The 72,089-nt window shown below is 43.2% G+C and overlaps 1 pseudogene; it reads right to left on the reverse strand.

Moving 5' to 3' along the window:
- Positions 1-12,022: 12,022 nt before the first annotated feature.
- LOC123158808 (uncharacterized) lies at positions 12,023-31,836 on the reverse strand (annotated as a pseudogene).
- Positions 31,837-72,089: the final 40,253 nt, after the last annotated feature.

Raw genomic sequence — 72,089 nt, forward strand, 5'->3', positions numbered from 1 at the left:
GTTGCACAGAAGAATTATGTCCTTGATGCACCGCTAGGTGACAGACCTATTGCAGGAGCAGATGCAGATGTTATGAACGTTTGTCTAGCTCAACATGATGACTACTTGATAGTTTAGTACACCATACTTAATGGCTTAGAATCAGGACTTCAAATACGTTTTGAACGTCATGGACATATGAGATGTTCCAGGAGTTGAAGTTAATATTTCAAGCAAATACCCGAGTTGAGAGATATCAAGTCTCCAACAAGTTCTATAGCTAAAATATGGAGGAGAATTGCTCGACTGGTGAGCAAGTGCTTATATTGTCTAAGTACTGCAATCACTTGAATCAAGTGGGAGTTAATCTTCCAGATAAGATAGTGATTGGCAGAGTTCTCTAGTCACCATCACCAAGTTACTGGAACTTCGTGATGAACTATAATGCAAGGGATGACGAAAATGATTCCCGAGCTCTTCGTCATGCTAAAATCGACGAAGGTAGAAATCAAGAAAAGAGCATCAAGTGTTGATGATTGATAAGACCACAAGTTTCATGAAAAGGGCAAAGGAAAAGAAAGGGAATTTCAAGTAGAATGGCAAGCAAGTTGTCACTCCCGTGGAGAAGCCCAAAGCTGGACCAAAGCATGAAACTAAGTACTTCTACTGCAAAGGAAATGGTCACTGGAAGCGGAAATGCCCTGAATATTTGGTGGATAAGAAGGATGGCAAAGTGAACAAGGGTATATTTGATATACAGGTTATTGATGTGTACCTTACTAGTGTTTATAGTAGCCCCTGAGTATTTGATACTTGTTCGGTTGCTAAGATTAGTAATTCGAAACAGGAGTTACAGAATAAACAGAGACTAGTTCAGGGTGAAGTAACGATGTGTGTTGGAAGTGGTTCCAAAATTGATATGATCATCATCGTACACTCCCTATATTTTCGAGATTAGTGTTGAACCTAAATAAATGTTATTTGGTGTTTGCGTTAAGCATAAATATGATTAGATCATGTTTATTGCGATAAGATTATTCATCTAAGACAGAGAATAAATTGTTATTCTATTTACATGAATAAAACCTTCTATGGTCATACACCCAATGTTGATGGTTTATTGAATCTTGATCATAGTGATACACATATTCATAATATTGATGCCAAAAGATGCAAAATTGATAATGATAGTGCAACATATTTGTGGCACTACTGTTTGGGTCATATCGGTGTAAAGTGCATGAAGAAACTCCATAAAGATGGATTTCTTGAATCATTTGATTATGAATCATTTGATGCTTGCGAACCGTGCCTTATGGGCAAGATGACTAAAACTCCGTTCTCCAGAACAATGAAATGAGCTACTGACTTATTGGAAATAATACATACTGATGTATGCGATCCAATGAGTATTGATGCTCGTGGCAGGTATCCTTATTTTCTGACCTTCACAAGATGATTTGAGCAGATGTGAGTATATCTACTTAATGAAACACAAGTCTAAAACATTTGAAAAGTTCAAAGAATTTCAGAGTGAAGTGGAGAATCATCGTAACAAGAAAATAAAGTTTCTACGATCTGATCGTGGAGTAGAATATTTGAGTTACGAGTTTGGCCTTCATATAAAATAATGTGGAATAGTTTCACAGCTCACGCCACCTGGAACACCACAGTGTTATGGTGTGTCCGAACGTCGTAACCGCACTTTATTGGATATTGTGCGATCTATGATTTCTCATATCGGTTTACCACTATCATTTTGGGGTTATGCATTAGAGACAGTTGCATTCACTTTAAATAGGGCACCATCGAAATCTGTTGATACGACGCCTTATGAACTGTGGTTTGGCAAGAAACCAAAGTTGTCGTTTCTTAAAAGTTTGGGGCTATGATGCTTATGTGAAAAGTTTCAACCTGATAAGCTCAAACCCAAATCGGAGAAGTATGTCTTCATAGGATACCCAAAGGAAACTATTGGGTACACTTTCTATCATAGATCCGAAGGCAAGATATTCGTTGCTAAGAATGGATCCTTTCTAGAGAAGAAGTTTCTCTCGGAAGAAGTGAGTGGGAGGAAAGTAGAACTTGATGAGGTAACTGTACCTGCTCCCTTATTGGAAAGTAGTTCATCACAGAAATCAGTTCCAGTGATTCCTACACCAATTAGTGAGGAAGCTAATGATGATGATCATGAAACTTCAGATTAAGTTATTACAGAACCTCGTAGGTCTTCCAGAGTAAGATCCGCACTAGAGTGGTACGGTAATCCTGTTATGGAAATCATGTTACTAGACCATGATGAACCTACGAACTATGAGGAAGCGATGATGAGCCCAGATTCCGCGAAATGGCTTGAGGCCATAAAATATGAGATAGGATCCATATATGAGAATAAAGTGTGGACTTTGGTTGACTTTCTCGATGATCAGCAAGCCAGGTTAAATAAATGGATCTTCAAAAGGAAGACAGACACTGATAGTAGTGTTACTATCTACTAAGCTCGACTTGTTGCAAAAGGTTTTCGACAAAAGTTCAAGGTGTTGAATACGATGAGATTTTCTCACTCGTATCGATGCTTAAGTCTGTCCGAATCATGTTAGCAATTGCCACATTTTATGAAATCTGGCAAATGGATGTCAAAACTGCATTCCTTAATGGATTTTTTAAAGAAGAGATGTATATGATGCAACCAGAAGGTTTTGTCAATCCTAAAGGTGCTAACAAAATGTGCAAGCTCCAGCAATCTATCAATGGACTGGTGCAAGCATCTCGGAGTTGGAATATACGCTTTGATGAGTTGATCAAAGCATATGGTTTTATACAGACTTTTGGAAAGGCCTGTATTTACAAGAAAGTGAGTGGGAGCACTATAGCCTTTCTGATAAGTATATGTGAATGACATATTATTGATTGGAAATGATGTAGAATTTTCTGGAAAGCATAAAGGAGTGTTTGAAAGGAGTTTTTCAAAGAAAGACCTCAGTGAAGCTGCTTACATATTGAGCATCAAGATCTATTGAGATAGATCAAGACGCTTGATAAGATTTTCAATGAGTACATACCTTGACAAGATTTTGAAGTAGTTCAAAATGGAACAGTCAAAGAAAGAGTTCTTGCCTGTGTTGCAAAGGTATGAAATTGAGTAAGACTCAAATCCCGACCACGGTAGAAAATAGAAAGAGAATGAAAGTCATTCCCTATGCATCAGTCATAGGTTCTATAAAAGTATGCCATGCTATGGACCAGACCTATTGTATACTCTGCCCTAGTTTGGCAAGGGAGTACAATAGTGATCTAAGAGTAGATCACTGGACATCGGTCAAGAATATCCTTAGTGAGGACTAAGGAAATATTTCTCGATTATGGAGATGATAAAAGAGCCCGTCGTAAAGAGTTACATCGGTGCAAGCTTTTACACCGATCCAGATGACTCTAAGTCTTAATCTGGATACATATTGAAAGTGGGAGCAATTAGCTAGAGTAGCTCCGTGCAGAGCATTGTAGAGATAGAATATTTGCAAAATACATACGGCTCTGAATGTGACAAACCCGTTGACTAAACTTCTCTCATGAGCAAAACATGATCATACCTTAGTACTCTTTGGGTGTTAATCACATAGAGATGTGAACTAGATTATTGACTCTAGTAAACCCTTTGGATGTTGGTCACATGGCGATGTGAACTATGGGTGTTAATCACATACAGATGTGAATATTGGTGTTGAATCACATGATGATGTGAACTAGATTATTGACTCTAGTGCAAGTGGGAGACTGAAGGAAATATGCCCTAGAGGCAATAATAAAGCTATTATTATTTCCTTATTTCATGATAAATATTTATTATTCATGCTAGAATTGTATCAACCAGAAAGATGATAATGTGCGAATACATAGACAAACTGAGTGTCACTAGTATGCCTCTACTTGACTAGCTCATTAATCAAAGATGGTTATGTTTCCTAGCCATGGACAAAGAGTTGTCATTTGATTAGGATCACATCATTAGGAGAATGATGTGATTGACTTGACCCATTCCGTTAGCTTACCACTTGATCGTTTAGTATGTTGCTATTGCTTTCTTCATGACTTATACATGTTTCTATGACTATGAGATTATGCAACTCCCTTTACCGGAGGAACACTTTGTGTGCTACCAAACGTCACAACGTAACTGGGTGATTATAAAGGTGCTCTACAAGTGTCTCCAAAGGTACTTGTTGGGTTGGCGTATTTCGAGATTAGGATTTGTCACTCCGATTGTCGGAGATGTATCTCTGGGCCCTCTCGGTAATACACATCACTATAAGCCTTGCAAGCAATGTGACTAATGAGTTAGTTGCGAGATGATGTATTACATAATGAGTAAAGAGACTTGCCGGTAATGAGATTGAACTAGGTATTGAGATACCGACGATCGAATCTCGGGCAAGTAACATACCGATGACAAAGGGAACAACATATGTTGTTATGCGGTTTGATCGATAAATATCTTTGTAGTATATGTGGGAGCCAATATGAGCATCCAGGTTCCGCTATTGGTTATTGACCGGATCTGTGTTTCGGTCATGTCTACATTGTTCCTGAACCCGTAGGGTCCGCACGCTTAAGGTTTTGATGACAGTTATATTATGAGTTTATGAGTTTTGATTTCTTTGGAGTTCGGAGTCCCGGATGAGATCGGGGACATGACGAGGAGTCTCGAAATGGTCGAGACGTAAAGATCATTATATTGGACGGCTATATTCGGACTTCGGAAAGGTTTCGAGTGATTCGGGTATTTTTCGGAGTACCGGAGAGTTACGGGAATTCGCCGGGGAGAAGTATTGGGCCTTATTGGGCCATACGTGAAAGAGAGAGGGGCTGCCTAGGGCAGCCCCCCCCCCCCCAAGGCCTAGTCCGAATTGGACTAGGGGGAGGGGCTGCGCCTCCTCCTTCCTTCCCTTCTTTCTTCCCTTTCCTTGACTCCTACTCCTACTACATGGAAGGGGAGGAACCAGGAGTAGGACTCCTCCAGGGCCCGCCATAGGGGCCAACCCTCTCCCCCTCCTCCACTCCTTTATATACGGGGGCAGGGGGCACCCCATAGATACAACAATTGATCTCTTGATCTCTTAGCCGTGTGCGGTGCCCCCCTCCATCATAGTCCTCCTCGATAATATTGTAGCGGTGCTTAGGCGAAGCCCTGCGATGGTAGAACATCAAGATCTTCACCACACCGTCGTGCTGACGGAACTCTCCCTCGACACTCGGCTGGATTGGAGTTCGAGGGACGTCATCGAGCTGAACGTGTGCAAGAACTCGGAGGTGTCGTGCTTTCGGTGCTTGATCGGTCGGGCCGTGAAGACATACGACTACATCAACCGCGTTGTGCTTCCGCTTCCGCTTTCGGTCTACGAGGGTACGTGGACATACTCTCCCCTCTCGTTCCTATGCATCACCATGATCTTGCGTGTGCGTAGGAATTTTTTTGAAATTACTACGTTCCCCAACAAGCTCTTCGCAATGAGGGGCGACTCTCGCCACTATGAGGAACAATGGTTTGTACTGAGGGAAGGGAGCTGCGTGTAGCGCCCGCGACCATGTAGAAAGAAATAAGAACGAGCATGTATGTGTCTTGTGTGTGTGTGGGTGTGGGGGGGGGGGTAGAAAGAAAAAGGCGTGGAAAAGAGGGCATCACATGCGTGAATAGATAAGACTAGCAAAAATGCCCGTGCATTGCAATGGGAGTAAAAAAATTACTTTGTAGCTTAATATGCATGGCCTAAACCACGTGGACAACGTCGACGAAGTCCTGCTGGGGAAGCCATGCCGGAATCCAAAGAGAGAATGCGCTAGAAACTCGAGTGGATAAGTTAGCCTCAAGGCCACGTACAGAGATGGTATAGTGATTCACCCGTGGAGAAAATGACATATTTACTCTCATGGAGACAACACGCTAGAAATCCGAGTGGATAAGGTTAGCCTCAACCTCGGCAGAGTCCAGAGAATGTGTGGGGATTTGCCAGAAGAGAACATGACCGATTTGCGTTGCTGGAGAGTGGCGTGGTGGACGGGCGGTGTGAGTCGAGAATGGCAGACAAAGGTGGCGTTTACTCGTGAGGGAGATGCATTTGAAAGAAATTACTTTTTAGAGTAGTTAATGGGAAGAGACGTGTGGGCCGACTCTCGCCAAAGAGTGTGTTATCTTGAGAGAGAGAAAATGCATATGTGTTGTGTAAGTGAAGTGCTTGTGTTTAGGACATGCCAAAATAATGCAAAAGAACCATTATCAAAAGGATTTTTTTTGTTGCAACGAATAAGTAAAAAGAACAAAATGACGATTACTCATCCAATTATTGCTCACCGTGCTTTCTGGGGCTTCTCTTCGTCGATAACATGGTGCAACTAAACAGGGGATGGTCAGTAATGCGCACCGAGATAGGCGTCCTCGGCATCATCATTCTTTGATGCCTCAACATCTTGGCTCCCTGGCGCCTCCATCTATAAACTCACGTCTAAGTCTCGCTTCAAGCCGCCACTTGAATGTCATTGGAATGCCTCCACATTCTTGGACTGCGTCGTCTCCTTATGTTTTATGTGCACCGTTTGCCAGCCACGTGGCATGCATTACACAACAAATAGCATACTCATCCTAGTTGATGCTCGAATTTACAGTTTACGCCTCTCGTCTATATAGAAGAAAGAATACTGGAATTCCTTTGATCTACATCTTCAAATTCATCACCTTGTGCACACAATTAAAGATATGACAAACTCTTTATGACATAGAAAACAGATGCAATATTCAACAATTTTGACCACATAGCAAACATGACGTACCATGTTCATCTCTTGGTGCTAAGGACAAACACCGTTTGAGCACCACATGGATTTTTTTGAAATATTCTACCTACAGGCATCTCGCGACCACGTTGTCGTCCTCTTAATTCCATGAATTCAGCCGTAACCGCGTCGTGCATGAGAGCCTCCATCAACCCCATTTCTTAAACAGACGTGGCTGCGGCATCAACGCCAGATTCATCTCTCTCAGTTTTAGTTTATCATTATAGAAAAATGACCCCGTGCGTTGCAATGGGATAAAAGTTATCTCACTCCTTCGGCACTCCTAATGCAATCAGGCTGAAATCTTTTTGTTCCATTCCTTACTTTCTCCGCCACAAAGAATCAATTCTTTTTCCTTTCCTTATTTTCTTGTCACAAGGAACCCAATTCCTTTCCTTCCTTATTTATTTGCACGTCGGCTGAAATCCTCTTGTTTCCTTGCTACATAGGAAACTCGAAGGCGCATATAAATTGGTTTATGCTGATTGGAAAAGGCGAGGTGGGACAATTTTATTTATGGAATAATTGTGGTTAGATGGTTTCATCACTGGGGGCTGAAGCTGAGGTCGGGAGTTCGTTTCCTGGATCTCTGCACGAGCGAAATATTTTTCGCTGCTCATAAAAAAACGCACCAGGCCCAACTCAAGTCCCCGGAGGCCCACCACATAAGCCCAATAATTTTTAGAAACGTTGAACAAAACAACAAACATCTTTACGTAATTATTAGTACCACCTCGAATTTTATTAAAAAAACCCCATCATGAATAGTAAAAAAAAATATTGGTGAACGGATGAAAAAATTGGAGAAACACACCTTGCTTTATTAGTAGTTATAGATTATAGATATAGATTATAGATATAGATTATAGATTATAGATTATAGATATAGATATAGATAGAACGTTAGAGATGTTTGAGCCCAACAAAGCGTCTTGTGCTGCAAGAGTGAGCGACCGGCATAATGGTTTGGCAGGCTGGCTGTTTTTAAATGTTTCCCTCCCAAAAAAAAACTAGCAGGGTGGCCCCGGTATGGGAAAGGAAGTTATCGAGCTATGGCTGTCTATAAAACCATAGATAAAGGAAATGATGGATAAAGGAAAAGATAGTTGCAACCTGTAAGTTGCCGTTCTCGATCGATCCATAAAGGAAATGATGGATAACGTGTAGAATCATATAGACTCGGCAAGTACGATTTAGTGGTATTTCACCGATCATGTCCTCCAAATTAACAGCTTGCTGAAAAAACCAATGCGTGTCCAGCCAGCAAATCTCACAGCACCCTCTTCCTGTCTCTCGGCCAGAATTACTTGTCGCTCAAATAGATGTATCTACAAAAAAGGCCTTAGATTTTTTGCTGCTCCCTGCATTTTGTCGCTCCCTGCAGTTAGCTTGGCTGGTCACATTTTCCTAAATTTTAGTTAAAGTTTTCGGTGTGATTTATTTCAGCGGTATGATGTCTCCCTTAACTGCATCAATCTCGGATGTGCTCATAGGGGTGTGCATGTAAGAATCTATAGGGATGAATGTGAGCAAACATTAGGTCAAGGAGTAAGTTAGTAAAAAAAATCGAGGGATTGGAAGTATCTCGGAAAAAGAAAATGACCTGTTTTCTGTTATATTTGTTATTTTTGGATCCAGCCCATACCATGTTTCAGACCGGGAAGCGCAATTGGCTGTAGTTCGTTGCCGTACGTCCCTAGGAGTAACCATGTCTTGCATCGTGTACGTACGGGTCAGAACTTACATTGGGTATGGATCTTTGGTTTCCTAGTCCAACTCAAAACAATTCACCTTTTCATTCTTTACTAGTGCACTTCCATCCATATAATTATGTCGGAGGGCTGCACGTCGCTGGAACGCAGGGAGCGCCATGGCAACATGGAAACACCGACAAAAGCAGCAAGTCTGCGGCACTATCGAAGATGGTGGCCATGTCCTGCTCCCGACAGATGTCCTGCTCGAGATTGTGGCACGCTCCGACCTTTGCACAGTTGTCCGTTGTGTGGCTGTCTGTAAGCACCTTCGTCGTGATATCCTAAGCCCGCCGTTCATCCATCGAATCGCCAAGCTGACGGCTCCCTGCATCCTCGCCGATATCTCCACCTACGACAAGGAACTCCTCTCCCTGGTTCACCCGGCTACAGCTGGCGCCGCGTCCTTCTGCCATAACCAACTCTCGCCTTTCATTGGCCGTAATGCTGACACAGACTTCCTCCTCCCAGGAAGCCTCGTTACATCATGACATGGCCTCCTCGTCCTCCAATGCCTCAGTGTCCAATCCGAGCACTGCTCTCAGATATGTGTGTACGACCCCATGACCGGCTGCCGCAGCTTCCTCTCTAGGCCGCAGGTTATCCAGGGCAACCATTACTCCGTCCGAGTATACATCCTGCTGACCGCCGCCGATGGCATCAACGACACCATGCTGCTCGCTACCGATCTCAGTGGACATAGCATCCAAGTACAGATTGCAACATCTTCCTCTGGTGGGACCAAAGGTGGGCATTTGTCCCGGTTCGAGCCACCAATCGGGACCAATAGCCTGTGCCTGGTACAGCCGCGGTGCGGTGGAATGTTTAGTCCCATCTTGCTAGCCAAGACGCGTCGGGTGTTGTTTATAAGCTCTGCCCCGCCCTCTCTCTCGAACTCCTCTTAACTGCAGGCCTACGGGCCTAATCTCACACTGCTATGTCTGTGGGCCTACTGGGCCTTCTGCGGGCTTGAATCCTGGCTCATGGTTGGGTTTCTAATCGTATTCACGCCGTGGTGGCCTAGTAGGTGGCATTTTTTTCCTATTTTTTGTTTTTTTCCTTTATTTATTTTCTTTTGTTTTTTAAATTCTTTTTGCTTTTAGGTCAGAAAAATTATAAACTTTCTGTTAGTGCCATTAGTTTTCAACTTTCTGTTAGTGCCATTAGTTTTCAAATTTGAATAGTTTAAATTTGAATTATTTGAAATTTGTGTGAATCACTAGTTTGTGATTAACTTTACTATAAAAATAAATTTTGGATTGATTCTTTTTCCTGCTATTTAATATTACTGTGTTTTATCATTATAGTCAAAACATTTTTTGTTATTTTAGTTTCTAACAAAACATCTTTATGATATTTCTTGTTGCTGTTAAAGTTTCTAACAACAAACGTTCTTTATGAAAATTCTTTTTGCTTTAATGTTTTGAACAGAAAATACTTTGATAATTTTAGTTGCATAAATTTTATATAATTTTAGTTTCAATAATACTAGAGGTTCATAAAGCTTTCTAGTTGATTCTTTTGCTATTAGAGTTTCAGTAAAGTTTTCTAGTTCATTTTTTTCTATTAGAGTTTCATTAAAGTTTTCTAGTTCATTCTGTTAGTTTATTATTTTTTCTATTAGAGTTTCATAAAAAATTTCTAGTTCATTTTTTTATATTAGTTCATTCTTTGAGCTAAATGAGCCTGAAATTGAAAATAACTTCAGATGAACTCTAAAGAGGTTGAAAATTGGCATGGTATCATCATTTCACCCACATAACATGTGCTAAAAAGCTGAGAGGGTTACAGCAAAAAGTGAATGCATTTCGTGTACAAAATGGACAATTTCTTTCAAAGTATCAGGGTTTCGGACGAAAACTTATTTGTTAAAAAGGGATTTCATTTTTTTGAACTTATTTGAACTCGAGTCTTTTTGTGTGTTCAAAATATATCATTCAAAGTCACATCTTCAATTTTCAAGCCTTTCTGACTTCAACTGTTATTTTTCATGCATTTACTGATATTTTTGAGCTACATGACCCTAAAATTGAAAAGCACCTCAGATGAACTCTGAAGAGGTTGAAAATTGGCATGGTATCATCATTTCACCCACATAACATGTGCTAAAAAGTTGAGATGGTTATGGCAAAAACTGGATGCACTTCGTGTACAAAGTGGACAATCTCTTTCAAAGTATCAGGGTTTCGGACGAAAATTCATCTGTTAAAAAGGGATTTAATTTTTTTTGAACTTGTTTGAACTCCAGTCATTTTGTGTGTCCAAAACGAACCTTTCAAAGCCACATCATCAATTTTTAAACCCTTTCTGACTTTATCTGTTATTTTTCATGCATTTACTAATTTTTTTGAGCTATATGACCCTGAAATTCAAAAGCACTTCAAATGAACTCTGAAGAGGTTGAAAATTGGCTTGGTATCATTAATTCACCCAGATACCATGTGCTAAAAAGTTGAGAGGGTTACGGCAAAAACTGGATGCACTTTGTGTACAAAATTGGATGCATAAGTGACCAAATTAATAGAAGTTCATCATCGCATTAAAACCAAAGTACATACATAGTTTTCATTGAACAACATATAGCTCTCCAGAGCATCTAATTAAACCATACATTGAAACTATGTAAAACATTTCAATACAACAACAAATGCGATTATAATCACAACCAATGTAACAATTGATCCAACAGCATAATGATACCAAGGCTCGATGTGAATGGCATATTTTCTAATCTTTCTAATCTTCAAGCGCATTTCATTCATCTTGATCTTGTGATCATCGACGACATCCGCAATATGCAACTCCAATATCACCTTCTCCTCCTCAATTTTGAGGAAAATGAAGCTTCGAGGTCGAGTTTGGAGAGGAGAAATCTTAAGTAGTGTGGCTCGGGCATTTCATCGAACACCTCATATGCATAGGAGGTGAGCTAGACCACCACAAAGCTCTCCCCTCGTCGGCCAAAAAACAGAGCAGTGTGAAGTGCTCTGCTCGCTGGCGAGGGGGTATATATAGGCATATTATTGGTCTCGGTTCGTGGCTGGAACAGGGACAAAAGGACCCCCATTGGTCCCGGTTCCAGCAACGAGCCGGTACCAATGGATGTGGGCCAGGAGCGAGGGCCATTGGTCCCGGTTCATGTCTGGAACCGGGACAAAACGGTCCAGACGAACCGGGACAAATGCCCCACGAGGCCCGGCCGGCCCCCTGGCGCACGATCCGGGACGTATGCCCCATGTGTCCCGATTCGTGACTGAACCGGGATTAATGGGCTAGCCAGGCCTGAACCGAAGCTCTGTTTCCTACTAGTGCGGACGTCAGGGCTGGTATATGGATCGGCTAAATTTGACGCATCCCCGTTCTAATTTTTATACATTATGCATGTGCAAATCGTGTTTATGAGACGAGTCGTCCATACATTTGTACAAAATTCTTTTCCCAGCTTGGTACTACCGGGCTGTGAGTGGAAACTGGAAAGACAACATTATTTTCTTATGGCAATACAAACATTATACAACTATTATGATTTGTTGCAGAGTTGTAGGTATGCGCAACTTCGATACCGCATAGAATAAACAATTAAGTTGCGAAAACAGTTTGCAGTTGTCCAATCGAGTAAGACCCAGCTGCTTGGGTTCAGAATTCCATCTTCAGATCCATCACTTGAAACCTCTCAACCATGGATGTGGGCGCATCCCTTGGGTCCGCGGAGGTCGCTCTCTCTTCGAGCTCACTTGGCCAGTGAATGGGAGTGTCGCTTCTCCCGGCGGTGCTGTGCCCTCGGCGTTTTCCACATGGGAGGCAACTTTTGCTGCTCTCGCGTTGCAGTCGCCTCCTCTGTATCACCGCGCTTTGCCTCGGGTTGACTAGGCCTCGCCTGTGCTCCAGCTCCGTGTTCCTCGGGTTGACTAGGCCTCGCCTGTGCTCCAGCTCCGCGTTCCTCGGGTTCACTGGGCCTCGCCTGTGCTTCAGCTCGCTCTGCCTCGGGTTGACTAGGCCTCGCCTGTGCTTCAGCTTGCTCTGGCATCATACGGGCGCGTCGATTGTTCCGACGGCGTTGATTCCGGGACTTGGTTGGCGGCCCTTGCTGCGCAAGCGTCACGGTCAGTTGCTTTCTTTCTTCATGCTCTGCTTCATCTGCACTACTCGTTGCTTCGTCTTGACTGCGCTCTGATCGCGTCTCTTCATCGCAATGGATTTCCATGGTAGATATTGCATTCTCTTGCCCAATCACAATCCTTGCCACACAAAAGATACACTTATTCAGAAGTTCGCTAAAACAGAAATAAGAACATTGAGAAATTGTGGCTCGGATATAAAAGAATGTGTGGTTAATAGAAAAAAATCAAGTCGTCTGCTTTTGTTCGTGCGCACTTGCCAAAGCATGTAAAGATGATTTTGTTCTTCATATACGCCAGCGTTCGCCAGAAATTATATGACAGACTGCGTCACAAAATCGGGTCCTATGACAACGCATGTGTTACGAACATTTCAGTTGTCGTGAGATATAAGACTATAAGATGGGCCGACCTAGCTGACCCAGCGGGTCACCCGGTGCCAGCTCCATTACCCAAATCTCGTTTGAGACCGACCCACAACACCCATTGGCCTCGAATTTTAGGGTCAGGTCAGCCACCAGGCGGGCCAACACGAACCATTCCCATCCTGACAGAAATCTATGAAAATATCTAGCACATTAAGTGCTCGCGTGGCTCTCCAAGATAGCTGCTCGAGCGAACCCAAGCACCACCGCAAATCACCATCGCCCTCCCCCAGTATGACTCGCCACCTAGAAAAGCACGTGCGGTTTCCGGCGGTGGTGGATCTCTCTCAAGTGAACGACACCTGGACGTTGTGTTACGCTTGTCGATTCTAGATGCACGGATCCCTATGCCCAGGATGTGGAAGCGGTGGCTTGTGGTCGGGGCTAGGTGCTCGGCGCCCCGCGGCGTGATGGGACTGGCCTGATCTGGCCTAGTGTCTGTTGCGGCTGAGCGACACATGAGTGAATGGTGCCCTAGCAAAGAGCGTGCAGACGCGTTCCAGACTTCCAGATCTGGTGAGTTGGCACTAAAGAAACATCTTGGTGCACGGGGGTGAAAGATGCACCGCGGGTGTGGGCCCCAGATCTAGATGTCGGGAAAGCATGTAGTGCAGGGCGAGATAGGGGGTTGTGCTCGACAGTCTTCCGCTGGACATTCAGAAGCTGCATGGTCCAAGTGTGCATGTTGTGGTTGCGACTTCTCGTGGTCTCGCTTTGGCGGAGCGTTCGTTGTACCAAGGGATGCAGAGGTAGTCAATGCAATTACTTGGCAAGAAGGTGACAACGGCGGCTGGATCTTGGCGTGGGTACTTGCGGACGCATCGTGACGAGGGCACGGGAGGTTGACCCAGGCAAAAGTGTTGCCTTTCGCCATATCGGAACTGGCGACAATGATGCCTTGGAGCGCCATTTCCTTCTTGATGGCATCGCCGAGGTGATACTCTAACCCCTTGCCTCTATAGCTTCGGGGGGAAACCCTAGATCCATGGGCTCAGGCTATGGTGTCGCTTCGCGTCGTATACCCTTTTGAGGGGTTTTATTATCGAGATGGGCATAGACAAGTGGGGCCGGCAGAAGATATTGGTGAGGCTATAGGAGCTTCTGTGGAAATGATGATCGGGTGAGCGATGGCGGGGACAGGACCATGGTTGCACGCTCTTCTTCAGTGTGTTTGTGGGATCGCCTCAGTTTGTTTGTTGATCTTATGTCAGATCTCTGGCCATGAGTCCAGTGGCAACGATGCCGGGCCGTAGGTGGTGTTTCCGGTGGTATTTCATGGCCAATCTTGCATAGTTCTCCTTACTAGATCTTCATTAGAATAAGAGATGTGATGTCATCATGGCAGGTGGTTGAGCTAAGGTATATATCTTCATGTGGTTCCGCATGACCTCTACGGTGCAGAGTAGGAGTCGCTTGCTAAAGGAGAAAGGATGTTGAGGACGCCTGTTTGAGGACAAATGGTGAATTGGACATCCATGTGAGTTCTCGACGAGGTTCTCTTCGCAAAGTTGTGTGAGGGTATCTTGTGTGTGCCGCTCAGCGAATTGTGATGGTTTTTGCCCTATTGTTCATTACAGAACAGGGAAAATATCTTCTAAATGAATTAATGAGGCAAATCTTTTGCCTCCATATAAAAGAATAACAAGGTCACGTACCTTTGTGAGCCTATCAAACATGCGAGACCCACAACTGGTCCACCACCACCAAAGTTAATAGTTCTCTTGAGCCTGAAGAATATGGATCGTTCAGTTACTTGTTTTCCAAGATTGAGCCGCAGAACATATATATGCAATATAACCTACATGTTATAAATATAGTACCACAATCCATGACAGCATTACTTGATTGCTTATGTCTGGTCATACTATGGTAGTTACCTGAAATCAGTGAAGCTCCATAGATGAATGATGCCATGTTCTGCTCCTGTAATTATAACTGGAAGATATGGGTGGGCAAGGACACAACGAACTGGAGACATAGCGTCTAACGTATAAATGCACTCTCTTTTCTGCAAGTCCCATATCTGTTTTGAAAGACATATAGTGTATGGTATTCTAAATTGATTATTATTTCCACAAAGAGGATCATCCGAGCCTCTCCAACTAAAATAAACCGAAGGAGCCTAGTGTATACCTTGGAAGTGCAATCCTTGGAGCCACTGATCAAATATGTTTGATCTCCATGTGTGATAAAATCGAGGAATGTCACCGCTTTCAAATGCCCAAGCAAAGAATACTCAGGGGCTGAAGAATCGAGCGTCCAAACCTGCTCGACAGAACAAATATAAATATATACTACAAATTATGTGTATGTACTCTTTGATCTGGCAGATAATACCTAGACCATAAAGAAATACTCACGTGAATGTAACTACACGGCATCTCTCACATACTCCCATGCGGTAGTATATATACTACTTTATGATTGTAAGCACGTTTATGTTATCGAATTTATGCTCCAGCCAGTTGCTCCTAAAATCCGAACTGATGGAGGGAGGTGGGCAATATATTTCAACATATATACTATATGTAGTTGTATCTATAAGATAATGCACTAAAAAATTCATTCTACCTAAAATGTTGTGTATATGGTACCAAAATATATGTATACATTACATATTACGAGTATATATGTAACAGTACTACGTACAACATACGAAAATCACATAGGTGTAACTACATCAAGTAGTAGGAAAATTATATATAGCTTATTCTACATCACAAGTAAATACTACAATATGGTAACATAATATACAAAATATAGCTTTTCTTACCAATGTAGTGAATTAGCGACTTGGGTAGTAAAAATTGGAATTACTGCACTTTGCACATGGTTTTACTATTATTTTTATAGTTTTATCAGTGGTGTAGTATAAGCTATTGAAGGCTCACAGTTAGAATAGCAAAAGTGTACAAAATACAGTAACATACTGTACAAAATATAGTCATTTTAAAGAATGTTGATATAAAATGACTTGGATAGAAAACATAATTTCGAAATTACTATTTTTTACGTGGTTACACTACACTTTGTATACGGTTTTACTAGGACTGTACAATAATTATTCTCAACTTAGCGCTATAGAGTGTCTCTCTCTGTGTGTGTGTGTGTGTGTGTGTGTGTGTGTGTGTGTGTGTGTGTGTGTGTGTGTGTGTGTGTGTGTGTGTGTGTGTGTTTGTGTGTGTGTACAAAAAGAGCACGAAGGTCTTGTAGTAAAATTATCTTCACAACTTTGAAATTTAGTTAGCAAAAAGGATAAATCCAGCCAGACAAACCTTTATTTGGCCCTCCAAAGACCCACTGGCAAATCTGTTGTCGTCCCCAGCATTAAATGTGAGTGTCTGTACCTTGTCATCTGCAGAAAAACTTTGTGTGCCATACCAGCCCTTGTCCCAGTCTAAAAGCCTTATACCCGGTGTCAAAACATAGGGTAGGTTTGGATGAACGGCTAGTAACACGTCACCATGAGACAGTTGAACAATCATGATCAGTTTGACTTTTGTTATACACGCACAGTCGAACACACAGAGTCCAAGACCTCTCGCAGCTACAATTCAATCCTTTCTTGCAACAAATTTGATTGAACAAACTGCAATGAGAGTGTTCAATTTCATTAGTATTAAAATGGCAGTTTATATTTGTATAACGACATAAACTTAATTGTTAATTCTTCCCTTTGGGTTTGTTAGGGCACTTTCGAATGTTTATTTTTTTAGGATGCTTTGGTAAGCAAAATGCTGAGATAGCACATCAGTTGAAGAAGAAAGAGAGGGGAGTTGTACCCTCTGTGTTCTTATTTTCTCTCCATAATAGTATTATGTTAAGTCAAACTATCTGATGTTTGATCAAGGATATAAAAAAACTATTAGAATTCAAATTGCAAAATCAATATCACGATCCATCGTGGAATACATTTTCATATTATATTTATTTAATTTTGTACATGTTGACACCTCTAAATAAATATATGATAAAACTGTACAAAGTTCGACTTCAGACAAACCTATTTTCTCAAAGTAAAAAGAAACGACGGGAGTATGCTACTGGAGAGATGGCTTTTAGCACATTTCCCTATGTAGTGAAATTAATTCTCTAATCCATATTCTTCTCTCCTTCCCTTGTTTTTATAACTAGGCCACAATTTCGAAATGAAACATAATTCATATACGAAATAAAGGCAATGTCACTTAGATACAACACCTAATAGAATATGCATTGATGTTGTTGTCTCTGGAAATCTAACACTAGCTACGACGATCAAGAGAGAGTAAGTTGGGAGTGCCCTATTAGGTACATCTCAAAAATTTCAAAATTCTGTTTCAAAGACCACTTGCGTTGGGAATAGACTATTATTAAATATAGTAACATTCACTTTGGTCTAAATTTGGTTCCCGGTTTTAAATCAACTAACGAATGAGGGAGATGGAGTGGTGTGCACACATCATTAATACGTAATTCAGCGTCGACGCTAAAGTAGGTCCTTCGTCTTTACCATGATTTTTTGGAGGAGACTACTAAAAATGAAAAAAGGGGATGTAAATATGAGAGATACATAATATATACCTGCACATTCGGAGACCTTAAAGGAATTGATTGGTAACTGCATGTTGTACAAAATGACTTTGTTAGTTCAAAGGAGAAGGCCAAGGTATACATTTTTCTTATAAACATCTATATATTTTGCACAAACTTTTGTTGTGATGGCCCTTTACATTCAAAAGGAGTGGCGAAGAGAGGAGTTCCAAGTTGTCATTTCAATTTAAAGATGTGATGTCAATATTCAAGAGATAAGCATAACTATACATGTAGTCAGAGAGTCCATTAGCTTGCCTTGATCTCATGGTTCCATACGTGAGCATGTCCACTTATATGACCTGAGACAATCCTGTGTGACAACAAGAAATTTATCTTGGGATAGAATGACAGTCAACATACTCATTAACAAAGGAACGTAAATATATGTATGGCCCCATATTATGTCAGCTAAAAATATATGCACTCACCATGGCTCTCTTGGATGTGCATCCAGGGAAATCAATTTGTCAGGATTATACTTCACTAATATATTACGATGCTGCACAAAAAAGTACTCACATCAGAAATAACAGTTAATTTTAAGTTGTATGATCTGTATATGCAAGTTGACACATGTGGCATTGCTGGTTGAATTGTTATAAAACAATAAAATGCATACAAGTCAAGACATTGGAAATGATAAGTGATGGTTATGAGACGAGTTGTTGTAGCTACCACTCACGTATGTTACAATGGGCCATATGTGTGCCACTCTGGTTATATAGAAATGATCGATGCAATGCTAAGCTTTGCAACTATAACATTACTTGAGAAAAATGTTTTGTGCAGTCAAACGAACTTACCTCATATATTCTATTCCAGTGCACATAATAAGCTTCTAGTGTCACTTCATGCACCATATCGACAATGGCTTCCTCGAATAGTTGATCACACTCAGATTGGTCTTTAAATACCACATTATACTTATCTCCCAATAAACTGCTCTGAATAACAAGATCGAAATCACGTTCGTCCTTCAGCTTCATCTCTTCTTTCGTTGTCACAATCAAAGTGTGCACAGATTTCGGAGACACAATGCCATACAACGGCAACTTTGTGAAGCACCATGGGGACTTTCCGCTCTTATCAAAAAGTCTAAATGCCACATTTTCATCTGTGACATTTGTTAGGTGTAATGCGCATGAGATGGGCTCATTGGGATGATAGGGGAAGCAAAGTTTTTGCGGGTGGATGTTAAGTAGCTTGTTTATAGACCCCGTGATTTCCTGGTAGATAGACCAAGCATTTTATAAGAGGTAATGTTGCACACAACTGGTGTAAAGTATTTAATAGCCAATTATTAAATCAAATCAAATTATAAAATTAATATAGGAGATTGACCTGCATTGTTGAAAAATATCTGTTACAACTAAAACTAGACAAGTCAACTAGGTAAAACTCTCAACTTCCTAACGATGAAACAGAAAGCACAAAAGATAGTGTTTACCCTCTTTGTATAGGATTTTAAAGCACCTTTATATTTTAGGTAATATTTAAATCAATAATTTTTTTCATAAGTTAAAAATTTATATGATTTGATCCAAAAGTCTTTCCAATATGCACTATTACAAACATGAGTATAGGAGGTAGTCAATAGAGTTGATTTTGGGAGTTAAAACTTTGAGTCTTCTCTAATAAGATGACACCTAAGCAAAGGCGGTTTGAGAAACAAAACTACTTTTATAAAGTATTGAAAGTTATATCAAAGAAAAAACACTCTGACTTGACTCCATGTCTATTCATTGCTCTTAGAAATCGAAACCTGGAACGATCCCTTTTGACTCCATGTCTATTCATTGCTCCACCATCATTGTTTTAACCTTTTGTCCACGGCTGGTCGACTGCCAACGTAGGCAGAGGCAGACCTACCTCCAACAATAGTGATGGCATGGCTAATAACGTGGGGGTAGCATTGGCTGAGGAGGAGCGCTCCTCCACTTATGGCCTGCACAACAACTGAGTGAGTAGGGGGTGCCTCTCCATGGCCCACAACACGGCCAATGTGGATGCAGGCTCCTCTATGTGGTGACCATCACAATTGCCAAAGGAGAAGGTTTCCTCCCTGCCGACGCTACTACCTTAGCATGCAGGAGGGAAATGGGACGACACTACAACCCCGTGCAGGCAAGGTATGGGGTGATATGGGCTCCGTTGCGACCGCCGCCTCCTCGTCAAACCATGACCAATATTGCACCAGTGAAGCGAGGAAGTGCTACACATTTTATTGGATTAATTTGGTGGGTATGCGGCAACTCACAGGAAGCCCTTGTGAGTGATGATAAAGTCATTGCCATATCATTATAATTCATACTTAGTAGTTGTAGTAAATTTCACTATTACAAGTAAATTGCAGTAGTATTAGTAATTTGAAATATCAGGAGGTCTTTTGTGATCTAGTAGTATTGGTGTGAAATATATTTTCTTATATGACAATGACATGAAATGCAAATTTTGAGATGAACTTGATGTATTTTCATTCATTTTTGATCTTTCATATGTGTCATTCGATATATATCAAAATTTTGTAAGGAAACCATTAGAATAATATTGGATGTGGCTTTGCTTGAGAACCCTCCTCTAATACTTAAGAATTGGAGGCGGTTTTGGCTGGGAAACCGCCTCTAATACCTGAGTATTTGAGGAAAACTGCCTCTAACTCTGTAAAGGGCCCACATAAGAGAGAACAACATGTTCCTTATTATTACACTAGGCCACTTCTCCATGGGCCACCACCACTAAATTTGGTGTATCGCTTCTCCAACGCACCCCGATCTAGCCCAGCACATCGCCTTCTTACTGGACGCTACCCCACTGTGGTCCCTGCTACCACCAGCTCGACATCGTTGTCTCCCCCGCTGTCGCCACACCATCGACGGAAAGATTGCTCGATGGATTGTCCATGCGTCACACCCTCCAAAATGTGGTGGCACAACCGATCAGATTTCGTCGACACCTTGCATCCCTTCATGCATCGAGCCCACGACCAGGTGGGTCGGTGGCTCTCATGTAGAACGAGCGGCCTCGGCATCCCCACACATCCTCCATGACGAGGTATAATTCCTCATGTTACCGGCCTTTCTTTTCTTATTTTACAAATCTACATTCTCTTTTTCAGGTTTAGGCGTACATTTATTAGTAGATCATTAACTTGTGTAATTGTAGGTCTAAAATTAGATTCAATAAGTAGATGGTTGAGTTATTAACATAGATTTATGGTTATGGGCGCTAAAGTTGTGGAAGATAGTACATTTACGTTAAGTTTGCAAAGCCTAAGGCTACTAATTTAGAAACTCATATGTATATTATTATATTGCAGTGCATAAGGGTACTGCCAATGTTAATTTAGCAATGCATATCTATGGCTATTAAGTTTAGTTAATGAATGTTACGACCGGCCCAACCCACCGGTTCATGGTCGATGCATCTGGCTACAACCTAGGATCTAGACTGGCCCCTCAGATCAACATTAGCCTTTCCTGCGCCTTTTCTCCAAACTCGCACACTCCAGGGAACAACTTCCCAGTCTGTCACCCATCCTCAAATTTCTCCAATACAAACACACTTAACTTTGATGTTCCATGAGAATGGGTTCCCAGAAAATAAGGAGTTCCTTGTAGATATGTGTAGTCTATCATTCTAGTTAGGCCAGGATCTTACAATGAATAAGATTTTATATGCAAACAGATACCAACAAACATAGTTGATATTTTCTTATTTTAATGTTCTACACAAATAAGTTTTTTTATAATAGTGTTTTGTGCAGTGCACGATATTTTCACAATGGTATAGTGAACCTAAGAATTCACATCAGTGACAAGACTTTTTAGCGCACTGCACAAAAAGATTTGATGAAGGCACATGATCACGACAATTTGAGTCGATAATAGCTAGAGTGTTTGTTTTCTTAACATCAAATCTAAAAACAAAGCTAAAAGGCCTACTATAATGTGGAACATGCAAGTGTGGCATCTTTTAAAGATCGCCGCATACTGTAAGTCATTATAAAATATCCATTGCCATGTATAAATCTATGTGAAATGTAGCTATACTTCGTTATCCTCCATACTCGTCTTCCCATTAGCATCAATTCGAGAACATATCTCTATGGTCAGGTGTGTTCTCAGTTCAATAAAAATGGCTCGTCGAGAAGAAACCTTTGCGGTGTTGACACACGCAAAATTATTGATGTCAATACTCTTCACCATATTGATGTAATTGCACTACTAGGGAAAAGCCTATACACAGAATCTTACCAGCAGCGTGTTTTAAAATAAGGCGCTGCTGCTATATAGCAGCAGCGCGCTCTAACAGAACTCGCTGCTGAAATAAAAGTAGCAGTAGCGCGCCTCCTGTAAGCCGCGCTACTGCTATAATTACCAAGACCCCGCCGCGAAGCTAGTTTTAGCAGCAACACGTTAATACGAAGAGCGCTACTGCTACAGATCATAGCAGTAGCGCATTCCCATAATACCCGCTCTGCTAAGTTTACTACAAAATTTTAGTCCCACCTCGCTCTGCGAAGAGGGTTTCTACCATGTTACTTCTCAAACTATCACAAGCACTTGGTCTTCATTGAACTTTATATGCAAAATTTGTGGCCGCAATATGAGTCTTCACCGGTTCCTAAACCGGTGAGGACTCATGTTGACAAATCAGATTGTACACAAAAAGATCATTGATGATCAATGTATTTTTGATGTCTATTTTTACATGCTGACTCATAGCAGTAGCGCGTTCTGTGTGAAAGGCGCTACTGCTAGGTCGTTTAGCAGTATCGCCTTTCCCTATAGCGCGCTACTGCTAAGCCATTCTATCTCCCACCCCCACTCTCGTCTCTTCGATCCACTCACACTCACACTCACTCGATCTCCCACTCACCCCCCCCCCCCCCGCGCCGGTCCTCCCCCGCTGGCCGCCCTCACCCCCGCCGGCCGCCGTCGCCTATCCCTCCTCCCTCTGCGCCGCCGTCACCTCCTCCTCCTTGCTGGACTCGGTACCTTCCTCCTCCTCCGTCCTCCCTCCACTCGCCACCGGCCGGCCCCTCCTCGCTCCGCCTTCCTCCTCCGTCCTACTCTCTCCTCCCTCCTCCAGTCGCCCCTCCTTCTCCCTCCTTCCTCCTCCATCCACAACCCCTCCTCCCTGCTACATTTTGATTTAGTAGGCTAGTTCATATGCAACATTTTTATTTAGTTGATATGATTTATTGGATTTAGTAGACTCATTGATTTAGTTGATTTAGAACATTTTGATTTAGTTGATTCAGTAGGTTAGTTGATTTATTAGGCTAGTTGATTTAGTTGATTTATAGAACATTTTGAATTAGTTGATTTAGTACGCTGGTTGATAGCTCTGAAGATTTGGCACCACCTAGGTAGATGCTTGGAAAGAAATGCACCATTTTATTGTTATTTTTATGTACATGGATAGCTAGAAACTTTTGTTTTTCTGTAGTAAGTTATCTTTTGGCAAAATGTAGGTGCCAATTTAGTTAAAATTTGCCACTTGTTTTTTTAGTCAATTATCTTAGGCAATAGGGGCCAAATTAGATGAAATGTCTTGGTAGGTGGTACCCTGATTTGGTAGATATTTGTGAAAGGTTTTTCTTGGTAGAAGGTGTTAGTAAGCTATGAAAATATAACGGAAGAAGAACCAAAAATATCACAACCTACTATTTTTCTTTCCTGTGAAGTGGATCGTTAATCCTTTGCTCATATAGCTTTAGACAAATGGTGCCACCTCCACCACCACCATGTCAACTGTGCAAGTCAAGGTGTGCCAGCAGCCTTGCAACTGGAAAGCTGTTCGACATCTACTTCCAGTCGAGTTTTCGTCACGCGGCGGTAAGAAATTATATGAAATGTAACAACTATTTTATTTTTAGTGTTGGCATAACCGCATTGGAGGCTCTGTGACATTTGAGGCTCCTAGGGGGGCGTACACTATGGAGGTCGAGAAAGGACGCAATATGTCACATATTGGAGGAGATGGATGGGCACGTTTCCTCACCCGCATGCGTCTTACTGGTGGTGAGTTGATCAGCTTCTCCTTTAGAGCAGAAAGACCCAAGCTGGCTGTCATTTATATTAACCTGGTGGAAGATGATGCAGATGACGAAGAAGATGAAGATAATGAGGACCCACTTGATGAAGATGATGAAGACCCAATTCATGAAGCCATCGTAGCTCAAAGAATGAGGCTGAGCGAGGAGGAGGTGTGCAAGCTATGGGACATAATTCTGCCACGTGATGACTTTGTCGAGGTGCCACTCGTGCCCCACCTGACAAGTACCATGGTCGATCGGCGTGATATGGTACGTTATACTTACAAATGCAAATTATTCGATGATATGCTTAGTGTAGAGTCCAATGATATGCTGTGTGGAATCTAGTCGATGATATGCTTTAGTGTAGAGTCTGATCACATGCTTATTAGTGTAGAATTCAAGGAACTATTAATAGTGTAGATAATCCATATATACTTATTAGTAGAATTCATGCTTAGTAAAAATGTGTAGTACTGTGTCTTTTGATAGTGTAGAAATCTATAATTAATAGAAATATATTTGCAAAAGGATGTGCGAGGCTATTTATTAATTGATATATTTTTCTCATTCAGAAATTGCCAAAGAGCCTATCTGTGAGTTGTGGTATCGAGCCTGATGAAGAAGGCTCACCTGGACTACGCCTTACCGCAAGGTGCTCCTTCACCACTTGTACTTACCGCATGGACACGAACGGTCGCACACACTTAAACTCGGTTGGGTGGAAGAGATTCCTCGTTGGCAAGAATCTTCGTGTTGGACAGGCCATCCTAATTACTATCAGGAACACCCACCGCCCAGGCTTGAGGATGATGATCGTCGTCGATATCATCTAGAACTACATATGTGTATGTGGCTATATCATCTAGAACTACATATGATGATCGTCGTCGATATCATCTAGAACTACATATGAGATCGTCGTCGATCTCATCTAGAACTACATATGATGATCGTCGTCGATATCATCTAGAACTACATATGATGATCGTCGTCGATATCATCTAGAACTACATATGATGATCGTCGTCGATATCACCTAGTACTGCATGAGGATGCATGTTGACTATATATGAAATTGTTATCTAGTACTCCCTCAGTTCCAAATTACTCGTCGTGGGAACGGAGGGAGTACTACCTAATACCTATAATGCTTTATGAAATTGATATCTAGTAGTACCTAGTATCTGGAAATTGCAGTTTATTGAAACTGAAACGGGGTAGGAGGCGCGGGGGGGGGGGGGGGGGGGGGGGATGATGAAAGATATGGCAGTAGCGCGGGGCTAGGAAAGCGCTACAGCTAACTAATAGTAGCGCGTTCTGAAAAAGCGCTGCTGATATAGTTATAGTAGTAGCGCGGGTACAGACCGTGCTACTACTAATAGTTAGCTATAGCGACGTGGTTGTAGCGGCTGCCCGCGCTGCTGATAGCCTCAAAACCCGTGCTACTACTATGGTTTTCCCTAGTAATGTTGATTGATGGATCTAGGGCAACGATGAATACAAGAAAAAAAAATATTTTTATGTCTTTTTCTTAGTCAATTCAACTTTTGAGATTTTAGAACATTGTTGCATATATTAATTTTATATATTTGAAAATAGATAAATTTATAATGACATGTAACTATGAGGTGAATGTAGATGTGTATATGATAGATCACGCATGTTGGATGGATGTTTCCTATGAATATTGAGTTGGAACGGAGGGTTGCATGTGAAAAATACATGCACTTAAGTACGGTAAGTATTTTTTGAGTAGTGACTATCTATAATACTAAATTATTGCAAAAGCTTATGTAGAACAGACCACGCCCAACACTCAAGTACGGTAAGTATTTTGTTTCATGAAAAAACTCTTGCGACAAGAAATTATCTTTGATGATTTTAGAAGCCCCTCCAACAGTACGAGTGTTAGCAACTATAAGTTGTCAAGAGGCAGAACTCAAAGCTGGATTAGTGTTCTGTTAAAGAATAACCTCTAATGCCCTGCTGTGTAATAGTTGTAAATTTGATAATATACATTTTGTGGCATATAACCTATTTTCTAATCAAATTTATGATTAATTTATTTACCAAAAATACAAGGCTGTGTTGCACCCCCGGGAGAGGGAGTGATTAATTAACTTACTTATAAGTATACAGAAATTGAGCAAACTCACCTTAGGTGTTGTCTCTATTGGATGTTTTCTCACACTTAACGGTTGTTCCTGGTAATCCATTGATTGCTCCTGGCATTTTTCATTGTCTATATCCATAATTGCAACTTTGTTTCCTTTTCCAATTATAACTCTAGCATATAATAGTATATATCAATATAAGATTATTTCAAGCATAAAAAATCTTGAGCATTATTATACAACTAAAAATTAAATTATCTTAATAATAAAAGAAAAGCATGAAACTATACCTTCCCATCACATATGTGAGATGGTACACCTTTCCAAAACCACCAATGTTGATGACATTTGTAAGTGTCGGGGGGCATGAATATACCCTTTGGATTTTTATCTGCAAGAACAATGGAAATCAATGTATGATCGAGCATACTTAATGCAACATTAATAGTTGACAAACCAACGGGGTGTCAAAATACAAATTGTTGACTAATTTGTGTGCTTCATATGAACACCATATATACTCACTACATTTCAAATTACCTGCAATTTGCGGTGCTCCACAAATAAATAGCACCATCATTTGAACCTGTAAATAGAGTCTGAAGATCGGGTTGGTATAGGACAGATGTAACCGGAGACACAAAAGCTTCAAGTGTGTATGCACATTCCTTTGTCTCTAAATACCATATCTGATTTTGGAAAAGAAACCCAAAGCATCCATTAAGGGAACTGCTATATGTACACATATAGTATTAAGCATGTCATTCCAGGAGAATGGCTGACCTTGGCAGTCTTATCATCTGAACCTGTAACCAAAAAGTCATGACCGTGATATGTGAGGAAATCCAAGCAGACGACTCTGTTAGAATGCCCATCCAGGGCATATTCATATTTGGGTGAATCGAGACTCCATACCTGCACAACAATCATATATAGGAGGCCACAATAATAAAGCAACACTTTTCTTCACCATGCTAAACTTTAGAGAGAGAGAGAGAGAGACCTTCACAGTATAATCTCCCTCTATAACATATGACTCAAACTTGGTGCACTCCACAATTGGGTGAACCATTGAAGTACTAGCAAAGGTGTCATTTGGACTAAATCCAACAATTTTTTTGTAGTCTTCATACTCAAATGTCCGTATGCACTCCCAACCGTGATCCCAGTTCCAAAGCTTAATGTAAATGCCCGCTGACAATAAATATGGCCGGGTTGGATGTACGGCTAGTGACTGGAGTGATTCATATGTACCAGCGGTGAAACTTGTGATCCTTTTCATTTCTTCATAGTTGTACACATGGATGTTACCATTTAGTGTGCCTGCAACAATCCATTGCTTTCTTGCAATAAATTTGATGCACACAATTTCTGCAGCAAGGCAGGAGAGCAATTTATTAGCATGGCACCCAACATAATGGAATTATTAACAGAGGTCAGAAACCATGCCATCATCTGCTGAGACTTTAAGCCAATCCACTTTACTCTGTTGGTATAAACAAAATAATAAGTTAGTCGCAACCCAAGCTCATTGATAGTATTTTATTTGGGAAAAACAACACTCAGACACTTGCCTGTGTCTCATAGTCCCAAAAGACAACAATTCCATCTTGGTAACCCATTGTTATCCTTCCATAGAAAGATTAATGAATTAATAAAACACAATGAAATATGTGCAATATCACATATATGGGCTGATATGGGCCAATTGTAGAGCTATATGACACTATAGACCACTGTTTCTTCACATTTTGAGATATCAATCAAAAAAATTACCGAAGATGTTGCCAAAAATATAGAGGCGGAGGTGCAACATGTATTCAAAAAGGAATAAACATATTGAGAAAAATTACTTCATCTTTAACCTCTATGAAGATTTACTACTTGTACAAAATACACTTACCATTTCTTGGCATGGTTTATATCCAACGAATGCCTGAGTAATTCTCTATTTTTTTCCGTGGAGAAGATTATCTGATCTAACAAGGCTATGGTTAGCATCTGGTTGGGGACCAACTCTAATAATTACTACAAATACATCATAATCCAAGAGAAGATGGACTCCGTACCTTGATTGTGGGCATAATTGCCTGCAAAATATTACTAGTAAGTAGAGAAAGAGAGAATTGATGCTCGACTATGATTCCTTTTACACCAAACATTTAGATGGAAATATTTAACTCCAATAATGTTCACTCAAGATGTAATTTGCGGAAGTTATTTGTACACTTGAATGATGTAACATTTCTACCAGAACAATGAGTTGCATTAACTACCAATTTTCATGTGGAAATATGTCACATAAAAATTAAATGACAAAAAAAATTGCATAGTTGTATGACTAACAAAATTAGCCATGCAAATGTGGATGTACCAAGCTAGTTCATCATAATTATGCTGAAATAGTAATATCTTACATTAGACAACGATGTTGTGTTGTGTTGTCGTTGTGTATAAAGTGCCTTTAGTTTCACCATCTGCGCTGCATTCCCCGTCTCATGAAAAATACTATTGGGCAAACTTTCGCCATTTCCAATATACGAATCATCACACAATGATGATATAACACTCTGGAGGATAAGATCTGCAATATATTTTCGTGGTCGATCTTTCTTCTCTTTTGTTGTCAAGACGAGAGTGTAAGTGGTGTTAGGTGGAACGAGTCCATGTAATGGAAGATTTATGAAGGACTCCGTGCTCTTGTCTGTAAGCCTAAATGCAATGCGCTTATCGATGTTATTTGTTAGCTCCAGTGGGCACATGATAACCTTATTGGGCTGAAAGGGGAAGCAAAGCGTGACCTGTTGAAGGAGAAGAAGCTCACTTGTCCCACCTATAGAGATTGCATGTGTACTACATTCTATTTCGGTAAGCCTATCAATTATATGACTCATACTAGCTGGTCTCTTTGCTGGATCCAAATCGATGCACTCTATCCCAATTGTAGCACATACTCGTATTTGTTCCAACTGCAGTTCATCCACCATCGATTTACTCCAAATTTCAAGTACCTAGGACATTACAACCATGATTGTGTTATTAAATAAACCATCCTTTTAGCAAAAAAACTTAGTGCTACTGTGTAAGATCATTAAGTTTTAAATTTGACTTAGAATGTTGGCCTATATATATATATATATTTCATACATTCTCAACAGTAATTTGATACCCCTTTTTGCCAGTCAACATCTCCATAATTATAATACCAAGACTATACAAGTCAAGCTTGTGTGTGATTGTTATTTTTTCACTCCTATAGCATTCAGGTGCCAAATATCCCCTGAAAAGAAATACAATTTGATCAAAAGTATTATGCAAAGCAACTACAATATAAAATTACATGATATGTTAACCAGTTAATAAATTAGAATTCATAAGGCTTTGTTTGTCTTACATAGTTCCCGCCACACTATTCGTCATGACCCTTGTCTGGTCTTTGTCAAAACACCTCGATAGTCCAAAATCAGTAATTTTTGCGGTCATATCTTCATCCAACAATATATTTTCGGGTTTCAAGTCTAAGTGCATAATATTTTTTTGGTGAAGATAATTTAACCCCTCACAGATCCCCTTTATTATATGGTAGCGCTTTCTCCATTCAATTTCTCCTAATGAATCTACAAATAGCAGATAAGAAATCGACTTAGTTTAGTAATTATTTGAGATAATTTAAGTACAATCCCATGAAGAAAAATTATATGAAAACACAAACCTACCTTTTATATAACCTTCAAGACTTCCTTTGCTCAGATATTCAAAGCAGAGCAATCTTTCTTGTACCTCTGCCATAATCCATTTCCCATTGTAGCTTCCCATATTTCCTTGTGTGTCAGAACAATATCCCAGAAATCGTACAATGTTCTTGTGTTTTGCATTCATTAGACACTCAACCTCTCTTTTAAATTTATCCTCGTGCATGTACATATTGGACAATCTCTTTACAGCGACAACACCGTTATCAAGTATAGCCTGTAGTAGGGAGATCATGCAAGATAACTTTCATTTTCGTTTCAGATAATCATTGAACAAATCATAGTCAGTGGGTCTGCTGGCAGCATGAGTGGGTTTCCTGTACCTTATAGACCACTGCAAAGCCGCCTCTTCCAATTTCCAACTTATCAGAAAAATCATCAGTGATTTTGTTCAAAAGTTGGTATGATAGGGCCATGGGCTCTAAATCTTCATGAAGTAGTATGTCTTCCAGCTCAATTTGGCGATCCATTATTTGGGCACCAGAATCAGTTACCCTAACAAGAAACAAGAGAGAACATGTTATTTCCAAGGCAACTAGCTAGGTCACAATTCCGAAAGTAATTAAGTAATCAAGAAAAATATATTTACAGAAGATATCTGCATTTTCTATTGTACAAATAGAGACTAAGAAATGATGTGTCTTCCATATACTAGAAACTATTAGCATTGAATTCGCCATCCCAATCAAGCAATTTTACTACTAGATCGACAGAGATGAAACTAGGTAACTAACTTTGAGAAGTTTACGGAAAATTGATGGGCGCAAAAGATGCATGCATGAAGCCACCATTATGAACCAGAGAATTTATCCTAAATAAATGTGTGGTTAATTACAGAAGTGTTGAAAGAGAAGATTTGTTTTCATCAAGTTTGAATTTCTACGTGAGAGTTCTAGTATTAGTTAGAATAGGCTAGCTAGTTCGGTGTACTAGTAGGAGTCCGGTTTAAGACTTGTATCATGTTCGTGTGTGTGCTTTAGAGTCCAAAAGCAATACAAGTAGGTCTAGGACGTGGTTTGGGATGTGTGTATATATACACGAGGTTGCGTGACTTTTGCAATGAGATCGTGGTGAAAAGGAGACAATAAAGAAAAACAAAAGGCGTGGCAAGGGCCCTTGGTTATAAAAGTTTTGTGGGCGTGTGTTCATCGTATTTGATGTGATCAATCCTAAGGGTAAACTCCAACAATGTCCATTCCCCCCACGGTGATTCTAAAACAGAAGGGCACTCGTAGCAGCAAATCCAAAAGGATGCCAAGAGTTTCTGTTCTTTTCCAACCATGGAGGAGGATTGCATGTATCATAATAAAGATAGGGACAAGATTTTGGAGTCTCCACCGGCTACTTTATTGTTTCCCCTCTGCATTTTCGTGGATGGTTGGTGTAGGCAGAAGGCGTTGTCTCTAGGGGAAGAAATAAAAGAAAACAAATGGGCTTATGTTTATTTTTCCTTTTAAGATAAATAAGGAGCGGAGAACAAGAAGCTCAACGATGGGGACAAGGAATAACCCGGGCCTTTAGTAGGATTGGGGTATTTGTGTGTTTTTAGGGTCCGACTTAACTACAGCACAATACTAGATTTGTCATAGTAGTAACCAAAACATGCCAATGATATCAAAACACATGATGAAGTTGTTACCTAGTATATATATTGCCGATCAAGTAAAAGAGTGCATATTTCCCATCTATTATTCCATCCTTTTAAAAAAAATAGAGGTTCCAGATATCCAGCCCTTAGCCTTTGCAACATCGATGCAAATAGCATAAATTTATTATAACATATAATACATGTTCAAATACATGTGGCGGAATGAAACGGGGACAACGATTGAGACATGACTGACTAAAACATAAAATCATGTAGTAGTAACTGTCCTAATTGGTCCCTTGTGTCTGGTTTAGAAAAAATCGTAAGGGAGGAGAATGGAAGACAAGAGGTCCAAGAGCGAACCAAAATTGTTGGTGCAAGGTGAGGAAGACATGCATGCAAGAGCAAGATAAGAGGAAATGTTGCAAGCTAGGAGATGATGTAGTTGTTTGTTCGTGTTGTCAGGAACAAATATGTACCAAAGACTATCCATCAGGTCATACCTTGGCTCATCTAAATGGTGACTATCCATGGATCGGTGTAGTGATTGTCTCTCCTCGCCCGTCAGCCGCAGCCAAAGATGGCCGGACGCAGTTCAGACCGTCCTGTCTTTGATGAGGCCGTATACTGGCCGAGAGTATGAGTATGATCAAGGAGGAAGAGCAGTTTTAGCAGGCGAACCGGCCGGCTAGGATGCCTGTGGAGGAATATTTATGGTGCGAAGATATTAATTTGAATGGCGTCAGGACCCATGCCAGCCATTTCTTTTTTGAATTTAATAGGGCATGTACAATAGTGCTATCTTGGGAGTGTCACGTACGACAATTGATGAGTTGAAGGAGAGAGAAGACAAGAGATGATCTCTTAGTATAATATGTCTCAGCACGTTTTTAGGAATGGCTAGTTATTGAAGATAAGACTAAGAAATAACCCATTGTAGATCTTTTATTTTGTCATCTCTAAATTACATGCAAGACTTAATATAACACTATTTTATCAATTATTGTATACACGTGCTTGGGTCGACTAAATGATTGATCTTATTTATCTGTCCGCACACTTGACAAAACTGTTGAGCTATGCTAGCAAGACGATTCATATTTCCCAGTAGTTGCTGCTTCATCAGTTTGACTTGACTAAAATGTGGCATGTTAGCCTCCAAAGAAAGTTCAATTATTGTTGAGAAGAAAAGAAATGTCTCTGTCGTAACACATTGTTTAGGTTAGCCCAAGTAGTACCGCGTTGCCCACTAGTACTCCTAGATAACTTAATTATGCACCATCGATGGATGTTGTATTGTATTTAGTGACCTAGCTACATGCCATCGGCATATTTCAAAGTCCATATATCATGTGATCCACATAATCATCGAGGTGCATGCTGACAAGGAAGACTTGCATGTCCAGACACAATCAAGTCATCGGGTTAGGTACTAGCTAGGTTAACTTTTTTAGGAAAAGGAGGATGGCCCTTGGCCTCTGCATCTGGGTGATGCATGCAGCCACTTTATTAATTATTCATAAAGACCTTATAAAGTAATACATCATAAAGTCCAAAGGCACCATCTCGGCAACATCTGTAGCTACTCCTATCCACTTGATGATGGGGTGCCGAAATCCGAGCCGAATACCAAACAAACTTTGCACCAAAGCCTAACATCTAAAGCCGGAGGCCCCAACCAAGCCATAATGCGGGTCTGGGGCACACACCAGTCCGGGAAACTTTCAAAGGCTACCGCCGCCCTCTTCCACCTATCCATCTGCAGTACAGGAACTGATGCATCGACCTTGTCAGGTCTTTCGTCGACGCCACGACGATGCCTTACAACGTCGTCCTCCTGCGCGAGTCCGTCAACCCGCATCGGACGCCGAGACTCCACTGCACCACGCCACCGAGGTCCACCGGCATCGATGCGGAGGATGAAACCCCACTCCGCCTCTGGGCCCTTCAGTCAGCACCTGCTCCAAAACGATGCTCTCGGAAGGGAGAACGGAATCGAAGATGCCATCATCGTCCGATCCGGGAAGACCGAGATCTGGGATTCCCCTAAAGCAGCCTGAGGGAGATGACATTGCCTGCAACGACGATGCCTCAACAAGCAAATGACATCAACGACGTCGCCATTGTCTATCAAGACCGAAGACAACGCGATTTTCACTGGCAGTGTCACCATCCCGACCCAGTAACAGACCGAAACCGCGCGGTACCTTGCGGAGGAGACGCACGCAACCGCTGGAACTCCGAGGACCGCCACGATGCCGTCACCACAGCCCGAGCACAACCCCCGACCACCATGATCGGCATGTACCACCGCCCCAAGGACAGTACGAGCCACCGGTCTGTGTCGTACACAGCCCGCGCCGTCAGGTGCCATTAGACAGTGGATCTACGCCAGTTCTTCGCCGCCGCCAACACCCAACGCGCCGCACAACCCGCCACCAGACGGAACCACCAGGGGCAGAGTCGCGCCAACACCACCCTCGTGCAACCATCTAGGCGCCACCGCGACAGCCTACACTGCCGTTGTGCCCTACCTAGCGCCGTGCCCCAGTCCGGAAAGATCACCCCGCGCCGATCCCGCCGCGTGGGAGGGAGAAAGCACCCTGCAGCCGCCCATGCCAGGAAGGCTTCGCCCGCCGGTGCGCTTGGGCGACGGGCCGACAGCGAGGGGAGATGAGGAGGAGGAGGAGGAGGAGGAGGAGGAGGGCCGGGGGCCTGCGGTGGCGGGAGGCCTCCCCTGTCGCGCGGAAGCGGCAGAGGAGAGTGATCCACTTTTTTCGTGAGAGCGTTTCCGAGCGATACTAGCTGGTAGCCATTCCAACAAAAAGAAAAAGGAGTTGATGAGATTAGAATCCATACGCGCCAATCTCAACCGTTTTAAATCAGTACAAGTCTTAATTGTCATATATGTAGCTAAAAAATAGTCATGTTTGCTACACTACAATTTGGTGCCAACGGCAAAGCTAGCAAATCAGTATTAGCTACTCTTCTCGTGCTACAAACGACAACAACAATGGAAGAGCCACTAAAGAGAAAGCCGTCCATCAATAAAATATTCTCACTAAATGTGTTCCCCAATCTTTGGTGGTAAAATGCGAGTGTTCACGGGGCACGAACTCAAGCAGCACTTGTTCTCGAGGACCGAACAATCAGCCCCTTGTGCATGCCTCGGATGAACTGACACATTTTGTAATCTAAGGCAGTAGGATTGTTATGCACGGTTAATTCAGTACTACATGTTGAAAGCAAACTTTGTGATTCTTTGTTTTGCCCGTTATAGAATTGATAGAGAACTGCATGTGTCAGATGACATACAAGTATCGTGTGTGGTGCGAGCTAGGCTAAACTGGTAAATCTAATAGAATGCTTGGTATTCATTCATATCGCTGATTCGCTGGACATGTGTGAAATGTCAAGTTCAGTAGGCAGTGTCACTAGAATAAGTTGGTTGAGTGAAACTACGGCTGAAGGTAATGTTTCGGCCATGAGGATCCAACAATGGTCCATCTAGTAGGAGTAAATTGCAAGAAACCATTATTTTAAGGGCTAGGTTATCAAAAAACACTACAGTATAACTTTTTCTTAAAAAAGCATCATATCTAGCGTAATTGTTTTGCAAATAACACTGATCGGCGGATCAGAGCACTTTGAACACGTTTATGACAGATGGGCCCCATTTGTCGGGAGCTGACTTGACAAAAGAAAGCCCACCTAGGCACTTTGACTAGTCAAAAATTCCACGTCGACACGAGGAGGCATCTTCGTCGGCGGCGGCACCGTGCGAGCGCCTGTTCACGTGCACCACCCGGCTCGCGCGGGAGGTGGCGCTGGAGCGATGCGCGTTCACCGGCCCAAAAGTTGTGGTCCGTCCCCCTCCCTCCGCATGCGCGTTGGTCACCCTTGGGGGCCCCGCCGTTGGCCTTCGTCGTGGGGCCGAGAAGCGCTCGATCCAGAAAGGATGTTGCCGTTAAGGATCCGGTAAGGATGTTGCCGTTGGCGTCGTTGTTGGCGTCGAGCACAACGGACGTGGCCGACGCGAGCGCCAAGAGGAGGCAGAAGCGCAGGATTGAACACGGCCGACGCGGCCGACGCAAGTGCCAAGAGGAGGCAAGAGCGTGGGGTCGAGCAGGGCGAATGCTGCCGACGAGCGCCGATAGTGTTAGATAATAACGAGAAATAAACGAGACAGAGAGACACGAATTTTTACGTGGAAACCCTTGAGGGAGAAAACCGCGGACGTATGAAGGCACAATCACTATGATGGAGGAGTATTACAAGCACGAGACGACAGACCGTCTTAGGTGTGACTACATGGGGCATATATATGAGGGCAATACATGAGAGTCCTTGGAGGACAAGTAAACGAGTTATACTTGTACGCGTCGACGTCAAGTCATCAATGCAAAGGCCCACACTGGTTGTACTACGTCTAGTTCAATACGGTACTAGAATTTAGATCATAATTTAACAGAGAGGATGCACCGGGCGAGAGGATTGGCGATGAGTTCCGTGAGGAACACCGGGGCGTGCGCCACAACGGCGGAGTACATCGACGCAGGCCCTGCTTGTGGCTCAACGGCCTCGCCAAGACTCCAGCCAAGGCTGCCGCCAGTGCATGTGTTTCCTGGGAGCGCACACAAGCTGTTAGGCGTAATGCACAAGACAGGAAAGACAAAGGAGAAAGAGTGGACCAGTCAACACTCATATGTGGCATTTTTCTGCCAAGTCAGCTCCTGACGGGTGAGCCCCACATGTCATAAACGTGCTCAAAGCGCTCTAATCCGCTGATCAGTGTTATTTGCGAAAAAAATGCTATACATGGTGATTTTTGTAAAAAAAATGTAACATAGTGTTTTATGATAACCAAGCTCTCAAAGTGGTGGTTTCTTGCAATTTACTCATCTAGGAGCCGTGACGCACCGCCGTCATTACGCTGCCCTGGTCTGTTCTGGGAAATTGACAGTGCGCTGCAGTTCTGCTCTCTCACATTACTGATCAGTCGAATATGCCATTCAGACTGGTTTGTCCTAAATTTACTTTTTTCACTGAGATATGAAACTGTTCCTTTCCAAACTACTTACTGAAGATTCACTGTAGCTGCTGTCCATTGCTTTCGTTGTGCCGCAAAACCACCCTAAAAGCAGCATGTGGGCACATGACAAGCTGTAGATCGGTTGTAGCTGGCAACTGACTCGAGAGTCGAAAAGCGGGGCATTCCAGCGGCCAAACCCCTTTTCTTCTCTATTTTTCTCTTCTTCCAGCTAGCGTGAAACAATCCCCATTGTGGTTAGTTCAAACAATCTAATAAGAGACTTAGTTTCTACTCATTCTGTATTGAAATGTAATTAGATGTGGTTATGATATACTCCCTCCGTTCCAAAATAGATGACCAACTTTATACTAACTTTGTAATAAAAAATTAGTACAAGTTGAGTCATCTACTTTGGAATGGAGGGAGAATAATGCATGTACATCTGAACCATTTTAAACTAGTCATGTTTATTACGCTATAGTTTTCTGCCATCTCATTCGGGAAGCTTTTCTTGTTCCAACAAAACTGATAGGAAAGCACATGACGGTGTGGTACAAGCAGATCGATATTGTACCTTGCTGTGATACTGGGACTGACAACAGTAAATGGGGATGCATCTTGTGCATTTCCAGCACCGATCTGCTCCTCCTGCACCTGTTGTCGATTCAAAACGTACGTACCAGTTGTTGGATTCATTAATTGCTCAAGTACAATAAGACGGTAATACCGTTATCATTTTCCAAAAGTACCCCATTGATGTGTTACCCAACAGAAAAGAAGAAGATTCATTCGTTAAAGAGAATTATAATCTAACCAAGCGGTCAGACTCCTCCAACGTGAACAGGAAGGCCGTGGCGTCCCTGACCATGCTTGTCTGTTCTACTGTCTGGAACAAAAGAAATGCACGGGTCTTCTGCAACAAGAGCACTCCGCCAACCATCCTTCTTAACTTCATCAAGAAAGAGGCTAGCCTTTGGGTTTCCGCGTGTGCAAAAAAATTGGGTCACATATTGCTGGGAGATCCTTCTTTTGTGTGTGGGTGCTATAACAAACTCTATATTCCTCTATTAACTAATATATGAGGCAAATATTTTGCCTACGTAAAAAAAATAGAGTTAAATGCACTCAAGGTTCTAAAAGTTTCGTCGGGTGTCACTTTAGTCCTATTTATTCCAAAATGCACCTTTAGGTTCTAATTCCTTAGTAAGTGGTTCACCGAGGTCCTTTTTCTCACAAGCGCTCGTTGACCTGCCCGTGTGGCGCATAGACTCATGCCAAGTTGACAGCGGGGCCAGGTGGGCTGCTCTTTTTTTTACAGAAAACCCCTTATGAACATTATCTTCTCATTCCCCAGTCCTGGCTTTATTTCTTCCACAAATCTGCTCTCTCTCGCGTGCCCTAAACCTATCTATGGCCAGAACTTCAAGCTCATCGGCAAGTGAGCAACTGAAGATGAGGAGCATGGCAGCATCGTCAGCACCGCCGCCGGCGCGGCGACGCAAGCTCCAACTTCGGCGGGTATGTTGCCGCTGGTGGTGTATCCTTTTTGCACCGTTATGCAAATCGAAGTAGATCAAGGACTGTAACTAGTGATTATGGCAGAGTTATGGTATATTAGAAGAGCTACAGGAGAAGATCATCGACAAGATTAGGGTTCTTAACGTAACATGGAGGAGGATCGCTCACTGGCCGTTGCAGAAGGGGCATCTTCACGAGCACCCACTCAGATTGCCTCCAGATCAGCTCCGGTTACCACCGCCGCTCGCCTCCAATGTCGCCAAAGTACCATTAAAGAGGAGAGGGGGTTCCACTGAGAGGGGAATAGATGGGGGGGGGGGGTGTTTCTCTTTGCGAAGTTTCTCGCTTGGGGGTTGGACCCTCTGTCGATGTGGCGTGGGTCAACGTGGCACGTGGGCTGGTCAGCGAGCGCTCATGAAAAAGGACCTCGGGTGAACCAATTAATAAAGAATTAAGTCCTAAAGGTGCATTTTGGAAGAAAGAGGACTAAAGTGACACCACGACGAAAACTTAAGGACCTCCAGTGCATTTAACACAATAGATATCTACCTTGATTTTGTATCTTCAACTTCTATTGTCTCTCTATGAATATAATGATGTACTAGGTCTCCTTTAGTCATTCTCACTGTCCTAGCAAAGGAGTTCTTTAAGTTGGGTGTCTTCGGCTATGTGTATCCCTGATGTAGAAGCTGAAAGTTTGAACTCTTTTCAGTTTGTATCACCAAGATAAATTGTTGAGAATCAACCAAAGGCCACCATTTCCATAAGCAAAAAATCAGGTGTGGTAAAAATGCTATGAGCCCCACTTCGACACACCCCCTTTCGCAAATTATAGACCTTTTGCAATTATAGACCTTTCGCAAATCGAATCCACTTACGTATGTATGGTGGGTTGTCGAAACTTATTCGTACGATCGAGGAGTAGGCACCGTCCTGGGCTTGGCCCATTTACAATTTGTTTCTTCATTTTTTAATCTTCAAAAATATTGCGCTAATTAGGATTCGAACCTGCAACAGAGAAACAACAACACCCAACTGAAACTGAAGCCTTGCTGTGTATAGTTGTACTTCTTTTCCTTCTTACCTATTGCCGAGTTACATGTAGTGCTAAACTATAATATGCCGTGAATGGAACTCTGCACTCTCATACCGCGAGAATCGGTAGAGAGGGTATTGGTGCTTCTTCATTCTGAGGATGTAGCTAGGAGAGAGGAGATCCGCATTTCTAGTCAGAGGATGTAGCTGAATACATTGAGTTTGACACAGAGCAACTTATTGTTCTACTAATATTGTCCCCTGCTGGTTGTAAACTATACTATTATCAAGAAAATAGGAATGGAACAGTCACATGTTGGCCTCCAAATAAAGTTCAATTATTGTTGAGAAGAGAGGAAATGCAAAGACAGTCAATATAGACAATATATGTCAATGGTAAGACATTGTTTAAGCTAGCCCAAGCAGGACATTGTCGGTGGTACGCCTAGATAACATAATGTACACTAGCAATCATGACGTGCAATCAACGCTTTATTGTATTTAGAGATTAACTTGCCATTGGTATATTTCCATCTCTATATATCATGCTATCCACGCCATCATCAGACATCTGTGCCCACAAGGAAGACTCACATGTTCAGACAGGATTGAGTCATTGAGTTTGGTACTAGGTAGCTGTTTTGAGAATAAGAAAAAAGAGTAGTTGTGATTATAATCTCGAATGCACTTCCATCTCAACCATTTTAAATTAATTGGTACGAGACCAACTTATCAGATCTGTCTGATTGAAATTAAAGTAGTCATGTTTGGTACGCTACAGTTTGGTGCCAATGACAAATCTAGCAAATTAATCACACCTGCTCTCCTTAAACTAGAAACAACAACAATGATGGAGGAGCCACTAAAGAAGGCCGGCCATCGACAGAATATAGTCACTAAATGTTCCCCAATCTTCGGTGGTCAATTGCGAGCATTCTCAAGGGACAATCTCAAGCAGCACTTGTTCTCAAGGAACGAACAATCAGATCCACCCACCCCTTGTGTGTGCTTTGGATGAACCGACACATTTTGTAATCTAATATAATACTCCCTCCGTCCCAAAATAACTGTCTCAAGCTTAGTACAACTTTGTACTAAAGCTAGTACAAAGTTGAGACACTTATTTTGGGATGGAGGGAGTAGTAGTGTTTTACGCGGTTAACTCAGTAATAAATATTGTTGGCAGGTTGGTCGGTGATGCTATTAGATGAATGTACATGATTCTGAAAGCAACCTTTGTGACTCTTTTGTTCTCCCCTTGTAGAATTGATAGAAAAACTCCATGTGCGAGATGGTAAATCTCATAGTATGCTTGGTATTCATTTATATTGCTGATTCGCTGGTCACGGCCTTCAGTTTTGAAAGCCTGGACCTTAAAATGTCAAGTTCAGTCTTTTAACAGAGGAGTAAGTTGGTTGAGTGAACGGACGACTGAAGGTGGAAAGATATAACGTTTCGATCTTGAGGATCCGGCAACGGTCCATCTTGGAGCCATGACGCACCAACGTCATAACGCTGATCTGGTCGGGAAAGTTTAGAGTGCTCTGCAGTTCTGCTTTGTCACATTTCGGATCGGTTGAAGATGCCATTGAGATCTGGTACGTCCTGAATTTACTTTTTGCTCCGAATTATGAATCTGATCCTTTTTAAACTACTTATTGAAGATTGATTGTGGCTGCTGTGCATTTGCTTTCCTAGTGTCGAAAAGCCACCTTAATTTAGGCAAGCAGCATGTGGTCACTGGACAAGCTGAAGATTGGTTGTAGCTAGCGACTGACTCGAAACATGTATGATTCCAGCGGCCAAGCTCTTTATATTTTTCTTTTTTCTCTTCTTCAAGAAAGCGTGAAACAATCTCACGATATTAAATGATCTAACTTTTTTCTTTCTTCTCGGACTTGTAATTTCTACTAGATGTGAAGATGTCTTCTGAAACAGGACATTTTCTTCTAGTTAGATCATTGTGGTTGGTTGAAACGATCTAACCTTTTGCTTTCTTTAACTAAGAGAGAGAAGAGAGAGACTTGTAATTGTGCTAGATATGAATTGGTCTGCTGAAAAACAGCATGACAATCATTTCATTTAGGCAATTCAGTTCAGATGATATGAACACGGATGGCGAATTCTTGGGGTATTCTTGTATGCCACATTCTTCTTTTGTTGCAAATATTGCACCTCAGGATATGGGTGCCTCTTCATTCTGAATTTTGAGTAGAAGAGACAGGAGATATGTATTTCCAGTCAGAAGACGTAGCTGAATACATTGAGTTTGAGACAGAGCAACTAATTGGTCTACTAATATTGTTCTGTGCTAGTGGCAAACTATACGGGAATATTTTCAAACTGCCTTATTTTCCTTGAGTCGTAGCTTCGGTTTCACCATGCGGATCGTTCTGGCTTTAGGTTTGACGCCCTAGTAGCTTCGGTTTTTGAATCGCTCGACTTGGCTTTGGCAGTAGCGACGACGACACTGAATAAAGAAGCTCCAGATTATTCGACGATGATGCGATCATCTCTATGATCGGTGATGGATTTGGGAACTAGTCTGTTCAAGCGGGGATGTCGTGGGGGCGGTAACATCCTTGTGGTGGACTTGTGTCCTCGGGCTCGGTCGTTTTAATAGCGTCTGCTCCAGTGTGGGGCACTGAGTTTGGGAGGTAGTTCAGGAGCGGATGCATATTGTGGTCTGCATTGATGACATTTGGAAGAAGAAATGTGTGTTGGATTCGTGGTTGATGGGTCGCAGTTATGGCTTCCTCATACGTCTTAGTCATGGTGGGGTGCCAGATCTGGAGTTCGATGACAATGTCTGGAGTATTGCCCTAGTCTAATTCGTTCAACTGTAATGGTTTCTTTTTGGTTAGCCACCATGGAGGTCCGCAAAACTACATGTCAGCGATGGAGCCACATTGAGTTCGGATGAGGAGGTGATCCTTCAGGTTTTTCTTTGATGGATGCTTTGGTGGTGTCGGAGACAGGTGACGGATGCTTGTGTCAAGATCAGATGATTCTTTTGTCTTGATTGCATTTTCACTTCTTGCCTATTAGTCCTTTGTGCAATGACTAGTGTTCTACTATCATTTCAGTTTTGTCATGTCGGTCATTACGTGACTGGTACTATGATCTTTCTGATATGAATGAGACACGTATTATCACGCAAAAAAATGATGGCAAACTATACTATTATTAAGAAAAGCTGAATTGAAATATCACATGTTGGCCTCCAAAGAAAATTCAATTATTGTAGAGAAGAGACGAAACACAAAGACGGTCAATATACACCATATATACCCATCGTAAGACATTGTTTAAGCTAGCCCAACCTAGATATATAACTTAATGTACACTAGCGATCATGACGCGCGATCGACGTTGTATTGTATTTAGAGACTAACCAGCCATTGGTATATTTCAAAGTCTATAGTGGTCCACATCGTCAGCAACGTACATGGTGACAAGGAAGACTCACAAGTTCAGACACGATCGAGTCATTGAGTTAGGTACTGGGTTGCTGTTTCAACAGTAAATAAAAAGAGTAGGTGTGATTATAATGCATCCACATCCATCTCAACCATTGTAAACTACTCCCTCCGTTTCTAAATATAAGTCTTTTAAGAGATTTCAATAAGGGACTACATACGGAGCAAAATGAGTAAATCTATTTTTTTAAATATATCTATATACATCCGTATGTAGTCTCTTAGTGAAATCTTTAGAAAGACTTATATTTAGGAAGAAGGGAGTAGTCATATTAGTTACACTACAGTTTGGCGCCAACGCAAATCTAGCAAATCGATGCCTACCTGCTCTCCTTGAACAACAAACAACGACGAAGACGGATCAGCCACTGAACAATAGGCTATGGATCCCCACCTGCTTTCTTCAACAAGAAACAACGACAAAGCTAGCTAGCAAATCGATCTCCACCTTCTCTATTTGAAAAAGAAACGACAACCAAGATGGACGAGCCGCTAACGAGAAGGCTATCGTAGTCCAAACCATGTGTTCATATATCTTTGCTTGGTACTTCCTCTGTAAAGAAATATAAAAATGTTTAGATCACTCCTAAACGCTTTTATATTTCTTTATGGAGGTTTGGGGGAAGCCGTTAAGCGAGGATAGCAGAACAAGAGGCGATGATCAACACCATTGAATCATGATGGGGCATAGCGTAGCAGCTTGTAGTCAAACCTATCCAAATGGGCTAGTACCGCCCAACCCTCAATTAGACGTGTCTGCCACGGTACGGCCAATGACAACACATTTATAAATGGGTCGTGCCGCACCATCACATGGCACACTTAATAAAAGGGTCGGCCCATGGCGTGTTTATTATTAATGGGCTGTGTATTTTGGACAAATTTGAAGTGTTTTTGGGCTTCTCGTGTTTTTGGCCCATATGTTAAATTAAATCGGAAAAACTAGAAATAAAAACGTACCATACTATTTAGCCATGTTTGGGGCCAGGCCCATGAAGGATCGGGGACTGGCGCTGACAGGCCGCCCACCATGTGTGGCCCAGTTGTCTAGGATTGCTCGTAGTTAACTCACTGTACTGCTGCCCAAATAGGTCGTGCTTCACGGGCCGGCCCAGAATCACAAGTGCTCGGCACGTCACATGCCCGACCTGGCATGCAGCATGTTTAGGGCCATGCCTGGGCTGCGAGGCGAGTCCTGAAGTGCCAGCATGGCGCGGCCCTTTTTTCTTTATTTTCATTTTTTAACAACCAAAAATGCCCAAAAGGTTGAATAGCACACGGGCCGGCCGCACATTTATTTCGAAATCACTGGTTAAAGAGAACTCGTTGCGAAGATCACTCCAACTTCCCCAGGTTATGACAAGTGGCGCACATCATGTACGCCTCTCACTCCATGCATTTTAAAACCGAACCGAAAAACCATACCAAAAATAAACCGAACCAAACCAATTTTACGATTTTTATGGTTTCTGATTTTGGTATGGTATGAACTTTTCATACCATTTTAAACTTTGGTTTTTATGGTATATACCCAAAAACCGAACGGTTAACCGAATAAACCGAAGTAAAAAATAAATTTATTTTTCTTGAGGCAAACAACTATACGAGTTGTCATTTTTCTTGTACATGAGCGAAATTCACTACTAAGCATGTACATGTTTCCTGTAACATAGTTATTTTCCTCTTTGAAAATGCTAAGCACGTCCATAACGATCAAGGGATGAATCCATGCATGCATATAAACTTATATATATATAATGATATACTATTTGTGTAAAATAGTATGTGTTTTGAGTCATACATTTGTAAATTATTATTACGCATTTTTAAATTCGCGTCAACTTTGGTTATTATGGTATATACCAAAACTATACGGAAATAATTTGGTATATACTGAAACCGAACCGTATTTTAAGTTCATACCGTATTTACCGAAGTATTAATACCGTATAAACTGAACCATGTAAACCAAGTAAACTGAACGCACAGAGTGACACTTGTCGCAACCTGGGAGTTTTCCTTTTTTCGTAGATCCGTTTATTCAAAATGTTTTATCTATTAAATCGTGCGTCCAAATCTCGAACCGCCTTCGCAGTTGGATTCCTCGCGTCGAGATCTTCAAAACTAGATCCCATGTTGATAGGTTTTGAATAACTTTTTTTTACGACAAAAACCGGACGAAAACAACCGGATGAGAAAACCGAACCGGGAGCACGGGGTTTTTCCCGTCCCGAAAGAGGCACGCCCGTGCCTCCGATAAAATCACAACCGTGCCTCTCACGGAAGCAAAATCGTGACTCTCGCAAAAAAAAAGAAAATGCATTTTTTTCGTTTCTGAGGAGGCACGCCCGTGACTCTCGCGAAAGTATAGCCGTGCCTCTCGCGGAAGCAAAACCGTGACTCTCGCGAAAGAAAGAAAGAAAAAACAAAAAACGCATTTTTTTCCATTTCCGAGAGACACGGCCATGACTCTCGCAAAAGCACAACTGTGCCTCTTACAGAAGCAAAACCGTGACTCTCGCGAAAGGAAAAAAAAACAGAAAACACGTTTTTTTTTCGTTTCCAAGAGGCACGGCCGCGACTCTCGCGAAAGCAAAACCATGCCTCTCGCGGAAGCTAAGCCGTGACTCCCGCGAATGGGAAAAAAAGAAAACGCATTTTTTTGCCCCAAATTTTTTTTTTCAAAATTTTTTTTGGTTGAAAAGCTAGGAAAGACCGGTGGAACACCAAAACGTAAAAAAAACCGTATAAAAAGCCAAAAACACGTGCGGAAAAATAAAAAAACAAAATCTGGAGGAAGCGCCCAGAGCGCGACATGTGACGAATGGTTGAGCGCGCCAAGTGACACTGATCGTTACGAGGCTCCCGAAGAAGTGCTCATTAATTAGTTGCTCCCATTTATTTAACGTGCCATGCCTGGGCCTCAAGGTGAGGCAAGCGTGCCAGCATGGCACAATCCTTTGTCACAACGCCATACCATTATCAGACTCCCCCATCCGCCCGCAGCCTTAGTCCTCCACCCATGGCCTCTGTCAGTACTGCCTGCCACCCCTCTCTCTGCATTTGAGCCACCGTTAGGCCTCTTGTTTGTCTTTGTTGCCCGTTTGCCACCCCTCCCTCTGCATTTGAGCCATCGTTTTTTTTAGAAAAGGAGGATGACCCCCGGCCTCTGCATCTGGGAGATGCATACGGCCACTTTATTGATTATTTTCGAGGACCTTACAAAGTATTATAACAATGTGCTTGAATCCACCGTCTTGGCAACACATGCCGCTACTCCTATCCAAAATGATGAAGGGGTGCTAGCTAGGCCACTACCGAAACCACTCACCTAAGCCTAACATCAAAAGCCGGAAGCCGAAACATATTCAGAAGCCCTAGCCGAGCCACATACCGGGTCTGGGGCACAATCCGGTCAGACGCACTCGTGTGTCGTCGCCGCCATCTTCCACAGGTCCGTCTTCAGATCATATTGAGGCTTCTACCTTGTATGGCCACTCAGCCATTGACGCCCCCATGACGCCAGACAGCATCCTCCTCCTGCACGAGTCCATCTCCGCGCATCAGGCACCGAGTCTCCACAACATCATGCCGACGAGATCCGCCACCATCAATGTGAAAAATGAAGCACCGCTCCACCAAAGTCGCCGTCCTCTAGTCCCTCGAGTCCGTGTGCTCCTTCAAGAATGACGCCCCCAGGGGGGAAACGACACCAGAGAGCCGCCGTCATCCGATCTACTGATCTAGGGTTTCCCCCGGAGGTAGCAGATAGTGGCCTTGAACATCTCCACGGCGATGCCTTCAGGAAGGGAACGACGCAGACAACGTCGCCATCGCCGGCCTTGGCAATAGCCAATAGCAGGTTTTCACCCAGATCTGATCGAAGACCTCCATCTCTCGTGCACGGGTCGCCGCCGTCCTTGCCGGGATCTGGATGATCCCGCTTGCTAGATCTCAGCACGGAGAAGCCCCCTCACCGAGACCCACCGGCCGAGCAGGGGAGGCCGAGGCTGCGCCCACAGGATCAGATCCGCGATGGATCCAAGCCCGTGCCGCCGCCCCAGAGTCTGCCCCGCGCGCAGCTGCCACCGCCTGCCGAGGCTCGCCGCCGCGTACCCCGCGCCCCGTCACCGCTCGCCGAGGCCTGCCACCGCAGGACACCGCCGCCTGCCGCCTAGATCTGCCGCCCGCGGAAGAAGGGGAGTCGGGAGAGGGAATCCCCCGACTCCGCCGTCTGCCACGCGGGTTTCACCCGGCGGCGTCACCCGACGGCGGCGCGAGGAGGGGAGAAGGAGGGGGCGGCGGCTGTGCCTAGGGTTGGAGGCCCCCGAGTCGCCCGGGGCCTATAAAATGGGGAGATTTTCACTTCCCGGCCTCTGTGCATCACCTGTCAATTCTAGGAATTGAACTCGGGTTGTTGGGTTGCACAACCACATACCCAACCACTGAGCCACCGTTAGGCCTCTTGTTTGTCTTTGCTGCTCGCCCACCCCTTATTTGTCCCAACATATAGCGACGTTGCCGGGATAGAAGTCAGAGAACTGATACTGAAGACTTCAAGCAAGCATCCTCTTGTTACAAAGAGAACACTGACCATTTCCCTAGTAGCTTCCATATGTGTTGGCAATGGGGCCAACAGAAGCCGATTGGTGTGTGAGTGGCCAGCGTAAGATCAAGATGGGTTTCACTCATTGCAGCCTAGGGAGAATAGAATGGTGAAAAGCCATTAAGGGTAATACCACGTCCAGCCTGAGTGATACCTGTCCGCGGCCACAAGCAGATTTTTTCAGTGATGATATGTGGATCGGTGGACGGTTTCTTGGGAAGGATACCTTGTTAATTTTATGTATAAAGAATATTAATTCGTACAATGAAGGTTCAGTTATACTTTTAGATATTGTTGAATGCAAGTACATTGACTGTGAGGGTTATATTTCGTGGCCGCGTACGACCAATTAATGCAAGTAGACGTGGAACCCATGGACGTGCTACGTACATGAGATTTTATCAGACTTTGATGGACAATTTTAGTCTCAATAAATTAAAGGAAAAAAGATAACTGTCGCCATATATAGTAGTACTATTGTGTAATTACTAGTAGAAAAGGGGGCATCAGTCCCGGTTCGTAAGGGCCTTTAGTTTATGATTTTTTTTCAATTTTTTTAATTTTCAAATTTCTGAATTATTTTAACCTTTAATGTCTAATCACCAGCCCTCATCACTGCTCAATTTATCCTCTAATCTCTAATCACCCCTCATCATTCCTAATCATCTAACTTCCCGAACGGTCACCCATCCTCCCACTCCCCCAACCTGAGCATGCTTAACTTCCGGGTTTTATTCTCCCTCGTTTCCAAGTCTGCACTTGTTGTTTTCCTGACAATAGTAAGATGTCAATTCTATTAACCATCAGGAATTTTGCGTGAGCATGAAGTGACACATTTCACTGTTTGAGTTTGAAACTATTGTTTTAAAAAACAATAATTATTTAGTAACACTAATATTTCTTGAATAGTTAGTTTGACCATAGTTTGACCAGATTTGACCAAAATTCAAAATAACTGAAATAATTATTTACTAACACTAATATTCTAGAATAATTAGTTTGACCATTGTTTGACCACAGTTTGAAAATTTTTCGATTTTTTCCACTCTAGATCTTAAAAGCCCCGTAACTATTTTTCTGTTAGGTTTTTGAGGATTTTGAAAATGTTTAACGGGGTTCCTTTTCAGAGAGAAGAAGAACATTTTAATCTATTAAACAAAAATATCGTGAGTTAGCCGTCTAATCCTCAAGAGCGCATCTCAGGATTTAGAGGCTAGCTGTCAGGAGTTGAGCCAGAGGAGTACCTTACCTCAAAAGTATACGAAACAAATAAAAAGCTGGTGTCAGATTTTTGGCATGTCAAAACGAATGTGTTTTTCGCCTTTGGATTATTGTGAACGAATCTCATAGCTATGTTGCTGCCATGTCATCTTCTGCAGTCGTTCGCGTTGCGTGACCAATTAAGCGAATGCACAACATTTCTTCCGGGCTCCTCGCTCTCACCCACTCATTTTCTCATCAACTCCACAAGCGCGAGCGGTTCCTTATCCGTCCACTACACCGGCAAGATCCCATCCCCACTATCCAGTGATTCTGGCCGAAGTGCGGCAGTGCAGCTGGTCAATCCCGGCGCGTGACCGGTGGAAGGCTCAGCTGGTTGGCCCATTAGAATCGTTACCCAAAAAAGATTGAACATTTATGTGTGAAGTGCGTCCGCTTAAAAAATTAGAATACAAAATATTTTTCAAGCGTTAATTCCTAACGTACTGGATCAAAGGTTATGTATCACAAATATTATTCATAATAATAGAGATAACATAAATAACTATAACCATACTGCACAATATTAAGTAATTCTAACTATGTGATGAAACTGCAGGTAGGTATGAACAGGGAGGGGAAATCTACATTTCATCAAGGTCTGATTGAACAGCTTTAGAATCTACCTATACCTATACTAATTAGCGACTTCCAAAAAATTACCACGTTAATTAGAAAATATGAGCCGTTAATCTCTGATGGGACCGAGTTATAACGGCCAGATTTAATCTAGAATTAATCAGACTTGAAAGGCCTGGAAAAAAATAGATTACGTCAAATTCTAAAAGTCACGTTACAAAAGGACACCTCACAACGCAATGAAGTTAAAAAAGATTTCTCACAAATTCTTCTCCTGTTCTTTTTCTGAGTATACGTACACATAATTATATTGGTCTCATTAAAAAGGAGTCCCACTTCTATACGTACGGCTGAAATCACATGATAAAAAAAGAGTCCTACCTATTTTTGATAGAAGAGTCCTACTTCTATACGTACTTGCTGGACAGTCTTCCAACGGCCGAACGTGATCTGAAAGAAAAACAGTCGTATCTAATCTCCAGAAGCTACTCACACGTATGTAATCTCCACAAGCTGCTCCGTCTTTCAACTAAAAAAAGGCTGCTCGGCCTAGGGTTTTCAATTCCATGACCGCCCCATGGAGTCGCCTTTCTCTCCGATTAGGATCTTACTAGCATGGGATTCTTCTCTCTATTCTCCCTCTTTACCTCAAACAAAAAAGATGCAAATCATAGTCTCCCTTTGATCCGTTTTCGCAAGGTGCCGGTGAAAGGTAACAAATACGTTTCTACCACCTTGGCGCCTTTGATGGCAGCGGGATCAATCGCCCGCAGTAACCAGTCCAGACGACTAGACGTCTCACCTCAGTCCCAAACCCTCCTCCCGTTCTCACGTTGCACAAAGAGAAATCGTCGCGAGCACACACCCACGGCAGCAATCCGGGTGTTGGATGGGCTTCAATGGAGATACAATGTTAGAGCCCTCAATTCCTCGGTTTACCCTTGCAATCAAGGCTGAAATCAAGGCTGGTGCGTCCCACAAATCATAGTCACCGTCTGATCCGTTTTCGCAACATGCCGGTGAAGGTAACAAATCCGTTTCTACCTCCTTGGTGGCTTTGATGGCAGCGGGATCGATCGCCCGCAGTAACCAGTCCAGACGACGAGACGTCCCACCTCAGTCCCAAACCCTCCTCTCATTCTCACGTTTCACAACTGCAAATCGTCGCAAGCACGCACCCACGGCAGCAATCCGGGTGCTGGATGGGCTCCAATGGAGATACAATGTTAGAGCCCTCAATTCCTCGGTTTACCCTTGCAATCAAGGCTGGAATCAAGGCTGGTGCATCATTTCTTCTCTCCTCACACAAGTCATAGTGAATCTAAATTAATTAGGACTATTTTATATTAACATAATTCAGCAGTTTCACTAGGTTCTTTCTCGCTCCGTTGTAGAACGACAAGAACTACCACAACCAACCTGTTTGCTTGGGATGACCCATCCTCTTTTTCTAGAAGTCTGGTGTAAGTTTGTTGGTATACCACCATATGAATCACTGAATCAGATTTGGAAACATCTCCTTTATTCCTTTGCCATATATTACCACACAGGAGGTTATATGGATGGCAAGCTGTTGAGAACTGGTGGCAATCCATTAGTATTTGAGAATAAAGCTCCATTAGTAACTACTTACAATTATTTTTTCTTAAATCTATAGCACATACATGTGAAATGTTAATTATACAGAATGTATTTGTTAGCTTCTTCTGTAACATGCATGCATATTTCGCATGCTTTTTTGGTCAACGGTATTCGATGGTTATTCGATCAAAAAATGAAAACTATCAACTGAGAGTGGTTTGATCATACCTGGTGCTAATTTGAGTGCGGCAACGAGATTATTTGAGTTTTTCTAATTTGGATAATGTACGTTTGATTCAGTTTAGCTCATGTCCTTGATCTCATTTTGAAGCATGTACCTGCGTGTTAGGTACAGTTTTGTTATCGTCTGAATATGCAAATCAATCGCACTTTAGTATGAGTCATTCATGTATTTTCTATTTCATCGTTGGATCACATAATCCATACATTTTTATATTTTGATCACACAGTATTAGCTGGCCACCGAATAAGGACATTAGCTATTATGAGGTTGTGGAGATATCAAGTTAGTAGGATTAAGCAATTATTATTGTTGTTCAAATAAAACTTACGCCATGAAGTGACTTGGTGAAATCCATGTATTTTGGTGTACTTAGTTCATCCACGTTTTTCTGTCATTAGTTATTATTCTGTTATAATCTTCATATCTTAAACTTTAAAACTCCGCTTGAGGAAATAAGGAAAAAAGAATGCACGCCAAAGAAGGTGTTCCAGAGTGCTGATCAATTCACATATATACATTTCTCGAAGTTAGTCGCAACATACATTTTTTTCCCAAGTAATACATTGACATACCAAGGATCTATATGACACTTACATGAGTATCCTATGTTGTATTTACTCAAGTATGACAGTTGCATTAACGAACAACGAATTTTATTCAGTTATGATGGATTTGAGAAGAAATATATTTCCCTTTTTGAACCGGATAATCTTTAGTGGTACCTTTATTCAACGATGGATGCACAAGCAGCCGCCTCCTCCTCCTCCTCCTCCAAAACAAATCTAGGGTTTGTGCCTCTCGCCGGCGTCGCCGCAGGTCCGCCTCGTTTCCACTGGCCTTAGGGCCATGGGGACGCGGTGGACCTTGGCAAGAGCCGGCGGGAGGGCTTCGTTGTTAGTTCTTTCTTCGAGTTTTGTTAGGGTTTGTGTCCTGCTCAGGAAGACGAGACGGCGGCGGCTCCCTGAAGATGGAATAAAGGTCTCTCCGCCTAGCCCCCGTTCCAATGGTGCGTGTAGCATCATTGGTAGGCGTGTGGAGGTGTGTCTCCGACGGATCTATCTTCGGTGGATTTGCTCGGATCTGGTTGATGTTCGTCTATGTCCGTGTGCCTTCGGGTTGGATCCTTTCGATCTACGTTATTCTTCATCGGCGATGGTTGCTGTTCTGGTGCGCTGGTCTTATGGGGCCTTAGCACGACGACTTCCCGACTGTCTACTACAACAAGTTGTGCCTGACTCCGGCGAGGGAGGGGCGATGATGGCGGCGCGCCTTCGGCTCGCTTCAGTGCTTGTAGTCGTCGCTAGGTGGTCTACGAATCTGGATGTAATTTTTATTATTTCTGGTGTTCGTTGTACTTCCATAATTGAAGATGAATAGATCGAAAGCTTTCTCGCAAAAAAAAAGTATGGTTGAATGAATTATTTCTCTGAGTACGACAGGCATTATTGAATGCATTGTTACGGAAGTGCGTTCGGGCATAATTAGTTGTATGCATGGTTTGTTCACTATGGTTGTGATTTTCTTATATGCAGGTAGGTACGTATTTTTAGAGAAGTGGCATCATTAGAAATCTCAGATGCAGAATGGTCACATGACTCGGAGAATGGACCCGATACAACAGCACAAAATGTTCATATTTTGCTACCAGGATCACAAGAAGAGTCATGAGATGGACTCATTTATGCAGAGAAGAGTGAATACACATGATTCTTTCAGTATGCTGCCCTAAGTGTGCTTGGTCAATGTTGTTCAAGAATTTTTATATGAAGAAATTCAATGGATAGGATTTGCATAAGATTATGTGATGCATATTTCTAATATATAAAAATCAGTTTCATACAAAATTAGTAAGGTCCCAGTTTCATTAGTACTAAGGATGGAAATCCTGATGATATTGTAATTAAGTCTCCACTTGCATTGCTATCACACTGATTCGTCTCTATACATTTAATCCTTCCATATTTGGTATATCATAGGAAAATTGCATTGTGCTACACATGGCAAATTATATTCGCATAGATCCTTACTAAAACGCTTTTGGGTCGTGCATGTTGTTTGCGCATTAGCTATATGTGGGTTAGAAGTTTGCATAAGATGTCTTACTGCTTCAATCTAATAGATTTGTGCATCTTCATAGTTATACACCAATGTGCGGTCTTGATAATTAATATCGCCAATGTTTTCAGAAGTTTTATTACCTTTCAATCTTCTTTAGTTGTTCATAGAACAAATGTCGTTCAATAACCAATGTGTAGTCTTGATTATTAATATCTTACTAGAGCATTGCCAAGGTTTGCAGAACTTTTTGTAACTACAATGTCTTATAGTTATTCATAAAAAATATGTCATTCAATAAGATTAACTATCATGTTTTTCTAATGATAGCTAGCCCGTGCAGATGCACGGGTTGCCGACTAGTATTCCTAATTAATGAAACACCAAACTTTACAACGTCCTTGCCTTAGGTACATAAATTTCTAAACACAAGAAAATTATGGCAGGATCCAAACCGGTGGGGGCCAATTCAATATTGAAGAATGGGGAGCCAGTATATTCGTGAAACTACAATCTTCCATATTGAAGATGAAAACCTGCCGAAGGACCTTGTCAATCAAAGCCTGTCTATCTGAAAATCTCTTGGAGAAAGTATTATGATTCAAGTCATCTGTATGGTAGATACTATTGGGTATTAATGTGGGGAAGTCCTTCGCCGGAACTAAAAATGAAGTGTTGAAACCCGTGAACAGTGTGTGATCTTTGAGATTGTGTACTTTGGTGAGCTTTTGTTTGACAAAGTCGATTTTGTAGACAACAAAGCGGGCTGTCACACACTCTTTCTCGTCGTCGTCCTCCATGGTCCGCTGCTCCACAAGAACATCTGCATTGTCCACCTCCACTAACACGTCAGCATTCTGCGCCACCTCCTCCTCCTGATCCTCATCCTCCTCCCTTTCCACTAACTCTTCCACACCCTCATCGACATCATTATCGTCGTTGTCCTCCACCACCTCCTCGTCATCCTCAAGATATCGATCCCATCTCCATATCTGAAAGAAATCACCCCATGACGCTTGTACAATATACTTACTGTCGGAATCATAATCCGCCTTGTGCTTGTAGACAATATTCACCAGTGGAGATTGTCCACAAATATCAATGGTATGCACATCACCACAACCTCGAAGAGCATAGAACAAACCATCGCCGTTATTTTAACAAACATCAATGTAGCTCTTGCATTCTTCTTGTGTATCAACCCAAGTCCACTTGGTGTTCCCACCCTAGCATAGGAGAGCAGGTTTTGAGGCTTGTGTACAGGTAACACGACGCAATTTTTACTGGACGGGGTCGCACGACATGGCTACAATCATGTAGAAGCAAAAGCAACCTTGCTGCAGTGAAAGTCCATATGGCTTTTTTTCGGTGTGGCAACGTGTCCACGTAAATAAGATCGTAGCCGTCAAGTTTGCGGCGTTCCTCGCCATAACGGAGCTCGACGTTGTGCATGGTTTTTGGTGCCGGCATGGCGACCTGAGCGCCAGTTATGGGGTTGACAAGGATGAGATGGGAGCGGTCGTCTGCTGTGATGAGCCAGCCGTGGGACGAGCCCGGGATGGTGACGTGGCAGAGCTTGTCCGTGGTCAGGTGATGCAGTGTGGCCGTGCTGTCGTCACGGTCTGCCGCGGAGTAGACCAGGCAGGGGCCCTGGTGCGGCGAGCACAGCCGGAACCGGCGGGCTTCCACGTAGCTGCGGCGCCATGAACAGCAGACACCGCCGGAGCTGAAGAGATCCGTGATCTGCAGGGTGCCGAAGATACGAACGAGTATGACCGCAGGAAGCTCGGTCCAGTCGCAGTCCGTGCTTGACGGTGGAGCTGGAGCTTCCACGGCGACCACAAGAGCAGTTTGGTCCATGGATTGCAGGTCAGCTGGGTACGCCCGGCGGAAACCAGAGGAGGTATTTTTAAGGAACGTGCTTCTCAAATTCCTCTTTCTGACTAGGCGATCAGCTTGGTAAGCTACCTACAAATTCCTCTTTCTGATCTGTTATATGCCATACATATTACACAATCGTGCTATACCTGGTCTTTTAGTTGTCCGTAAAGAAATAACTTGACATCATGTTTTTGCTTTTGTTTTGAGGAAAGGCTACACGTCAATAAAGAAACTGTCCACTGTCCCCAAACATGAGGGTTATACCTATCCTTTCACTACCCAAACATCCCCATGTACTGAAAAACCCTGACGATGCACTGTCAAAATCTCTCCCATCTCTCCTTGTTGAGTATGTATTTTGTGTTGCATGTATATTGGAGTTGTGGCCCATCTCCGAGTCTTGTATAGTTGAGGTAGAGGCCTATCTTGTAATTATATATACGTGCACCAGCACCTCATCAATACAACGTCAATTGTATTGCAAACTAGACCGTCCACATGGTATCATCTTGGTCGTTCCTTCCCTAGGGCTTGCCGCCGCGCCCTCCCCGCGCACGCCGCCGCCGCCACCACCGCCGCACCACACTGCCGCTGCGTCCTCCCTTCTCTTCCGTCGCGCCTCCCGCCGCGCCGATCGCCGCCGCCGCGCACCTCCCACTTGCGCCGCCCCTCACTGCTGCCCCCCTCGCCACTGCCCCCCTCCCGCAGCACGCTCCCGCAGCAACCGCAACCCCCCTTCGGATTGTACAATCAAGGATCGAAGACGAGACTAGAAAAGCTATCTTGGACCTGTGGAGCCCTTCCTGTAAGTTTCCTTTGCATGCCTAGACAGGGGTTGCTGCCTTGTCCAAATTTTGACTATAACGTTACTTTTATTTAGAAATTTCAGCATATATATTGCATTCTGGAAGCATGTTTATAATGTCTGTAACTTTTTCCATTAACTGTGCATTTATGGTACGGAGGGAGTACTTCTAGATGTGATACTCCTGACACATCTGCTTGGCAAGCCCACATGAATAAAGTGGTTCAACATTTCATCAGAAAATAGCAAGCGCGTACCAAATTGAGTGTGTTTATGTTTACAACTTCACATGTGTGTGTGTTTTCATTCTCAATTCATTTGTTTTAATACTATATGCATCTTCCACTTTTTTAGGGACACAAATTTGTTTCATGTGTGTATGAGTATGAAATAAAAATAAGAGCAAGTATGTATATGAACCGAATTTTTCTAGTCTTGTTCAGCGGCCGGAAAATATCTGACAATTGAAGTACATTCCTATGCGTATACTAAATTACTAATCACTGTTTTGGGACTGTCCAGTAGTAAAAAAAATTGTAAAAGTGTATTTCATCATTAACACGGAATAATTGAAATCTACAATGCCAGCCCCAAGGACCTCCATCTCATGACCTGAATCAAGTTCCTTCTATAGATCAGCATGATTGTTGTTGAGATCCTGAGCAAGTAGTAGAAGATATCGGGCAGAACGATAGCCCATAGTCCAATGTCCTAGATGGAGGAAGAAGAGGGCGCATCTAGGACTTTATGTAAAACGGAAATAATTTGCTACCTGTGGTGGTAGCTACGCATGGCCCAAACCAGAATATCTGATTGATGTAAAATACGGGACCACGATTATTAATTGAGATCCAAACCAGAATTGTTCATATAAGCTATTAGGCCCACGGCAGCGCTGCCACTATGGTCGCCAGCCCCTCGCCGCACTTCTCTGGTCGCTTTCCCCAGAACCAAGACACCACTTTTCTATTCAATTCACCCTCTCTTTAACTTCACCATTTTGGCCGCGTCGCTGGCCTGCATCAGGAAGCTAACTACTGCAAGATCTCTCTCGTCTTTGTACCAGAGCAGGCTAATGGTGTTGTTCCGGGATGTACCAGAGTCGGTGGCCCGCTTCAGTACTACACATACGGTGTTTATTGTCAACGATGTTATTCTATAGTAGACATTCTGTTGGTATATTTGTGTAATATGATAAAACAAAATCGAATATCGATTGACCAAGCATCACCCCAGTCTGGTTGGTAAATGCAGTTGTAACCTTTCCTGACAAGAGGGCTTAAAGCAGGTTAAGTCTTCCATTTCTGTGAACAAGAGATGGTCTTCTGCATTGGCCTCCAACATCAGTTTTGACAGGACTGAGAAATAGATCTCAGAGAGAGATTTCCCATGTTCGATTGCAACTTCTGCAGAACTACCATATACTAAGATGGTGACGTGCATGTGCATCAGTTCTAAAGGCTGGGAGAGTTGACTGTGCGGTTTCAGAATTAAGAATGGTTAAGTGGACTTTTTTCTAAATTAATTTGGGAGGGTAGCATATCTTGTTTCCTAAGTCCTAACTAACGGTAGTAAATAATAACAGCGTAGGAGCTAAATCAGGGGCTACAGGTAACGTAAGTACTAGGGACAGAAGGCCATCATGGCTTATAATGGGCATAGTTAATAACAGCTAGGCTGGCGTAAAATGGGACGTTTGTCTGACCGACTGTCTTTCCAGCTGCAAAACTCAGTTGATGTTGCTCGTGAACAGCACACTGTGCATATGCATTCTGTGCATAGTTGAAATTCCTGCTACTGTAAAGGAATTGGCCTTGTAGAGAACTGCTAGGCTCGGCGTAGGTGGCGACGGATGAGAGGGGTTGTTGGAGAGAGCACATGGACGGACCAATTGAAAAGGGATCGATCCGCGGTGGCATTCCATCAAGCAGGTGCCGTGCGCGTGCACTCCATAAATCAAGCTGCATCGGCACAGGCGGCCTCATTTTTGTTTGAACAACGCCCATTCCGCACCGTGTGTCGACCTGACCTATCTATCACTTCAGTCAGGTCTCAACAACTGGCAGACCATTAATTAACTGTGAAACAAGGCCTACCGACTCCTATCAACTTGGGGATGGACCGAGGCCCGCCCAACTTATAATTAATTAACAGAGCCTGCAAGTCTCATCATGCTACAGACATTGACACATTGTTAAGTGTTAGCAACCTAACAATATCTTCTCTCGATCTAGTACTCTTCTCACGAATTCGTGTAGCAATTTAGGGATTACAATCACAGGATACAAGAATTGGGGAAGGAGGAGGAAGGGGAAGAAGATAGCCGCCGCCGCCGGGTTTCGTGATCCACTGGATAACCAGAACGATATCTACTCGCTGGTACTTGTAGTCTGCAGCTTCAGTTGTTCCCCGATGGGCCAGGCCCATGTATCGGTCGAGGGACAAGCCCACAACGCAGCTTGTAGGGGCTCCTGACATTAAGTGGCATCAACTTGGATGTACACTTGGCTATGGCAACGAGAAGACTCTTGGAACAGATCGAGGTCGTAACTAAAATTCTCATGGTCGTCCATTGTTCACGTTAAGCGAACCGTAACTAAAATGTGCATGTGGTCGATTCATAGCCCGAATTTCTGCTTGGCTTACAAATGTATAGGGGGCAAAATTGTTGGTTTTGACTTTGAACTGACGACTAAACAGGCAGTTAGATCTAATAGCCTAACAGAAAAAAAGGCAAAGAATAATGTTAAGAGAGGCCCACGCACCAACGGTCGTGCACCTCGTCTCCAACTAAATCGCCCTGATCGGGGGCACCCTAACCAACACGTGGTTTTGGTCCCCTGTTGCACAGCGCTATATTAAAGGGATAATGGGACAGAGCTGGCCACCCTGCGAAATCACAATTCATGTCAGGTTTCACTCTCCTCCCAATATTTTCTCACACCTATCCGATCAAGGTGTGCTAAAGGAATGGGAAGATCTAGCCTGGCCGCCGCTGTCCCTGGACAGTCCCGGTGGTGCCCTAAGGGGATTAGGATGTTCAGGAGATCGAGTACGACATCTGCATCATCCATCAATCACGCTTGCATCGAGCAGGTGATCATATCGACCTCCGTGACCTGTAATGATCCCTAAACCTTCTCTGTGCATGTCAATTGGGTGTTCTAAATGCAATCTGATCATGTGTATGACATTCTACTGATGCATTAGTTCTAACAATGGTATAAGTAGCCTACATAATTGTACCAGAACCCTAATTTGATCAGTAGATCAATCTTATGATTATGGATATATGTTTTAAGATATGATCTAAGCCTCTTGTTAGCCCAATATGCCTTCTGCTGTTTATGTTCATGCTAATTGCCCACTATAAAGGATCAAGTTTTATTCTAATTGACTTCACTCTGTTAATGTTTAACGCTCACAATAATGTCTTGGTTAAGTGTAATTGACCCATGCCCCTGATGTAAAAATTGCAAGAAAATGGGGCATCTACATGCATGATTAGAAAACCTAGATAAAAAACTACCCAATTCGGTAGAACCTTAATTCTCAAACTAAAATTATTTTCCCCAAACAAAATGTACACGAATTGGAGAAGAACTAACAAAAAAACTCAGCTGATGCGCCGCATCGTCGCCTTTACCCTTCAGGGTCGTGTAGCGCCAACCACTGCGCGAGGGTGAGGATGTCGTGACGCCGTCCCTCCCCAACGGAGTGAAGCGTGAATGCCCTTATACCATGCTGCTGCTCGAATGGATGTGCGCGTGTATGGCCGTCGACGTGCGCGAAGCTGTCTTCCCCAAATTCTGCGGTGGCCGACGCGTCCCTCCCCGCTGTACCAATCACCGACCACGTGCGGACTAAGAGGCCTCAGTCGACGAAAAAACGTGCTGGATCAGATCCTCTGCACACTTTGCTGGCGAGCGGAGCTGCCGCGCAGCCATGACTGGTGTGCCCTGAGCCGCCGCCGTTGTTCCTGCTCTTTGGGAGAACATAAGGGGGGGGGGGTTGTTTCCAAGGACTTTTAGGTGTAGGGACTAGAAAAAGTCCCTCTTAGAGACTTTTTAACCAAACATGAGGGACTATTAGAGACTAAAAAGTTGCTTTTTGGGACTAAATGAAAAAGACTCTCAAGGAGAGTCTTTTTTGGGACTTTTTCAACAATACCCCTCCCTGTACCCATTGCCCCGCCACCCCATGGTGTTGTTTGGTTGTTATTTTTCTATATACTAGGGGTAACATGGTCTTTTACGTGTCATTTAATAACCTCTATGAAGGCACTAGGGACTTTTTAGTCCTGGAAACAAACAGGAAGGGACTTTTTAGGAAGTAGGGACTTTTTAGTTGGGACTAGGAAAAGTCCTAGGACTTATGAACCAAACAGGCACTGGTAGAAAAAGAGGCTTCCATCCAGCCCCATTAGTCGCGAAACTGTAGGAACCGCGACTAATGAAGTCTTTAGTCGTGGTTCGGCAGACGAACCGCGACCAAAGGCCTGGGCCCAGGGCGCTCGATGGCCAGCTGGTGCACGTGAGGGGCTTTAGTCGCGGTTGGCCAGGCCAACCGCGACTAAAGGTGCGCAAAGGCCTTTAGTCGCGGTTGGCCAGGCCAACCGCGACTAAAGCTCCTCCCCTATATATACCAGTTCAGCACGCTCACTTAGCCATTTGGTGCCACTTCTCTTCACAAGCTTCACAAGGGGGTGTAGGTTTGCTTTTGGTTCCTCTTATGCACACAAGGTGTTTGATGAAATGCCCTAAGAGGGTGAAACAAACATGATATGAAGTGTTGGAGCCACACTTGAGGTTCCTCATTTATTTTTTCCTCCTCGATCGCGGTTAGCAACTTGAACCTTTCATGCATGTGTGTTATTGATAAAATATGCATGTGTGCAGTTCATTGTTTAATTTATATTGTTTGTAGCTAGTTAGTTTAACAAATGCATGATGGTTAATTATATATTTTATATTATAATAATGCAGATGAATCGGCAATGGATGTACGGTAACCGACTCTCCGGCGAGTTCACTACGGGTTTGAAAGATTTCCTCGTAGTGGCTAATGCGAACAAGCAGGAGGGTTTTGTTATCTGTCCATGTGTTATCTGTAAGAATCAGAAGGGTTACTCTTCCTCAAGAGATGTTCACATGCATCTGCTTCGGCACGGTTTCATGCCAAGCTATAATTGTTGGACCAAGCATGGAGAAAGAGGGGTTATAATGGAAGAAGATGAAGAAGGGGATGATTTCATCGATGAAAGCTATCTTGCTCATTTCGGTGATACTTTCATGGAGGATACTGAAGGTGAAGGGGAAGGTGAAGAAGAGGCACGTGATGATCCCGTTGATGATCTTGGTCGGACCATTGCTGATGCACGAAGACGCTGCGAAACTGAAAAGGAGAGGGAGAATTTGGATCGCATGTTAGAGGATCACAGAAAGGCGCTGTACCCCGGATGCGATGATGGTCTGAAAAAGCTGGGCTGCACACTGGATTTGCTGAAATGGAAGGCAGAGGCAGGTGTAGCTGACTCGGCATTTGAAAACTTGCTGAAAATGTTGAAGAATATGTTTCCAAAGGATAACGAGTTGCCCGCCAGTACGTACGAAGCAAAGAAGGTTGTCTGCCCTCTAGGTTTAGAGGTTCTGAAGATACATGCATGCATCAACGACTGCATCCTCTACCGCGGTGAATACGAGAATTTGAATGAATGCCCGGTATGCACTGCATTGCGTTATAAGATCAGAGGCGATGACCCTGGTGACGATGTTGAGGGCCAGAAACCCAGGAAGAGGGTTCCCGCCAAGGTGATGTGGTATGCTCCTATAATACCACGGTTGAAACGTCTGTTCAGGAACAAAGAGCATGCCAAGTTGTTGCGATGGCACAAAGAGGACCGTAAGTCGGACGGGGAGTTGAGACACACCGCAGATGGAACGCAATGGAGAAAGATCGACAGATGGTTCAAAGATTTTGCAGCTGACGCAAGGAACATAAGATTTGCTCTAAGTACGGATGGCATGAATCCTTTTGGCGAGCAGAGCTCCAGCCATAGCACCTGGCCCGTGACTCTATGCATCTACAACCTTCCTCCTTGGTTGTGCATGAAGCGGAAGTTCATTATGATGCCAGTGCTCATCCAAGGTCCGAAGCAACCCGGCAACGACATCGATGTGTACCTAAGGCCATTAGTTGATGAACTTTTACAGCTGTGGGGTGGTGTCCGTGTGTGGGATGAGCACAAACAAGAGGAATTTGACCTACGAGCGTTGCTTTTCGTAACCATCAACGATTGGCCTGCTCTTAGTAACCTTTCGGGACTGTCAAATAAGGGATACAATGCATGCACGCACTGCTTACATGAGACTGAAAGTGTACATTTGCCAAATTGTAAGAAGAACGTGTACCTTGGGCATCGTCGATTTCTTCCGAAAATTCATCCAGTAAGAAAGAAAGGCAAGCATTACAACGGCAAGGCAGATCACCGGCCGAAGCCTGCGGAACGCACTGGTGCTGAGGTATTTGATATGGTCAAGGATTTGAAAGTCATCTTTGGAAAGGGTCCTGGCGGACAATCAGTTCCGAAGGGAGCTGACGGGCACGCAGCCATGTGGAAGAAGAAATCTATATTCTGGGAGCTAGAATATTGGAAAGTCCTAGATGTCCGCTCTGCAATCGACGTGATGCACGTTACGAAGAATATTTGCGTGAACCTCCTAAGCTTCTTGGGCGTGTATGGGAAGACAAATGATACAAAGGAAGCACGGCAGGACCAGCAACGTTTGAAAGACCCTGATGACCGGCATCCGGAATGGTTTCAAGGTCGTGCCAGCTACGCTCTGACCAAAGAAGAGAAGGTCATCTTTTTTGAATGCCTGAGCAGTATGAAGGTCCCGTCTGGATTCTCGTCCAATATAAAGGGAATAATAAACATGGCGGAGAAAAAGTTCCAAAACCTGAAGTCTCACGACTGCCACGTGATTATGACGCAATTGCTTCCGATTGCTTTGAGGGGGCTCCTGCCGGAAAATGTTCGAGTAGCCATTGTGAAGCTATGTGCATTCCTCAATGCAATCTCTCAGAAGGTAATCAATCCAGAAGTTCTACCACGGTTACAGAACGATGTGATCCTGATTCACCTAGTCGAAGAGATTTTCGTTCTCGGTCCTGTATTTCTACACAATATGTTCCCCTTCGAGAGGTTCATGGGAGTATTAAAGAAATATGTTCGTAACCGTGCTAGGCCAGAAGGAAGCATCGCCAAGGGCTATGGAAATGAGGAGGTAATTGAGTTTTGTGTTGACTTTGTTCCTGACCTTAAGCCGATTGGTCTTCCTCGATCGCGGCACGAGGGGAGACTAAGTGGAAAAGGCACGATCGGAAGGAAATCAACGATATGTATGGACGGCCATTCTCTGACTGAAGCACACCACACTGTACTGACCAATTCCAGCTTGGTGGCTCCGTACTTTGAGAAACACAAGAATATTTTACGCTCGGACAACCCGGGGAAGCCTGAATCCTGGATTAGGAAGGCCCACATGGAGACTTTCGGCAGTTGGTTGAGAAAACATTTAATGAATGACAATGATGTTGTAGATCAGCTGTACATGTTGGCCAAGACACCATCTTCGACTATAACGACTTTCCAAGGGTACGAGATAAATGGGAATACATTTTACACGATCGTCCAAGATAAAAAGAGCACCAACCAAAACAGTGGTGTCCGCTTTGATGCAGCAACCGAGAATGGGCAAAAGGTCACATATTATGGTTACATAGAGGAGATATGGGAACTTGACTATGGACCCTCCTTTAAGGTCCCTTTGTTCCGGTGCAAATGGTTCAAGCTAACAGGAGGTTGGGTAAAGGTGGACGAGCAATACGGAATGACAATGGTGGATTTCAACAATCTTGGTTACCTTGACGAACCATTCGTCCTTGCCAAAGATGTCGCTCAGGTTTTTTATTTGAAGGACATGAGTAGCAAACCGAGGAAACGGAAAGATAAGAAAACGATCAGTACATCATGCGATGATCCAAAGCGCCACATTGTTCTTTCAGGGAAAAGAAACATCGTGGGAGTGGAGGACAAGACAGACATGTCAGAAGATTATAATATGTTTGGTGAAATTCCGCCCTTCAAAGTGAACATTGACCCAAGCATTAAGTTAAATGATGAGGATGCTCCATGGATACGGCACAATCGTAAGCAAGCAGGGACACAAGGGAAGAATTGATGTGTAATAATTTATTGTACCAAACTTTGTATTTGGTCGATGAACTGAATGATGTATCAAACCTTTTGTCAAACCTTCAAGGGGTTTTAAAATGAATTAGTTTTATTTTTCTGATTTTTTTGATATATAATTGTATTTTTAAGATTTTAAAATGAATTAGTTTTATTTTTCTGATTTTAAAAGGAAAAAGGAAGAAGAAGAAAGAAGGAAAAAGGAAGAAAAAAACAGAAGAAAAAAACAGAAGAAAAAAGGAAAAACAGAAGAAAAAAACAAACAGAAGAAAAACATAAGAAAAAACAGAAGAAAAAAACAGAAGAAAAAAGGAAAAAGGAAAAAAGGAAGAAAAAAAGAAAATATGCCACCTACTGGGCCACCACGGCCTGAATACGACTAGAAACCCATTAAAGGGCCAGGATTCAGGCCCGCAAAAGGCCGAGTAGGCCCACAGGCACATAGTGACAGAATAGGCCCGTAAGCCTGCATTTGAGAGGAGCTCGAAGTGGTGAGCGCAGCCGCGCTTATAAACCACTGTCGAAGCCTCTCGGCTAGCGAGGTGGGACTAAACATCCCACCGCACCGCGCCAGTTCTAGCACAGACCTTTAGTCCCGGTTGGGGAGGCGGACCGCGACTAAAGGGTACCCTTTAGTCACGGTTGTTGTCCCCAACTGCGACTAAAGGGTCTTTCTGCGCGGGAACGGAAGCGGCGCCAAAACCCTTTAGTCCCGGTTGGGGAGGCGGACCGCGACTAAAGGGTACCTTTAGTCGCGGTCCGCCTCTCCAACCGCGACTAAAGGTGCGTCTATAAATACTGCACTTAGCAGTTTTGCCACTTCCCATTCTCCTCTCTCTCGACGCCGAAGCGCTGCCCCGACGCCGACGCCGAAGCCCTGCCCCGACGCCGACGCCGACGCCGAAGCCCTGCGCGCCGCCGCCCCCGTCCCCAGTGAGCGCCGCCTCCGCCCGTGCCCTGCCCTTGCCCGCCGCCCGTACCTTGCGCCCTTGCCCGCCGCCCGCCGCCCGCCGCCCGCCGCCCTGCCGCCCGCCGCCCGCTGGCCCTGCCTGCCGTCCTCCGCGCGCCGGCAGAAGAAGAAAAAGGAAGAAGAAGAAGAAAGAAAAAGGAAAAAGGAAGAAGAAGAAAGAAGGAAGAAGAAAACAAAAGAAAAACAGAAGAAAAACAAGAAAAAGGAAGAAAAAGGAAAAAGGAAGAAAAAAAGAAAAAGGAAGAAAACAACAGAAGAAAAAAAGAAAGAAGAAAAAAAAGGAAGAAGAAAAAAAGAAAGAAGAAAGAAAGAAGAAAGAATATGTTTTGGAATTCATTAATATTTTTTTGTTTTGATGAATTTTTTTGTGTCTAATAAAATCAATTTTTTGAAATACACGAATAATTTTTAAATTCACGAATATGTCATGAATCAGTGAAAAAATTAAATACGTGAACTATTCTGAAATCCCTAAACATTTTTTGAATACACAATATGTTTTTATTCCTGTTTTTTCCACAAAATCATCAACATTTTTTGAAAACCTTTTTTTTGCAAAATCACAATGTTTTTGTATCCATGAACATTTTATGATTCATTTTTTTGAATTCACATACATTTTATGATTTCTCAAATATCTTTTTTCATTGCTATATTTTGATATACTGAATTGTTTTAAAGATGAAAAGGATAAAAACAGGAAAAGGAAAAATGAAATGAAATGAAAAAGAAAAGAAAAAAGAGTGTGGCCAGCACCCCCCGCCCTGCACATGGGCCATCCCGACCCCACATATATTCGTCTCCATCCGCATCCCTGGCCAAACCCTAGCCACTCTACTCCAAGCTCTGTTCGGACAATTTGTTTATACGGAGAGGGGCGGCGAGGGGGGCGGCGATGCGCGCGGTGTTTTTTTAGGGATCGAGAGGGGACGGCGAGGGTTATAAATGTGTTGTCCTCGCCTCCCCTCTCCGTGACGCCGTCGTCTGCCGCCCCGTCTCGCGCTCTACCGCGACACCCTCTCCCACCCCTTCCTCGCCCCCTCCTTTCGCCACCGCCCTTTCGCCACCGCCACCGCCACCGCCCCCCTTCTTCACTTAATTAATTTGTTTTTACTACATGTTTTCAGGACTGACATAATGGCGGACGATAGAGCTGACCCGATTATGGACAACTATGATCCGGACGGTGAAGCACATATGTTCGGCATCATAAACGGCGATATTCTATATGTGCCGACCGGAGAAGAAGAAGATGATATCTCTTCTTATCTGAACCTTGACGGTGAAGATGAAGGGCGCCGTCAGCAAGATGATGCCGAACAAACGTCGATAAACGACGATCTTCAAATGGAAGTAGCAACCACCTCCGGCGCCGAGGTATATATATACATTGAGCCTCTGGTGATACAAACTAACTGATTTGAATAAATATGTGTGTACTAACGCGCGCGACTCTTTCTTATTTTAGCCCTCGGCCGGATCGTCGAAACAATCGAGTACGTCGTCAAAGCGTGGCGCAACCAAGACGATGAAACAAGGAGAAACATGCACCATCGAGGTTGTCGACAGTGCAACCGGCAGGCCGCTGGAGCCCCGCAAGAACGCCACCAAGTTTGTCAGCCAATGCGGAGCCATTGTTAGAGACAACGTCTCGATCACCGTCCAGGAGTGGAATGAGCCAAAGAAGGCACGAATTGATGGTTTCACTTTTGTCGATAAGAGAACAAAAAAAGATTGCTTCAAGAAGCTTATGGAACATTTCGTTCTACCTCCGGAATACAACAAATTCGATGAGGAGGGTAACAAGATTGAGGAAAACAAGGAGAGGAGGAGGCTAGTCAAACAGTTCGCTCTTCATAAGATGGCCGACGCATTCCGGAAATTCAAGCAAAATCTAGCCCATGACTTTGTCAAGCAGAACAAGACTCCGGATTTCAAAGGACAATATGAGAAACTGAAACATGATTGGCCAGAATTTGTGAAGCAAAAGAAATCGGAGCAGTTCATTCAAATATCGAAAAAAAATAAGGAAAATGCGGCTAAGAAGGAGTACAATCATGTTATGGGGCCAGGAGGGTATCGCATTTGGGTGCCTAGGTTGGAGAAGATGGAGAACGAGCTGAGGGCGCGAGGAATCCGTCCAGGTACGGAGGGATGGGACCCAAGGGCCAAAAGCTGGTGGTACGGGCATGGGGGAACGCTGAACCCGGAGACAGGGGAGTGTGTTTACCGGGGCAAATTAATTAAACCCACCCAAGCCCTTATTAACGCAATGAGGGATGCTCAACAGGGGAAGATCAAGTTCAACAGAGAGAACGACGCGCTGACAAAAGCCCTCGGGAATCCTGAACACGGAGGACGTGTACGAGGCATGGGGCACATTCCGTGGAAAATAGGGTTCCCCCAGAACGATGACCCGTACGGTTACAGAAGCCGTAAGAGAAAGATGGATCGGGAAGCAGATGTTGTGGCGCGGTTGGCATCGGAAATGGATGTGATGAAGAAAACCATGAGTGTACTAGTAGCCGAAAGAGATGCAGCTCGGGTGCAGCATGAAGATCATCCAGCGGATCTCGGAAGCCAGCAGCGGAGAAGCAGCGTGGCTTCCACGGAGGCCCCACCGGCTGGTGCAGGTGCACCGACGATCGAAATTACTGCACTGGAGCCTCTGGTGGTCCAAATTACTGCACCGGAGCCTCTAGTGGTCGAAATTACTTCACCGGAGCCTCCTCGCTACCCCGTGGACGATATAAAGGAGATGAAAGAATGTCATCTGTATTATCCTATCGGGAACATGTCCATGAAGGTAGCCATCGGCAGTGCTTTACCATGTTTACCTGGAGCACTCCACCACAACAACCCCATTCAAGATGGCTATGCTCGTGTCACGGTGGAGGACATAGTCCAAGGGTTTGAGGACCTGGAGATTGACATTGCTACACCTGAAGGGGAGAAAAGACTTGGAGATGTCAAGCGCCATTTCATTCTATGGCAAAAGAAGTTTATCAAGTTTCCAGGCGAGGCGCCAAGGACAACAAGTCCACCCCCCTACGGTGGTGGTGGTGGCGGTGGCGGTGGTGGTGGTGGTGGTGGTGGTGGCGGTTCACCTACACCTCCGTCACGTCAGCCGACGCCGCCCCCCAGTCCACAACGTCCGGCGGGTGATCAGCCGCCGCCCCCCAGTCCTCGTCCGGCGGGTGATCAGACGCCGCCCCCCAATCCACCTCCGGCAAAGAAGCAGAAGCAGTCCTGGATTATTAACCCGGACCCTTATGTACCTAAGACCACAAAGGTACCGGAGCCATCACTGAAGCCTCTCCCCACAAGGCCTTGGGAACGTAGTGCCGAGGAAGTCGACGCGGCCGCGGCTGCTGATTTGGAGAAATGGAAGGCGGACTGCAAGAAGAAAAGAGAGCCCGAGCCCAAGCCAGTATTTTCTGATGAGCAAAAGAAGTGGGCTAAGTCATTTTTGAGCACACCGTCCCAAGCCGCGAAGAATCTGCCTAACGACTATGCACGTGAACTTCGCAGGCAGGCACTCATGTTCAAGGAGAACAAAGAGCGGGAGAAGGCCGAAAGTAAAAAAAGCGGGAAACAAGTTGCCCAGCTCGGGGAACAAAGTAAACAATCGATTGCCCCGCTTATAGTGGAAGCCTTCTGTCCGGATGCCCCCGAGATCATACAAGCTGCGGCAGCACAGGGATTGACTGTAACGAGTGCCAGAGAACAAGCGGCCAACTTAGGTATTACTCTTCGTGAACTGTTAGGCCTTGATGAGGCGCCAGTGAAGGAGGTAGTAATTACATATGTCAAGAATGGGCCTCTCGTCGAGCCTGCGCAGGAAAAGGATCTACCTCCACAAATGAAAGGTCTGCTGAAATGGTACAAGGGTTACATAAAAAATAAAAACGCCAAAGAATATATTTATGCGGAAGTTAGACATGAGCATCACTTCAAACATTACTATGTACAAATTGAACTGAGTGAATTGTTCCAGCTTTTCAATCTGCGCGAGCTCGATAAATCTATCATCAGTTGCTACATTCTGTAAGTGATTTATTAATTTCTACCCCATCTCGTTCATATTGCCTGCACTATATATATGTCCTAACTATATTGTTGTGTCCGCTATTATACATGCAGAATGAAGATTAAGGAATGCAGAGTAAGGAACATCCATGATGTTGGGTTCATTGACCCACACATCGTTAATGGACATGTGTTGGAGCGTTACCCCGCCGACGTGGAGGCAGACCTGTGGCAGTTTCTTACAAAGCAGGAACTCAAAAGTGATATTCTATTTCCTTACCATTTTGAGTGAGTGTTTCTGTCTTGAGCACATTCTCTTTTGTTTACTCCATGCATGGTATGTGGCCGGCTAATCGATGAGTTATGCATGACGTACTGTGCATGTATCGTGTCCACAGGTTCCACTGGATTCTGCTAGTAATTAAAGTTAACACCTCAGAATGTCTCGTCCACGACTCTGTGAATATGGATCCAAAGCTTTGGGGCGGCATGAGAAGAATGCTGCAGAAGTAATTATTTTCATTCATTTGCGCTCTATATCGATCGGCCTATTTCGTTCATTTCCTAATATCAAGTAACTAATTAATAACTCTCTTGTTCATTTAATTTTCTTTGCCTCGTAGGGTTTGGAGACGGTTCGTAGATACAAAGGTCGGTGAATTCAAAAAAGAGCTAGAATTCAAAATGTTAAAGGCTAAGAATGCTGGGGATATTCAGCCACCGGAGACCAATCTATGTGGATACTATGTCTGTGAGATGATCCGGAGATACACCTCTGAGCGGGTTCCGAGTGATACCAATGCTCAGAGGAATAACCTCCGGTGGATGCTTAGTCCAGAAGCTCGCTTCCGACCACTTCAAGAGGAACTAGCTGGATGGTTCAGCAGGGAAGTCCTCCATCCTAAAGGAGAACACTATTACGAGGACGTAGAACTTTATATGCATTAAATCATGTATGGAAACTTGTTCAAATTGTATATGGTCATCCGATGATATTGAATATATATTGTATATTCCTCTTGAATTCTTTTTGGTTCTAATTTCAAATTTATTTGAAATTGTACATTCATATGCATGTATGTAGTACCGTAGTATATATGAAACTCCTTCAAAATTAAAATAAAGCACAAAAGAAATAAAACAATACAAATTAAACAGAAAACAGGTTTAAGGGGGGGGGGGGGCTAAAACCCTAAACCTGCGGCGGCCTTTAGTCGCGGTTGGCCAGAAGAACCGCGACTAAAGGTCCTCCGCCCCGACGGCCACCTGGCGCCCACGTGGACGGGCCTTTAGTCGCGGTTCTTAAGCAACCGCGACTAAAGGGGGGGGGGGGCTTTAGTCGCGCCCGTTCGGTCGCGGTTGCGCAACCGCGACTAATGGCAGTTGCGAACCGCGACCAAAGGCCCTTTTTCCACCGGTGAGGGCCTAAGAATCACGGGAGGGCAGGAGAAAGTGAGCTAGGGTATTCCATCGTGGCAGTTTTTGTTCCACTCGGGATCAGCGGAAACCGTTCGATCCGATCGGAAACCCCGATGCTGAGCTCCAAGCTGGACTGGTGGGCCTTAAAGGGTCATATCTGTTCGTAGGCTGCTGCCCAGGTTGTTTCAGTCCAGTGATAGGTTTTTTATTTTGACGAATTTTGATGCTGGGCTGGGCCATTTTACGTGATACCGTGGTTAACTTTTGGGCCAAATTTTTCTCGCTCTATCTAGTGCGTTTAAGTTAATATTTTTTATTGTTTGCACGGTTTAAAACAAAAAATGCCTAAAAACATAATGAACACGTTATTATTATGGATAAAATTGAACCAACAAGATATTTTGTTCTCAGTTTATATAGTGTTTTTGCATGATGATGATTTTTTAGACATCAAAATAATGATACAACTTTTTAATGTTGATGTTTAAATTTAGAACGAATTGAATCTAATTTTGATTCAGACCAACATTATTTTATTATTATGAGTCATCCCTTATGATATTTTAATCCAATGTTTTTTCTGTCCAATGGTGATTTGGCATGGAGTTCAAATTATTGGCATGTTTTTTTATTTACCAACCTAAATTTATAATCATGCAAGTTTATTTATGAATCTTTATGAAAATCTTAGCTTTCACTCCATTTTGATACAACACGCTCGAACCACTTACATTGAGTAACTTCCCACGTTGGAAGTCCCAAGTCCAATTATGTTTGGATTGTAATGAGTTTGATGCCTTGAGGAAAAAAAATCCTATAGCACCAGTGCAAGGTGCTACAGGGTATGGAGAACACAAAAAGGACTATGATGTTAAGATGGAAAAATGGAACAACTGCAGCCATATTGCGCTTCTTATCATGGATGCGACAATATCACCGGACATTGCTAAGGCACACCCCAAGAAAGACACTGCTAAAGCCTTCCTTTCTGAAATGGGGAGCAATTCAAAAGATCCGACAAAGTGTACACTCATGAGCTTTTTACTAACCTTCTTTAGAAGTACACTGTTGACGGGAACGTTAGGCAGCACATACGGAGGTTGGTGAACGCTTTCACCAAGATTAAAGCTTGGGAATTTTCTTTAAGTGGAATCCTTCTCATAATAATGATTCTTGAGTCCCTTCCAAATGATTTTGAACAACTGAAGATCAACTATAATTCTCTCAAGGAAAAATGGACACTCGCTGATATGACTGAAAGGATCGTCCATAACGAAGAGAGGATCATGAGGCAGAAGAAAGACTATTTTTTCCATGTTGGCTCTAATAAGAGAAAGCATGAAGGGCAAGGTTTCCCTAAGCATCAGAAATAGCAATCCAAGAAAGAAGCTCCTAAGCCATTCAACACTTAAGCCTTCAAGGGTAAAGAAGTCGGCAACTCTTCTTCTGCTCGTAGAAGCTCCACTACTAGAGAAAATGCATGTAACTTCTGCTCCTGCTACCAAAGGGATTGCCCAGGTTTTCTAAGTCGTTCATCCAAACATTATATGAATCTTCATATTGTTCTTGGGTGATCGTAGGGCGATTTTCTTTTGTTTTCTTCTACGTTTCCCAATAGTGACATCATGAGTGGTTCTATGAGTAGATGCAGGTTTTGATCTTTATCACATACGGATGCGAGGGTTTGATGTTCTTGCTATGCTTACCTCGAGTGTTCTTCGATTTAATTCATTTACGACATGATATAGCTTTGTCCAAAGTTCTGACAATTGATCGGCTCTGGCCCTTGATGATCTACTATCAATTCTTTGGGCTTCACCATAGTCAAGAATAGTGAACCTCGCGTACACAAGAGGGCTCATGTGTAGTGATTAGTGGAGTAGTCATATCTTCACTTTTCAAGACTTCTCATGTGTTCCACCAAAACAGAGGCGTGTCATATTAATCGTGATTTTTCATGGCATTATTCTTTAAGTAGAACGTCGTGTAATCGTGTTAGACGCTTTGTGTGATAGGACAAAATAAAATCAAATATCGAGTACCCAAAGATCTAACAATAGTAATCAAGCACCATGAGATGAAGGTGGTAAATGCAGTTGTAAGCTATCCTACTTACGTGGCTAGCTAGCTAGGAAAAAGCTTTCATGGTTTGTAGGTGGGATGGTAGGTCGA

This window comes from Triticum aestivum, chromosome 7B (genome assembly GCF_018294505.1).
Source record: "Triticum aestivum cultivar Chinese Spring chromosome 7B, IWGSC CS RefSeq v2.1, whole genome shotgun sequence".
NCBI lineage: Eukaryota > Viridiplantae > Streptophyta > Magnoliopsida > Poales > Poaceae > Triticum > Triticum aestivum.